The following is a 72,089-nucleotide window of genomic DNA, read 5'->3' as shown; positions in this document are numbered from 1 at the left end:
ACTGTAAGGAATTTACATGTACAGGAATTTGTCTCGCTGTGTTGGAAATGAAGTTAATAAGAGCTGAGAAACGGTGACATTCCAGCTAAAGTGTGAAAGTAAGTAAAGCCTCTGTGTTTATGTTATTAATACAATGTGCGTCTGGATGGGCTACACGCAGAGTATAATTAGTACCAGTATCCGCTAGGTGTCAGTAACGACGCTTTCAGTGTAAGTTGTATATATAACAGAGGAAGAAGACACAGTGCGACCTGTCAGGAGATGTTTTTTCCTGGGTCACTCTGCAGAGGTTTGTGTCCGCGGGACAGTCAAGGTAAAGATTCGGCTCTGCTCTATATCACTTTTATTTGTAAAAGCACCAGAAGTAACATTTTAAACAGCACGTTATAAATGACAGACAGACCCTGACCTGTGTATGCAGCTCGACAGACGGTTTAAACCGTTAGCTCATTAGCTAACTAGCATCTCAGCTGCAGTTTGTCTGTGATCTTTTTACCTCAGGACGTCTGTGTTCTGTTACTGAAACAAGACGACTAGATGTTAGTCAGTGTTATTCCTATGTGGATGGATTTGGTATCTAGTTTCCCAGCTGTTGTTTTAACTTGGTGTGATCATCTGATCTGTCACTCTGATTTAATTACAGGATTAACGAGTCACTAAATCTGCTAATGAGCTTCAACCTGATTAAAGGTACAATCTGGCAGTGGGATCAAATCATTAGCAATGTTATACGAATAGCAGCCCCATCTAACCCCAGCTTCTAAAACTACACAATACATCACTATACATCACAATACTATACATCACAATACTATACATCACAATACTATACATCACAATACTATACATCACAAAACATCACAATACAATACTACACATCACTATACTATACAATACTATACATCACTATACTATACAATACATCACTATACAATACTATACAGAACTATACTATACATCACTATACAATACTATTCATCACAATACATCAAAATACATCACAATACATCACTATACATCACTATACTATACATCACAATACTATTCATCACAAAACATCACAATACAATACTATGCATCACTATACTATGCAATACTATACATCACTATACTATACAATACATCACTATACAATACTATACATCACTATACAATACTATTCATCACTATACATCACAATATTATACACTACTATACATCACATCACAATACATCACTATAAAATACTATACATCACAATACAATACTATACATCACTATACAATACATCACAATACAATACTGTTATCACAATACATCACTATACATCACAATATTATACACCACTATACATCACAATACAATACTATTCATTGCAATACATCACAATATAACACATCACTATACATCACATCACAATATTATACAAATACATCACTATACATCACAATATAATACTATACATCACAATAGAATACATCACAATATAATACTATACATCACAATAGAATACATCACAATATAATACATCACAATATAATACTATACATCACAATATAATACTATACATCACAATAGAATACATCACTATACATCACAATATAATACTATACATCACAATATAATACATCACAATATAATACTATACATCACTATACATCACAATATAATACTATACATCACTATACATCACAATATAATACTGTACATCACAATATAATACATCACTATATAATACTGTACATCACAATATAATACAATACATAACAATACAATATGTCACAATACAATATAATATAATACTGTTATGTTGCACTACATGTGATAATTTTTTTAAACAGATATCAAAATGAATATTTTCCAGTTGACCATTAATATTCTTTCATCATGTTTTCTACTGGACTATTTTATGTAAATGTAATTTTCATTATTCTTATGAGGTATCATCCAATTAAACACGCATACATTTACATACTTACTAATACCACAAATCTAGTTGTTGTACTTTTAACCTAAAATGTTTATTTGCCAAACGGAGAGGGACATGGCATTATAAGTGGTTTGTGCTTTTGTCTCGCACCTTCACACTCTATGGTGTTTGCATGTTTTTCCTGTTCTTTAGGGTTTCCTCCTCATATCCAGAGAGATGAGTGGTTGGCTGATTGGCATTTCCTAATACCCCATAGTGTGGGTATATGTATGTGGTTGTGCCATTTGTTGGAATGGTAGTTTTCCGTTCTCTGAGTCCCTGGAATAGACTCCACGCTCTGTAAGCCTGTGTTAGATATGCCTGTGTTCTGGATGGATTTTACTATAAAGATGTTCTCAGTAGAAAACAAAGATATGGAACAGTGTGTTGGAATATCACTTCTATATTGTTGAGTAGTTGTCGTAATAATAACCGTGTGTTTTATATATATACTTCATGATGTGTTTGAGAACTGAATGGATTTGAACCCTTCTTTTTCAGTTGAAGCTTTAGGTAAAACACAGAGTAAAGAAAAGCAATAATTTTATTACTCCATCTTAAGAGAAGACCTGATATATGTGCAAACCCCCCCCCCCCCCCAACAAAAATAAAATAAAAAATAATAATAAAAAAAATAAAAAAATCCTTTTCTTAAACCTAGATTAGATTTATTTGTTATTGAAAGACAGAAAGATGTCAACAAGCTTGACTCAGTTGGGTGGGAATTTATTGTCCGCAGTCTGGTTACTGTATGATTACATTCATGGGTGTGTTCACCTTGTTTATGAAGATTGGGAAATGTGGCTGTATGATCTAGCTTTATAAAAGGAAATATCTTCCTGGTGCTTGGGTATGAAATGCACTTTAACATCCTAATAAGATTTTTACTTGGTTCATTCCACTAGCTGAGTGTGTATTAGTTGCTCATGCCTTTGTATGTGTGTAATAATTAATAAACGAATAGCAGATTCTTTCCTCGAGCGAGAAGGAAGACAGCCAAAGGATATGACCCGAAGTGCTCTTTAGTCGCAGCTGTCTCCAACATTCTGCCCTCTCTATTTTTGACAGAAGCTGCAGCACGTGCACAGTTTCATAATTCCGTTCATTTCCATAAGTTTGCATGCTGTTAAACATGTGTGTACAGGCAACAGATTTGTCTCATGTAAATGGTGAACTTGGCAGACTAACCGGAATTCTAACAGAGTACTGTAGTGTTCGGTCTTGTGTTTTGTCTTGATATTGACACGTTGCATGTGCATCTTAATAGCTGATTACAAAGGTTTTGCCTTTGCCTTCTTCCCCCTGTTCTCTGGATGGAAATGGTCCTGTTGATGTCTGCAAAAATGTTCAAGTTGGCTCATTTTTATTTATTAACTTGCTTTATCCTGAACAAGATGCAATGGAATCCAGAACCTATCCAAGGACCACTGAGTGTACACAAATGGATGGGGTGTTTTTATTTGTTATTGGCAAATAAGTCACCAATCCACCTAAATGCCAGTTTTTTTTAGAGGTGGGAAGAATCTAGAGTACTGGGAGGACAACCACTCATACACACTCTTACACACAATGCACATAAAACTCAACACACACAGTCATTTGAGCTCAGGATTGAAATGAAGACCCTGGAACTTTGATGCAGCTGTGAGGTTTTACTAATGTTTTGGAATTGCCTCAAACCTCAGATCCCTGAACTGGATCTCTGACTGCACCCCAGACCTCCTGACCTGACATCACTAATGTTTTTGTGGCTCAATAAGCAAAACAAATCTACTGCCAGTCTGTCCAAACAGTACCTTGGGGCACATACTGGGCCGCACAATTAATTTCTTCATGGAACCTGATCCAGCCTGTCGCTCAAGCTGATATTACCATGTGCAGACACCACCGGAATTAATTATGTCTCGTACCGTTAGTAGGGGAAGAGAAATGGCTTTTGGGGTGAAATTTATTCTTGTCAAGTTTACAGACAGAATCCACCATCCAGCTTTCAAACAATGACACGATGAACAAGAAACAGCCCGACTGTGACACAGAAACAACAACCTTAGAAACAACAGCTAACCTGTTAGCTGCATGGTGAGCGACGGTCTTCATTCCCTAGCCAAATAATTAATGGAGTCAAAAGCCAGGTTTGGAGAACAGGATACATGAATCAAAAGCTGTTCTGCAGATAGCTTTGTAAGGGAAGCCTGACATGTTTTAGATTTTGAATTGTATGTGTCTAATTTGAGTTAATTAACATATGTGATTAACCTGTAGAGAAGAAAAATAACTCCTTCATGAGGTGTAATGATCATTTTACCGACTTTCTTGGTGGTGCTTGTGTTTGATAAGAGTAACATCCAGATATAATGAACAAATGTCTTAATCCCACAGCAACATCTTTGCTGAACGACAGAAATATTACACATTCTGACTTAAGTCTGTTCAGGGGTTCAATCTTCTGACCTGCTCTTTTCATCAAACTTTAGTCTGTCATAAGGGACAACAAACACCTACATAGACCTTCCTTAATGTGTGACATTTACTGTATTTGTTCGTTTTCAGTAACCGCTTTATCCTGGGCTTGGTTGTGGTGGGTGTTGATCTCAATACAAGTGCTTTCAGGACATAATGCTTGTGTCACAGTGTTTTAACCAGCATATTTTAAGACCTACTATATGCACAACCGTATAACAGTGTTATAATCCATTGTTCTATGCCAGGGGTGTGTTTGCCAAGTCTTATAAGCAAAGGACTGGTTTGGGTGCAGGTTTTTATTCAAATCAAGCAGAAGCCACACCTTATATGAAATGTTTAATCAGTTGATCTTGGTTTCTGCTTAGTTGGAATAGAAACCTACACCCACACCAGCCCTTTTTGATAAGATCGGATCCCTGTTTTGAGCTACATTTCATTCAAATTCTAGCACTGAAGCTCTCAAGATGTTCGCCGTGAGCAGTCGAGTTACACGGCGTAATCAGAAATGCAGCCGCTGCAAGACCTGAAATTATTGACCTTTTTACAGAGTTGGAGAAAAGTATAAAAAGATATCTGTTCAGGGATACTGTTACCAGCAGTGAAAAATGACCCTACCGAAGAGTGGAACAAAAAGAAACCGAATGAAACTGGTAAAAAGGACAAGAGCAAGAGACCAGAAAAAACCCCAACTTTGGCAAACAGATTATAAATATACATATTGATATAAAAGTTCAAAATATAATGGAAGGACAGACAAAAAGCCAAATGCACTTTTTTGTAAGGAGTCGGGAAAAGCGTGTTCTTTCCTCATCTCTGTCTGAATGGTAGAGTCACCCTGGAGTTATGTAACAGCTCTTATCACCAAAGCTGGAGCAAGTTTATGCATGGTGCTGCCAGTCCTGGTCTCTCCAATGTACACAACCAACAAGAGGTCACACACTACACTTTAAGTGCTGTTTGCTTTTTCATTGTGCACTCAAGGCCAGTTGCACAGATACATGTGTTCAGTCTGTTTGATCAGTTGGGAAAGACGATTTTGAAACCAAAAAATAAATGAACAAAATAGTGATTCAGCATTTGCCTTAAGTGCAACCATGCAATCCATGACGGCTCTCCACTTAAGTGCACTTCAGCAGTGTCGTGTTGTCTTTTGCTTCATGTTGGGTAGAGAACGATCTGACATGCTCTGCAGAGGAGACTGCAATATGAGAAGATTATAAAATGAGAATGACCGGAGGGAAAAAAATCCACCCTGAACAACCATCATCGATAGTCTTTCTGACTGTATTGTGTTCTCTATTTCCTACATTACCCACAATGCCATGTGTTTGCCTGCTGTTAATGGTGCTGATAGAAATTACCCCTTTGGTCTGTCTGTCCAGATGTCCCGCCTCCTCACCTGTACACAGACACGTTTACAAACATTCCACTTTCACGCTAGTAACGTTGTCCTGTTTTTCATCTTGTAGATCACTAACAGTCCATAGCAAAGTGGTTGTTCACCACACGCCCATCTTTTGCATAACCGTATCGTACAGCTTCTATTTCTAGTCACTTACAGCAACACTAGACCGCTATCAGTTATAGAGACTGAAAGCAACAGAATAAAGTTGCTGAGAAGCAAAACGAGGGAAATACTGTGCCATGTGACATACATATTAAACCAAAGTCCACATAGTAAAGTAGTAGGCAATGCATTTACTGCCCAAATAAACATTGTATGCTAGACTTACTTACAAGAACTTTTTTATCTTAAATCTGCCTTGATTTCAATGTGTTGCTGTGCAATTTTATGCTTTTATGTGGACAACAAAATGAAGTCCATGCCATGCATGCAGGACATCAGGTCAGTATACTGCCTCAACTGTAGCTAAAACCAACCATTACCATTTAACCACGTCTCACTTAAACTGCAACGATTCTCCGTACAAAGATTCCCCTTCCTGAATTGAAAACACATGCTCACAGACAGCAGGAAGCATAGACTACAGCGGAACAAACAAAAAAAAAAAAACAGTATAGTGATCCAACTTGTATACAATAATACAAGGTTGTGTGCTTGGTGCTCGTCTGTGACTCTGTCTGTGACTTTTTGCTGCCTCGTTGGGGTGCGAAGTTTGTTTAAAACAAGGTCGACAACCAGCATTATTTTTGACCGGAACGTCTCCATCTACAGTGTAGGACCTGAAATACTTTCGCGCGCTGGTTTTTATATCATTTGGGATCATTATCCACTCAAGGCAGTTCCGCGTTGTTTGCTTCCATTTTCGTATCATTAGTAGGGGTTAATAATAGTTTGAATATGAATTTTTCATGAATTTATGGATCTTTTTGAAGGATGTTTATGTAGATGTTTGATGTTGATTTGTTTTTTCTGTTACAGGTTGCACTGAAATTGAAGAGCTTTTATATGCATTTGGGATCAAACACCAAGGAGTAGCGTGATTATCCCATGGGGGTGGTTACTACCATGGCCTCCGACTCCTCCCTGCAACCTCAAGCCGAGAACCCTGCTCCAGGCAAGCCATGCAGCAGCGGCCCTGTCATTGCACACAGGTTGGAGGTGGGTGTCGAACCTCGAGGGAAGCACTATGTGTGTGGTTCGGTGGCTGCTTTTACCAACATCATTATCACCTTCCCCATTCAGAAGGTGCTGTTCCGGCAACAGCTGCATGGCCTGCTAGCAACTGAGGCAGTACGTCAACTTCAAAATGAAGGCTTACGAACCCTGTATCGTGGTCTGCTGCCTCCACTGTTGCAGAAGACGGTTACAGTAGCTTTGATGTTTGGCCTGTACGAGGACTTTTCACGACTGCTTTTAGATCACAGTGGGTTTTGCGGTGCTCCCGAAATTTTGACACGCAGCACAGCAGCAATTTTGGCTGGCACAGCTGAGGCAGTCCTGACACCATTTGAGCGTGTGCAGACGCTACTTCAGGATCACAGGCATGCTGGGCGTTTCCGCAACACGGCACACGCCTTTGGTACACTTCTGCGCCAGCACGGAGTGAGCGAGTGCTACCGTGGCTTGGTACCGGTGCTGCTGCGCAACGGGCCTAGCAACATGCTCTTCTTCGGACTCCGTGGACCAATCAGAGAATGTCTGCCCGAAGCCCACACCCATGCTGGACACATGTTGTATGACTTTGTGTGTGGAGGGCTGCTGGGAGCCGCGCTTGGTGTCCTCTTCTACCCGCTGAATGTGGCAAAGTCCAGGGCACAGGCGCAGGTTGGAGGTGTGTTCGTGCCCTGCAGCCAGGTGCTTCAGGAAGTGTGGAGGGAGCGGGGCAGGAGTGTGGCGAAGCTGTTCCGTGGTGCGACTCTCAACTACCACCGCTCTTTGCTCTCATGGGGCATTATTAACGCGACGTATGAACTGTTGCTGAAATTCATATGAGGAGTAAGGGAGGCATGAAGTGAGAAGGGAGAAAGGAAAAATCATACAAGATGCTTGCTATCCAAACTGACTATATTTGTTCTTTGCCACAGCATAGTCTTGAAGCTCAAGGCCACTGCCATTTCCTTTTGTATTCACCTACAGATTTAACAAGGACGTGCTGACAAAAAAAGAACGCTAATCCGATTCCTTTCCGAACAGCCATAGCCCTCTTTTACACCCTCGCAAAGACCCTCACTGAAAGCGTTTTATAAAGCTTCGAGATGGGAATCAAGATGGTGTTACATGACTGAACAGCATTTGTCTGTGGAAAATTTGTGATTTTTATTTCTACTAATCCTAAATAAACACACAGATTGTTTCATGGACCATATCTCACACATTTGATTGATCTGTACTCCGTTTCACTTATTGTCAGCGTTAAAGGAGGAATTTAAATGAACAAAATTTGCCAATTTTGTTATAAGTTGTTTTTGGTGTTTGGTGAAGATTTTTTTTTTAAGCCTTGCAACTTCAGCAGAAAGACGATTTTGCTTACGAGCAAGGGAAGCTTAGCTACCAGTTAAACCTACGCGAAAGATTGCTTCATAAAACAGTATAAATGTGCATGAAAACATTATATGGGCAAAGGTTTGTGTACAGTATGTGGGCTTTTTGATATAATATCCCTTTCCAGATTTAGTCCCCTTGTGTAGTTTTAATAAACACTACTTTTCTGCGAAAGGCTTTCTGCTAGGTTTTGGAGCTTAGCTCAGGGGGGGTTGCTCATTCAGCCAAAGGAGCATTAATAAGGTCTGGTTATGAGGTCTGAGTTTCAGTTGGAGATTCAATTCTTCTTAAAGTTGTAAGTTGTCCAAGGTTTCAGTGGCGTTGAGGTCAGAGCTATGTGTAGGCCACTCTAATTTTGTTTTCATGGTGTTGTAACATGTAGAAAAACCAGCTATGGATTTGATGATCAATTATCCACTGATGTTTGGTCATTGTGTGTGTGTGTGTGTGTGTGTGTGTGACTCAAGTGAACTATTACTATTAGAACAGTTAATACTAGCATTGAGTCTAATCTAAACAGGTTTACTTTCCACGTGCCTTTAATAAAGCACTATGTAGGCCCTGATGGTGAGCCTATAGAAACCCAATTAAATAAGGAAATCTTATCACTTATACAGTTTCTGGGAATAATTAGTGATTTAAAATGTAATAAAGTATAACCTGGACCTAAGACGCACAGGGTGTGTTGCTACCTTGCAGTCAGTGTTCTCTACATACTGAAGATTAATGAAAGAAATATATTTAACATCATAATCCCTTCAAAATGTTGTACCTCTTAAACTATGTGTAGATTGACCTGAACTATTCGGTGGCTTAAGTGTCCCTTAAACCGATACAAGTACAGATACGAATGTGAGGTGCACAATTAGTTTATTTCTTTTTCTTTTGAAGGAAGCCTGACTGAAACCATCATAAATGTGGTTGGCATTAAAGGAGTGCATCAGAATCCAGTTTTCCTACAGGAGTACAGATATCAGATACAGAATCAGATATCAAGGCTGTGAACATACAGCGTTTGTTCATTCATTCGCTCACCCTTGACAGAGTTGGTGTTTTCTACCTCTGGCTGTGCTCACTACGGTTACAGAATTATGTCCTTGTGTTACATCTCTTTTGATTTAAATATATTAGCCTCAAAACTAAATCAAACTTAACACGAAACGGGTCAGGATTAATCGGCAACAATTCTGCCAGTTCTGTTTGCGTTAGAGTTCGAAACGATATCGAGAAACAGGAACATAACAGAATATAGAGACCGAGACACCACAGCATGCACTAAGCTGCATTCTTATTTAGGAGGAAAAGACAGGTGTCCTGTCCTTCAGTTGCTGTGTGATATACTAACATGTCCAAGGTCACATAGCAGTTGTCCACTTGACCTTAATCCAAGTGCACTAAGGTGGCTGTCGTAGACAGCGTGTGGCGTCGTGTGAAGTAACAAGAAGCACTTTTTGGTTTGGCGGACCTGAGAGGGAGGCTATTTTTATTGGATGTTTATTATAAAGAATAAATTGGGTAATATTTAAAATGAAGAGCTATGTGAATAAATAGTCTTTTGTAAAGACATTTGCGTGCCTTTAGTTCCTTGGTGGTATAAATGGCTAACAGAATTTTGTGTAGACAAACGAAACACGAACATGGTTAGTATTACTTTTTCATGTTGTTTTTTTTCCCTACAAAGCCAGAATTGATGACTTTAATCAGCTATGACAGCTGGACAGTGTGAATAGTTTATGTATTACTGTGGCTGAATTTTATTGTGGCGCCGTCCTATGTTAGTGGTGTCGGTTATATGAAAGAAGTCAGGGAAAAGTGACATTGCAAGTTTTGTCAGTTCATACCAAATTGTGTCTTTCGTGTTTGGAAGTCACCTCAGACTTTATTGAATAGGTGAGTGTTTAATTTCCTAAAAAAAAAAAGTATGAACCGATGGTATTTCTACGGTATGGTTTAGGCTGTGCCTTTTTTTTTTTTTTTTTTTTTTTTTTTTTTTTCTTTACTTTTTATGATTTTGTATATGAAAGAAATGCTCTTGATTGTTTATTTCTTGAATTAAACCACCATCAGTCTCTACCCACAATGCACTGGTGTTTGTGTTGTTCCATGTACACGGTGGCTATAAAAAGTCAACATTTCACTCATAAAATTTCAGTGTTTTTCTGATGTAAAATAACTAAACCAAGTACATTTATAGCAGATAGTCATGTGTTGGTGTTAACCCGTGCGGGTAATACTTTGCTAAAGCACGTTTTGCTTATAATCCAGCACCCAGTCTTTTTTGCTTAAAAGTCTACCAACATGCATCATGATTGGTCATTTTATTCCACTCTTGCAAAAATGATCTATCAAATTGCAAGGGACTCTCCTGCACACAGCAGTCATTGCACAGGTTTTAAATAAGATTTAGAAATGGACTGTTCCGTATTGTTGAATGTCTTCTGAAGGCATTACTATTGGTGCTCTGGGTCATTATCAAATTTTTTCCTACCCTTCAGCTGCCTAATAGAGCCCTACAGGCTTTGTACCAAAACAGATTAGTATTCAAATCTATCCATATCTTATTTCCTCTATCGTGTCTAGAGCACCACTCACTCACTCACTCTCACTCATTTTCTACCGCTTATCCGAACTACCTCGGGTCACGGGGAGCCTGTGCCTATCTCAGGCGTCATCGGGCATCAAGGCAGGTTACACCCTGGACGGAGTGCCAACCCATCGCAGGGCACACACACACTCACTCACGCAATCACACACTACGGACAATTTTCCAGAGATGCCAATCAACCTACCATGCACGTCTTTGGACCGGGGGAGGAAACTGGAGTACCCGGAGGAAACCCCAGAGGCACGGGGAGAACATGCAAACTCCACACACACAAGGCGGAGGCGGGACTCGAACCCCCAACCCTGGAGGTGTGAGGCAAACGTGCTAACCACTAAGCCACGCTTCATTGTGGGCAGGGTGTTCATTGTGTGACAATATCTTTTAGAATTATGCTTAAAAAGATCTAACTTGGTCTCATCAAAAACATGTTGCCACATTTGTGTTTTGGATGATTTAGGTGGGTTTGATAATTGTTTCATGAGAAAGGGCTTCTGTATAGCCACCAAATTCAAATTCTATTTGTCACATACACTTACGACATGCAGCGAAATGCTTTAAGCTTTCGCATATCCCAGGTTATTATGATCCTGGGGTCAGAGCGCAGGGTCAGCCATAGTGCGGTGCCCCTGGAGTAGGTGAGGTTCCAACAGACCCAAGGTTGATGTATCAGCAACTTAAACCCCGACCTTCTGATCAGTAACCCAAAGCCTTAACCACTGAACCATCACGTCCTCGTACCCAATAGCCCAGTTGTGAAGAATACAAAAGATAGTTGCCATATGCAGGGAGTAATCAGTATTTGTGAAATATTCCAGCATCTATTTAAACATTGCTGTAGGTTCTATGGTGCTCCTCCCTGATAAGGTTTCATCTTGTCCTTTTGTCCATGTTGGATGTATGTCCTGTTCTTATTTATGCCACTGGCCTTAATAGTGTTAAATGGTCAGGAAGGTGTAAAGAAAGCCCTTCAGAAACAGTTGGTTTTCAATTGGGGTTAAATTTAATTAATGATGGATGTATGATAATTACTACTGCACATGAGTTTGAATGTGATTGCTTGACTCTGAGCATCAGAGGTGGGTAGTAACGAATTACATTTACTTCATTACATTTACTTGAGTAAATTTTTTGGGTATCTTGTACTTTTTGAGTATAATTAAAGATGCGTACTTTTACTCAAGTAGATTTTTGTGGAAAAACATTACTTTTACTTCGCTGCAATCGTTCCTCCGTTACGCAAATGGTAATAAATGAGATTTAATAAATAATAATTAGTTTATATGACAAGTCTCGCGAGACTTTGGAGAGGCTGCTTCGCGAGAGTATGCTGCACATCTCCCGCTGAAGTTTAGCGTGCCTTTAGTTGGAAGATGATGGCTGAAGCAGAGGAAGACGTTTGCGCTTTATCAATGGCAGATCACCCGTGGCCTCAAATTAATTCTATATTTTCACTCCAAGATGTAAAAAATAATAGCTTTATAATGCGATGCATTCTGTGTGCACCAAAACAAACAGACATCGCAGCTTACAAGAATTCCAGCTCCAACCTAAAAAAAAACATGTAGCGGTAAGTGTCAAAATTATGCCTATTTGATGGTAATTTGGTAACTATGGGCACTTTGACCTTAACGTAATACTACATTTCACACACTTTCTGAATGTTTTCCCTCATATACGCTCTCGTGCAATCCTGTGAACCCTACAAACACGTTCATGAACAAACGTTCATTATAAGAGTCTGCATTTTCATATCCATGTTCCACAAAATAAATTGAATTGCATGCTGTAAGACGTTTTGCATTTATACGCAAATCCTGACATCAGGTTTTTTTTGACTACGTTTTTTTTTCACTAAAGTGTAGAACATATACAAAATAAAAACGGGATTATATTTTGTTTTATCCCTACCTAAAGAATACATGTACTTACTTATAAAATGTAACAAATGTAAGAATAAAGTAAATTAATCTTAAAAGAAAGAGCAGGTTAGCCCAGCACATCATTCATTTACATCATTAAACCATTAATCACATTTTATATATGTAAAAAAAATAAATAAATAAATAATAATAAAAAAAAAAAAAAATATATATATATATATATATATATATATATATATATATATATATATATATATATATATATATATACTTCAACCTGTGTTTTTTTTTTAGCAGAATAAAGAGACTTTTAAGGAGAGGTGTGTGAAAGCTCTCCAAGTAGTTTGAAAATCAGGGTTTTTGCTTCATATCAATCATATGAGAAGTAACTAGTAACTAGTAGTTTTTTCATCGGATACTTTTTTACTCTTACTCAAGTAACTATTAAGATTGTTACTTTTACTCTTATTTGAGTAAATATTTCCATAAGTACTTGTACCTTTACTCGAGTACAGATTTTGGATACTCTACCCACCTTCTGCTGAGCATATGCCCCATTATACGAAGTGTCTCTAACTCTGTTATTTTAGATTATTTAATTTTTTTTCAGTTTGGGGATACCAAGGTGAAATGTGGATTATTCAGAGAGAAATATGATATAATGGTAATTTCATTTAAATGTGTCTAAAGAATAACTTCATTTAATGCACTGGTAATAATAGCAGGGCTGTATGTTAACATTTTATGTACATAGCAATAGCGCTACAGAGGTTGAAAGTTTTTAGAGTATTTAACGTCTGTTATCATGTCTGAAAACGAACAAAAGTAATGGAGTTCATCACTTAAAGAGTTGATTGATGTTTTGTTCATTGATGTTTCATACAGAGCACAAAAATACAAACCATTAAAAACTGTCTTAACGTTTTTTCTTTATTTGCTAAAAACAGAGGAGTGCAGAAACATACCTCTTACACCTCAACATTACACATTAAAGTAGAACAGATCTGTGGGCAGACAATCACTAAATAAATACTAAATAAAACACTAAATGTGTGTCACATTTCTAGCATGTCTGCTGGTCACTTATATGTATTTGGTCTCCTGGCTCTTTTAGAAGAGGTCATCCATTTAACTGCTACCTGATTTGGATTGAATTCCTCCAACGGGCAGCTTTCTGCGCTCATATGGATTACGGGTTGGATCATTAAATTTCATTTTTTGTTTCTCCCTTACTTTCATTTGGTCAAGTTGTTTCTGTCGTTTCTTCTGTTGTTTTTGGGAATGACGAATACAGCTTCATTACTTAGGAATTGTGGGGAATGGAGTTGGACAAAATGTCTTAACTGCAGCCTGGACACAAGTCTTAATCGTAAAACAGACCACAACTACCAGGTGTAATAACAATGCACCATCAATACACACACACAAAATTGCTGTGTTATGAACATGCATAACTGTATCGAATTGCTTTTTACTGCTTAAAATAGTAAGTTTGCCAGAATGCTGCTAGAAAGTGGTTTTTAGCTACAGATGGATTTAGCATTCAGTTAATAAAATGGTACTAAGGATTGATATAATCTGTGTGGGAATAAAATGTTTGTAGTAACACAGTTTATTACATATTTCATTGGAAAGGTTTGGCAGAGTGAATGTAATGAATTGAAATAGAAATAAATGCTTAGAGATAATTTATCATCTCCAATAGTGCCAAGGATTATAATGTAATTAATGGAGTATTGGTGTGTTGAATTGTGAAAAAATGTAGTGAGGTTTAGGGGGTGATAAGTTTGATTTTCTGTTGATCGGGAAATCCATCTTGCTGTGAGTTTTTAGAACTTGCTCTCTGTGAGATAATATGCTTGTATAAAGCAACTGCTCCATTTCACCAGGGTTTTGTAAAGGATGATAACATGGAATACATATTTCATTCATTCATTCATCTTCTACCGCTTATCCGAACTACCTCGGGTCACGGGGAGCCTGTGCCTATCTCAGGCGTCATTGGGCATCAAGGCAGGATACACCCTGGACGGAGTGCCAACCCATCGCAGGGCAATACATATTTCAGCTTTAATAAAAAACAAAACATGGCATTAAGGGGTGACACTCAACAGCTATTTAAGCATTCTTTGGACGGCTATATTTACAATATAACATATGTCTGTAATCTCACAAATATCATAGCTGGTATTTTAAAGCCCAATTTGTAAAGCACTATATATATATACAAGCTGTTGGGTCAAAATGATCGTTTTTATATCAAGTCAACTTGTCCAAATTAATCTTAATCTAATCGTGTGAGAGACCTTTTTTATATAGATTTTATGCCATAAAGCTAGTTTGGAAAGATGCCACCTCCATGGTTTCACTTGCATTTACTTCAAGCATTGCCATTACCTGCTGTGCTGCAATATGCTGCAGTATGTGTGAGTGATGGGTGGGAAGGGGAGGGGATGGGCTTTTGTGTTCGACTGTCTTTGCTTGCAAATTACCTGGAGGTTATTCTAAAATGAAAACAAAAATCTTTCAATTTCAAAGTCCTACAGACTTACTTAAATGTTTAAGGTTGCACATTTTTTGCAAATTAAAAAAATGTTAACATTCAAATTTAATACCATACCATACTGTACCACTCACTCACTCATTTTCTACCGCTTATCCGAAATACCTCGGGTCACGGGGAGCCTGTGCCTATCTCAGGCGTCATCGGGCATCAAGGCAGGATACACCCTGGACGGAGTGCCAACCCATCGCAGGGCACACACACACTCTCATTCACTCACGCAATTACACACTACAGACAATTTTCCAGAGATGCCAATCAACCTACCATGCATGTCTTTGGACCGGGGGAGGAAACCGGAGTACCCGGAGGAAACCCCCAAGGCACGGGGAGAACATGCAAACTCCACACACACAAGGCGGAGGCAGGAATCAAACCCCCAACCCTGGAGGTGTGAGGCGAACGTGCTAACCACTAAGCCACCGTGCCCCCCACTTTTAAATATCAATCGAATTAATTAGAATGGATTCTTAGGTTGAGACATGACTGAATTTAAATGTTAAATCACATAACAGATACTAAGAAAATAAAAATTAACATTTTAAATGGGAACTAATGAGGGAAGATGCATACACGATTCACGTTTATTAACAAAACAATTTTATAGATATACAAAATATTATATACATACCAATTCACTGATAAATTATATTAACCAGGTGGCTCACAGGGTTATTTATTCATTATTCTGGCCAAGTTTGCTGTTTAAATGTACTCGTTTGTGCTCATTAAGTGTATTTGAGAAATATAAACCTAATAAGCTCGTTAGAAAATACACTGGCTGGACAAAAAACTGCATCACTCCACTTTGATTCTGTAATAGCTTATACATAAAAGCTCCTCCTGAAAGATGTCTACCCTACCTTTATGTCCTTTCCTCTGCCTGACAGTGGATAAGTAAGTGCTCATCTCATTATAGCATGAATAATTCAAACAAAAATAAAGGACTACATTCATATAGATTTTGCATTGCATTTTTAGTTGTAATGAGTAAACCATTGAATTCAATTTATTTGTATAGTGCTGTTAACAATTCACATTCTCAATTTTTTAAAATAAAGTTAGTACATATCCTTAACATTTATCCCTAACGAACAAGCCGGAGGCGACAGTGGAAAAAAAACAACTCTGTGAGGTGATATGAAGAAACCTTTAGAGGAACCAGGCTCAGAAGGGAACCCATCCTCATTTGGGTGACTAGTTAATAATGTCAATGTAAATGTAATGTTATTTCTTCAACTAATTAATAGTAATAATAAACTTATTCTTATTAGGAATACAGTCTGCAAATGTTCCCAGATTTAAGGCCTCCTATTGGAAGGAAGATTTAAAGATTTTAAAGAATTGTGTTTTTTTTCATGAAAAATTTAAGGTATTAAAGCTCATTTAATCATTTGCATTTGGTTGTGATCATTAAAAAAAAGTATACATTCATTCAAAAATTATGCATTAAGTTAGTATGTCGGTGTGCATCTTTTCTTACCTATAATCCACCTCTCTACATTGTGACACAAATACAGAAATATAGAGCAGACTTTAGATAGGAAAATAGAAACAAAAATCAATTTATCAATCAATATATCAAATTTGAATCCCATTAGCTCATCATAATGAAGAAAAAAGTGACTCAATTTTATTGCCCAGCACTATATCCAATAGTCAGGTCATCCCCTTTGGTTGTAGTATCGAATTCATGAATTCCAAAGACGCATACCTTGTTTAAAGAGTACAGACTTGAATTTGTCAACTTCTCATTCATGCCATTGTATTCATGAATCCCACACACACACAAACACACACTCAGCTCTGGTAACCCACTTTTTAAATTCTGTCCGAATAACCTCTGCTGACATAATGGACACAATTACTAAGCTAGAGTGTCTCCTGAGGCTGGATGACCTCCCTCTGTGGAATCATTTACTTCTGCAATAGAGAATCCTGTGGATGTAGGAATTACAGTAAGAAGAAACAAACACAGCACCCTTAGAGAAAGGTGTACTGTGTGTTACGGTAAGTGGAAACTTTGTAATGAAGCCTGCGCATGTTAATCTATGTTATTTGACAATATTGGCATACATATTTTTCTTCTTTTTCAGTATGTTTTTTCCAAATGTATTAATTTTACCATAAAACAAGAAACACTATTTTTGTACAGAAAAGCTCTACACACACAAAAAAAATTAGACATTACTAAAAGCCTAAGACAAAAAAGTAGATTGTTGAAAAAAAATCATTTAGATTTACGTGCTGTGGTAATCAGTGCTCTAAATCTCTATCATCAAAACACCATTTGAGGGAACAGCATTTGCAGTACAGCTCTAGGTACATTATGGCTAAAAGTATATGGACACCTGACAATCACGCTCCTATGTGCTTTAGGAACATTTATTTTAGCTGTAACAATATTGCCTCTTCTGGAAAGGCTTTTCACAAGATCTTGGAGATTTTGGCCTAATCGGCTAAATGAGTTCAGGTGTTCAATGCGGTTGATACCATGGATTCTGTGAAGGCCACTAAATTGCTTCCACCCGTATCCTGGCAAACCAGGTTTTAATGGAGCTCACTTCATGCATGGGGCATTGGCATACTAGAACAAGTTTGAGTTCTTAGTTCCAGAGACAGAAAATTGTAGTGCTATAGCATTCAAAGACATTCTATACAACTGTAAACTTCAGACTTTGTAGCAACAGTATGAGGAAAAATGACGTATGGGAGGAGGCAAGGGTCCACATACATTTGGCCTTATAGTGTATTCATAGAATTGATGCTGTTCTGGGTGTTCATGATGGTCCAACCTAACACACTTTATGTTGAGTTTTCTTTTGTCATATCTCACTAAAATCTTTAAATGGGACATATTTTATTGCTTGTTTTTCAAAAGAACTTTTCAAAGTCAACTATATGCTCTTTGAATTGAGGTATGTGGGTTGCAAATATTTTGAAATGAAACACTTCCTAAATATTTAGTCATTTTACTTTCTATCCTTTGCCTGTATCACAATCTACATAAAGTAATGCTGTCTTTTTTGTCCTGGGAGATTAAGATACATTTATTATAGATCACTACAAAATGTATTTAAACCAATTTTCTACACTATAAATTGAATGCTCTAATAAAGTGTATAATAAAATGCAAAATAACTTGAAAAAAAAGAAAAAATAATAGATGCATAATCACAAGAATAATGCATTAATCACACTCATCCTATTTGCAATGTTATTTTTACAGTTCCATAAATTGATTATCATATACTACTAGACAATCTATAGCTATGCTTCTAAGGAAAGACATTCATCCATCAATAATTTAGTAGCTCATGTTAAATATCTTATTAAAGCTGAGCTTTGTTTGACTGAGCTCCAAATACCAGCTTTGTCTAGAATGTTATTTTAGTTTTTTTTTTTAGATGTTTCAGGTGTACAGTAAGTAAATGCAGAACAGTAAATCAACAAGATCATAAATACATGAGGCAACACTGAAATCTGAAAGAAAATGCATAGAAAAAAAAACCCAATTGAGCAGTAGATTCCATTCGATTTCATTTTTTAATTATTGATACAGTAGAAGGAATGCAAAACGACTTCACGATTGTCCCTTCATTAGTCAGACAATTCTTCACTGCTCAGAGCTATTCTGGGTTTATATAGATATATGAACTCCAAATGCAAGCTATCCGCATACACAGATTAATTTAGTAAATTTTTATTTGCTACAATTATGACAACACCCCCCCCCCCCCCCCCCAAAAAAAAAAAAAAAAATAAAAAAAATAAAATAAAAAAAAAAAAATAGCAACAGGACCATTTGATGATGTCCTCATTCAGGTACTTTGATATGGCTGATAGACCTCTCTGTCAGTGTAACAATTAGTGTCATAACTTGTGCTGGCGTGCTACAGTAAATATTTTAAAAGATTAACACATAACAAGACCACAAATGCAATAGTGTGTTGGCATAAGAAAACTCCTTTGTACATTTCACTGTTTTTTTTCCCTTTTTTTAATGCTTTTGTTTGTGACCCGTGGCCTCAAACACACCTTTATAATGTTTACCATGATTGTTTGACATATCAATGTGACCAGAGAAGTGTATTTGTGATGTCTGGAAGCTCTCCTCTAATTTAATAACTTTAGTTAAACCATGTTATGTTCATAATTGATCAATTACAAGTGCAACAAGCTCTAAGGACTAGGTTAAGTTCAATGATGATCATGTTGGTACTGACCTGGAACAGGCTCTTTCATGTAGATCCAAACCCCAGACCTTTATATGAAAGATGAAACGATGAATGCTACCAGCAACCATTCAGAGTTTAACTGACCCTGAAGGTGCCACATTTTATGACACGATGAATTTAAACATACTTACAGTAATAAAATGCAGAACACTAACTGAGTTTTGGGTGCCTACTGAAAAAAACTATTTAAACTCTAGTACTAATACCTGGCAATATCTTTGCCAATATATCCGCCCCAATCATCACAAGGCAAATTATGAACCAGGTTGCAATTGCATAAGTACTTAACTTGAGCTTAATCCAGAATATTTTTAAAAAGTACTTCAAGATCAAGAATAAGGCTTAGGTTTTTTTGGGAAGCCCCATTATCAAAACAGTTTTGATCAGATATATGAGCAATGTTCGATACAAAAACTTTGACAACAGATATGAATTAGTGACACTTGCATAGTAATAAAATAAGTAAAAAAGTGGAGCTTGCCTAGTGCTTGAAATGAATAATCACAATGACAGAGCACCTTGTGCTGTATCATCTTTGGAACAGTAAGATAATGTGGCATTGAAAAATGAGCATTAAGGTTCATACTGACATATAGATATAAAATTAAATACTGTCAAAATTTCTCCATCCATTAACTCCCATTTCTATCCAGCTTTTTAAACAAAAGGAATGAAGACAAACTTTGGATAGTGAGTTGATAAATTACTGCACACGATTCAAATGTTACTGAGTGTTTTATACATCCTTTCTAGCATCTATTATATGTACACGTGGTCAAGAGTTGGATAAGAAAGAAGTTTAGTGTCTGTTTTGTCCATCTTATGAAGTACCATGCCTAAATCAGTGACGAGCAGTACAAAAAAAAATATATATATACAGACACTGGACACTGTAACACTGTCTATTTCTTTCAGGTTTCACTAGTTATAAGACCAAGAGGTAGGACTTTACATACAACAAAACCAAAATGTAAGTATAGGTTATAATCCAGGGTGCGTACACATAATATGTAAAAATAAATAAGTACTTGAATACATACTTAAAGAAATAAGATATTGTTAGAAAATAGCTACTGTATGCATCAATAAAACCATATCCCATGTAAAGTTCATAAGGAGACTTGGCAAGACCAACAGTTTTAGAGGACAAAAAGGTTCTACATTTGGTAGACTTATTTGCCTGTTAATCTGTGTGACTGAGATTTTGTGTGTTTGTGTGTGTGTACACGGCACTTACTTTTATTTCATGTGTGCCAGCACACATTCAAAGTCTTTGAATCCAAAGAAAAGGATCATCGTTCTCTTTGTTCTCTTGTTCTCTTTCAATCAAAAGATCCAAGTTCAGAAGTTTAGTGGTAAATGTCTATTGTCTGTGTCTGGAGTGTGTGTCCTGAAGAGCTGTGTTAGACAGAAGACTGTTGAGATGAGAACCGTGCATTGTTTAGCTAACAACCTGACACCCTCCCCCTCTTGGGCTGCTTCTACAGCCATCACAAACTCCTTGTACAGACACACAATTTCTTGAAGCTTCCGTAAAGCCTCAGTGCCATCAATATCACCATGGCAACTTCCACAATCTGAACAGGACACTTGAAGGCAAGCTGCTGCCAGATGTACCAAAGCTCCAAAGCTATTGCCTAATGAGAGAAGAGCATCATCCGGTGCCCAACCAACTCTAGTTGCACGCTGACATCCTGAGGCCAGCCTCCGTGCCTCAGCTTGCACTAAACACCGCTCTGTTTCAGAAAAGGAATTGCCATTCATACTACTCGCCTTTTCACATGGCCCCTTCTGGCCTGGAGCATTTATTGCAGTCTCACCGTTCTTAAGCACCAGCAGAAGATCATCAATATCTTTGTGCAGAGATGTGTAGCCGCCTTTAAGCCCTATACCTTTTAGGCCCGTTACATATCGCCTTTCTTGAAGATCCCGTAGTGGATTGTCCAATGGGTTGTAACCCAGTGGTCTAGGCCGGGGAGGGGTAAAGAGAGGACTAAGCTCAGTAGAGGTTGAAAGGGGGTGAGGTGAGTCTCGTAGTAGAGACAGGATATTGGAAGAGGGGGCAGAGGAAGGTAAATTTGATATCTGGGATGGTTTGTTGATTTGTTTCTGACGGGAAAACTCGTACACTGTGAGATCATCATCAAAACTACATAAATCCTCAGAATCCCCACTAAAGCAATTGGCATAAACAGTGTGGCACCCACAGGCATCACGGTGGGGTGTCCCAGTGCTTGATGGAGGAGATGGCCTTTCCAGATTATCTTTTGTACCAGGGTGTTTTTGAGACTTAGGCTGTTCAGACCTGCATGTTCCCAAGCGTGAGAAAGGTTCCGTTGAGTCTTGTAACCCATTCTGCTTCAGGTCTAAATGACCAGACAATGAAGTTTTCCCGCTTGTGTCTTTTACATATGAGGCCACATCTTGTGGCCCGTCTTTGAGCTTCACAACAACTACTGCAGCATCTTTCTCTTTCCAATCATTTAAAGCAGGTACTGAAATGGATTTTGGAGATTCCTTTTGACAATCCTTGGAATCAGATACATCCTTAGATGCGTTAGTGTCTGCTAATTTATCACTGCTGAGTGCTACTGTCCCCAAAATTTCCTGGGATCGGGTGAGATACCAGGGCATGTCCTGGATCTTTCCACGTAGTGCTGAAGCAGGCAGACGCCCAGAAGAACTTCTGCTGCTTAAAATCCTTCCAGTCACAAAAGAATCTTTAGGATCCATGCTCACAGAGCCTCTCATATTCACAGATGAGTGTTGAGTGGCTGTCGGAGAAGAAGCACTGGACGCTGTGACTACAAAGTTCTCATTCTTTACTTGGTATTTAAGGTTCTCATGGCTTAGAGAGACCCCTTTGCTCAAAGGCAGGTCAGGGGTGGACCCATTACGCTGGGACCAAGTGTGCAAAGAAATCCCATTTGATGGTGTCTCATCTATAGTTTTCAAAGCTAGATCAGCTGATGAATGACAAACCTTAGATACGGGTTGGTCAGATTCTGGGGTGTGTGCAAAAACTTCTTTCTTGTGTGGCAGAGGAGGCAGTGATTGGTGTTTTTCTGTTTTCTCTTCTTTAGCTATTTCATCTTGTTTAGAATCTGTAGGTTTGATATTTTTAGTATCATTTGAATGAGTTGGTAACTGGGATTTAGTTTGCCTCACTGCAGTGATTAAGGGGGAAGACCGTGGTGGCCCAGCTGTAGTAACAGGCTTAAACTCCATAGTGTCTGGCTCCATCTCCAAAAGCTCTGAGGATACGTGAGCATTACAGCCAGGAATATCTCCATTTGACTGCTGGCTCTTCTTCTCCGATATGTGATTATTTGAGATAGTCTTAGATTCAAGGATGTCTGGTTGAGGAAGCAGAAACCCTGAAGGCTTGTGACCCTCCAGCTCTGTATTATCAAGAATACGTTTTGCAGGAGTGACATCTTTAAGGAGAGAAGTGTCCTTCTTTAGTTTGTTTCTATTAATAGGTAAAGAATCGCCATTGTGTGGCTTGTCTAATCGATTATGTATCTTGGATGCTGCTGGTTCCACCACACTGATCTTAGAATCAGTCTGTTTCATAGCATGCTCCATTCCATTCATTCTATTCACTTTCTTGTCTGGAAGAAACAAGAAAAAGAAATACAGAAGGGATAAATGCTAGAACAAGATTGCCAGAAAGAATACACATAACTGTTACACATTATACAGAGCATGCATACAAATGTTTAGGAAAAACTCACTAACCTGCAGGCTGTTCTAAGATTGGTGGAGTGAGACGATCCTGTGCATCAAAAAACTCGTCTTCTGATTCTGAGCCACTGTATCTCGTTTCTTTTGCAATTTCAGAAACTCTGGGTACTGTCCTTGGGGGTGGAGGTGGAGGTTGAACTTTTGGTCTGGACAAAGTTCCTTTAGATTTTGCTTCCTCTTTCTGGTGGAGGTTAGAATTTCTATTATCTTTCTTACATGCTGGATGGCTACTAATCTTTGCTAAAAGTGCTTGGACATTGAAACCAGCTACCGTAGATTTTATGCTATTACTACTACCCGAAGCCAACACAGCATCGATGTCTGCAGGGCTATAATTTTTGTTTTCATCTTTATTAATCTCTTCCAAATCACTCAAAGCATCATCACTTGCTTCAGGTGGGCTTGGAAGGGAATCAGACAACTGAGAGAGGTCACTGTACCTCAAGCCACTGTGCTTATCATAGAGCAAGCCAGAGTTAGGGCTTGATTTCTCTTTCCGTTTCCGGTGTTCAGGAATCTCTAGCAGGTAAGGATAATGGACATCCAGGTTAGAGGCCCCAGTAGCCTGTTCTGTATTAGGCATCTCCTCCTGAAAAGTGTCCAAACGAGCAGGCCATGTAGTGGATACCTTGTTAATTTCCTCAAGAGTGTTAAATGAGTTACTGGACAAACTAGAGAAGCTGCTGTTGACTCTAGGGTCTGTGTACCATCCTGTTTCCATAAGTGCATCTACTCTTGCTGCATAGTCCTCATCCTCAATACAACAACTTGTACTTGTTCCTTCTAGAATGCTCTCGAATACCTTCTCCTCTTCTTCTGTCTGGGTCACAATCACTCTTACTGTGTTTACTTTGGCCTCTTCTTTCTCTTCATCCTTTCCATCTTCCCGGTCCTCATTTGTTTGAGTTGAGACAGTGTCCTCAGAAACTGGGGTGTCTAGCAGGTTGTCCATGGAGTAGTCCTCATCTGAGCTGTCATCTGAGTCACTGCCACAGCGGAATCCAAAGCCTAGGGAATAATATTAATAACCAAATGCTTAAAGCATAGGAAATAGATGCACTTCTTAAAATTATTTATACCAAAAATATTTACCTTCTTCTAAAGGAATACGACGAATTTTAGGACGAGGGCCCCAACGGAACACGTTCATGTTGGGATCTACTAACAATTTGCAATATCCTGCCAGCAGACATGCCAAATCCTTAGCAGCTACAGAATCCATTAACAAGGCCAGGGGCTTTATATAGACAGCAAAAGAGAGAAAAAATCTAAATATACGATAACTTTGTGTAAGGTATGATTGCTTGCTCTTAAAGGATGCTTGAATATGTGAGATAAATTCATAAATCTCTAAATATGAAATATAAAAGGAAAGCTGAAGAATATATAAGAAAATATTTCCAGTACATATACCCTACATCTACAGACCAAAAAAAAAAAAAAGTAATTGACAATTTTATTTATTTATTTATTTTTTAGATATTCCATCTGTGTACCCACCTGGATATCATGTAGGTAGATCTTTAGCATGCTGACCCTGTCAGATTCAGAGAGCACTTCTACACGGCTGATATAATGAAAGTCTATAATAGTCGAGATCATGTTCAGCTTGTGGTTTAGTATCTGACTGACACCAAATCTTGCTCCCACCAACAAACTCACCAATGACTCACGATCCTGCAGCTGAGATACACATACATAAATACGCAACCATTGTCATCCTTGTTTACAATCTGAATGTCTGCCAAGTAAAACAAGTATTAGTATACTACTAATGGCATGTTCATGCATACAGCAGCTCGCAGTGCCAAAGCGACCAGAGACCATTTTTCAATTTCATTGAGAGCTGGTGACTTCTGGCGATATTACCGACAGTGAGCATTGGGGACTAGATGTGGGCATGTCCAATGACGTGACAAAATTGAGAAAATTTTAACTGTATGCAACCACCAATGGGACTGAAGACAGTGGAGTGCAAGTGATCCGTGACAAAGAGCACACACTGCTTCTCCTTCATCTAATGTCATATGATGCATAGATACACTGCTAAATTATATAATTACATACAAACGCCAAATCTCCCACCAAAAGTTTCATTTTAGCAGAAAGAGAACTGTTTTGTTGTAGAGTGGAATGCTGGTTGCATTATTACTGATTGTTGATATTATTACTATGCTAAAAAGTAGTAGGAATACTTAAGGGTGACTTCAAAGAATGATGATAATTTTCATGTGTGAACATAGTTTAAGATTCTCAAAATAATGATTTGGACCTTTTCCCTTATTATTATAAAAATAGAAATAGAATAGAAATAACATAAAATTCTAGCAGATTTGATTTATTCTTTGGGAAGTAACAACGTTTTCTTACCAGCATGGTAGCATTGTAGCTTCTCCCACTATATGATATCAGTTCTGCCATCTGAGTTAGATATGCTAACCTGGCCTGAGGAACTGAGATTACCTGAGGGAAATGTGGGGGAGGGTGAGGATAATAAAAGACAACATAAGAGTAGACAGGAGAAAGAATTAAAGCAAGAATAAATGCGTCATGGTGAATCATCACAAAAGCACATATACTCCCATTCTTCTATTCCTGAGTTTTGTGCACAATCCACATATGTTGCTGCATTTACTGTTAAGTCCATCATATTTCTTTCTTAATTAACACTAAATATTATTAGAGATTATATTAAACATTTCCATCATATTCTAGATATATTTTTTTACAATATGGTTCTTATAGATCTTATATTACATCTTATATTTTCCAGCTAATGTCCACACAAAAACACACAACTTACTTTCTGACGCGGTTCAAGCAGTGACTGGATTTTCTTCATATGGCCTGTAAGAGCTTTCCTCAGGTCTTTTTCTCTCATGTTCCTCAGTAATGTCGGTGAAATAAAACTCTCTAATCCAAACTCCTTACTAAAAAACACATGCACACAAACACTTTGCTATTTAACAAACAATTTTTTCAGTTTGGTTGACAGGAAGATCTGCTGTTAGGCATTTTAGGAAGCATGTTGGTTAAAGGGGAAAAAATAGCTGTCATTAGTTAGGATTTATCATCAGGTAAGCAGGTACACTATTGAGGAAGAGTATGCCAAACAGAATGCCTGCCAAGATTCATGTTTGTAAGTATAAATGCCTCCAGATTGTAATATAGCTGGTTTCAAAATGCACTACATAAGTGCTGTATATTTGAACTGCAAGTTGCATAAGAGACTTACACAATATTCTTGATAGATGCTCTAGTAGTTTGTCCACAGCTGGCCAACCTTTCATGCATATGCAGTGCTGCTAGCCTCAAAGCAGTGTTACATTTCATTTCTACTGCAAATCGCTCCTGCAGCACGTCACCAACACTCTACACACACACATACAAGAAATTGTACCCAAATGTTTCACATGCATGACATTAGCTGCAGTAAGCAATTTTTACTCAGACAAGATTCAAAATATTAGTAAAACATCGCACTCTGGTCAGAAATTGGATAAAAAAAAATCTCTATTTACAGCAATAAATTAAAGTTACATATATTTACCTGGTGAAAGAGGTACTCAAAGGCGACTGGGTCATCATGCAGCAGGTCCACTGGATCTCGGGGGATAAAACACACTCGGAACAGACATCTGTAATCATGCGAGTCCTTCTTCTGGACCACCTGAGAGATTAACATGTTTTTTATGCATTTCTTCCATGAGCATATTTTCAATTAAGAAAATGGAAGCTATAGAAAGGCTTCATTTCTAGCAAGGAGATATTACGAGAAAGGGATATTAAGAATTACCTTCTGTATGAGCTCATCCTCATGCAGTAAGAGTAGTTTGGTGATACTGTATTGCTGTTCCAGCACCAGGGAGAAATACTCAATAGATCGAATTGACAGCTTGTCCTTTAAAGTCAGCACAATGTCCTACATACACACAAACACAAACACACATACAAAATCATAATATGTCTGGGGAGTATATTTGTGTAGCACAATCAGCATAAAATTATGTGTTTGTACATTATAATGGGGTCAATTTGCTTAGTAATAGGAATATAAATTGAAAAATGTTTTTGCAGTCACATGGGAATAAGGCAGAAATGCTGTTGACCAACCTTCACTGTGGTGGTCTTATCAAATTTGAAGGCTTTGGTTTGCCCATTCTCCAGGTAGACCTTAAGCACATTGGGCAGAAAGAGAAGGGAGTTTCCCTGGGGAGACACATGACTGACATGAGCTTCACATTAAATAGAACTCCTTTTTTTTTTTTTAGAAAAATAAGAAAAGTGTGAGTGATGTATGTATGCATATGGTGGCTGAACCTGAGTGTGTCCGTTGACTAATACTTCCTCGGCAAAGCGCACTTTGACCGGATTTCTTCTCAGGCGAGCTCTCTTTTCTGCTGACATAAATGATGACTTGGGGTTCTGGAAAAAAAAAAAAAAATCAAAACAAACCAAAAAACAGCCACATAGCCTTGTTATCAAAATGCAGGTGCATCTACAATGTCATATTCTATGTAAGAGTTGCCATGTACTCACCAACATGTTTCTGAGGACCGTCACGGTTACAGAATCCTGGCACTGCCTACAAAAAAAAGCGTCTGAAGTTGTAACCTAATTGCATCAGAGCTAAATGACAATGATACCTAAAAACTAATTTTTAATGGCTTATATATTTTCTATTCTCAGACTGCAGTGTCTTGTTTAGTGAAGCATTTCTGTATAAATATGACCAAAAAACATCACCAGGTTTTCAAACAAGTCCTGAACATGGACAAAGAGAACCCAGTTAAGCAAATGAGACAAACATATTATACCATGAAGAAATCCACCAATGTCCCAAAGTTGAAACTGTGCTGTACTGAGGTTTGCCACTCACAGATATATGATACTGGATTATTTCCCTCAATAAATAAATCACCATGTATAATATTGCTGTCTCATTTGTTTAATTAGGAACTCTTTATCTTCTTTTAACAGAACTTGTATAAAAAAATGATGTGGTAGGTCACTGTCAGAGACTGGGAATATGCCCAGGTGTTGTTATCTTCATGTGATTATGTCTTGTACGAGTTCACCTGTTTCCCATTACTCCTAATGTGGTTTGTTATTTATACCCTTCGTGTGTCGATTGTTTGTCGAGTCATCACAATGTGCATTATGTTTGCCGTTGTGTGCGGTCATGTTTGTTTTGTTTCCATGTCTTAAGTAACTTTGTTTTAGTCTTAAGTTATGTCATGTAGTTTCTAAGTGTCGTCGTTTTGGTTTATATTATTTTTGTTCAAGTTAAGTCATCTTTTGTTATGTTTTCTTCTAATAAACCATGTTTCATCTTCATCCCTGCATTTGGGTCTGTAAAATTCTTCAGGGTTCACAAACTTTCAAGCACCACTTTTATGGTCGTATTAAAAGGCTTCAAGCTGATAAAGCCGATTCTGTGCTACGGATATGCCAATATTGCTTAGATTAGAAAAGGCTTTTCTTCATAGAGAGTACTTTCAAAACTTGAACAGTGTTAGAAATCCTGCTCAAAGGATAATCAGTGTTAAAACCTCAGATTGAGAATATTAGCTTGTTATAATATTTAGCACTAATATTATGTATATGTCTATATTAACCAAATACAAAAACGCAAAATAACTAAAAATTAAAATGACTGATGTCAAACAAACGCATTTTAACTTTAAAGGCAGGGTCTCCGATTTTTGAAAGCCAACGTCGAGATTTGAAATCACCAAAACAAACACGCCCCTAACCCAAATGGGTCCCACCCCTGTATTGATAGCTCCGCCCACACATACGTAACCCAGGCAACTAATGGAAAGAAATGTGTCTATCATAGCTGAAGGGAAGAACAATACGATTGCAGATAAACAAACAAGCAAAAATGACACACAAGCATAATCATGCAAAGAACGGCATATATTAGTTCTGTGAAACAAAGCAAAACCAACGTTACTCACCTATCGAGAAGGAAAAAAGCTCCTCAGCGTCTTAAGTAAAGTTGAAATTCCCGAGTCAACTCCTGAGCTAAACGCTGTTACTACACAACACACGGTTGTAGCTGCCTCTCTACATTACTACGATAGAAAAGAGGTGTTATTTGTGTAGTAACAGTGTTTAGCTCAGGAAACTCCAATCTGTGAATATGCGCCCACTTCCCGCTCCTTCAGTTCTCTCCAGCGCTGGAAAGCTGATCCTATATTAACACGGGTCCTACTTCTTGCCTTATCGTAAGCCTTTCTACGCTTTCTTTCTTTGTTTTTATCCTCCATTTCAATGCTAAGACCGCTTTCTGCTAATGTCACACATGCGCACTGAACACTCTCTCCGCCGCATATTGACAAGCCCCGCCCCTTTCTGCTCGTCTAACCTTAACCCTACACGTTTGTTTTGATTTTTTTTATTATTCGGCCCGACTCAGTTTTCTGAAGCATTTCTCAAAAATCGGAGACCCTGCCTTTAAGATAACCTTTAAGATTACAAGCCACTGACAAAATAAGAATGTATAAAAATTTGTCTCATGACAAATGACTTTAACTTGAAATACAGCAACACGACACAGTTGGCAAAGTGGAGCCAAGGTTATCCATTTTCCAGGGATTCTCATATATTTCTTAGACATTGCAGTTCTAATATCGGAGTATTTGTGTACTTTAATTGTGGTTGGTTAAAAGAGCCCATGGAGGTCTGAGGAAGTCAGTACAACTGTATGCTTCAGGATGCACAGCTGAAATGTCCTTTTCTGAACAACTCAATTTCAACATAAAAAATTAACATTATTAATTTGTTAATTATTATTCACATTGTTCTGTTAAATTCTGATAGCTAGTTAGAAAGCTGTATATAATATATACTGTATATATCTGAAGGAAACTGACCATGCATGATGCTAAGGACGGGTCTTGATTCCAGAAAGAAAACCTATTTACCTGACTGCTCTTTTGCTGTATGTGGCATTCATTTCAAGTTGTAATGGGAGAAAAATGCAGGTTGGAATGCAGATTGAGAGACAGAAGAATAGATTTTTACCTAATCATGTTGTTAACATATTCAGGAGACAAGTCGTCAATGGCTTTGTTATTCACTTTCAATACTTGATCACCTTGTAAGAGACGTCCATCTGCTGGTCCTCCTATAATTTGTACAAAAAGAGAAAGAAAAAAAAAATCATGTGAAAAATTCAGCGATTGTGTGAAATCATGGTGATAGTAATGTGTTATATTAACACTGGTGCTCGTCTTCTCACTCTGAATGAATAAAGCTTTATAAAGAGGATATACATAAGTGGTATGTTACATCCTATATACAAGTACAGTGAAAAAGGAAGCTGTTTGGCATTTGATTGTTTTGTGCTAGAGGAGTTCAATTGAAAATAAAAATCCTGCAGGAAGACAAACGTTTAGATGGCAGATTGCAGAAAATGAAAAAGTGGAAACATTATGTTACAGTGTATGATAAAATTACATTCCTACCACCTCACAATATTCTTTGATTCTAATAGCAGCACAACTACATGGTTTTCAAAGATATTACATAATTACATCACGTAACATCAGCACTGACACTAAAACATGGCAGACAAGAGTTTATTCATTTTTTGTTTCATTTTTTGTTAAAACTCTAAATCGAAAAAGCTAAGAAAAAAAAACTACCTGAAATTAAGGTATGAAACTGCTTCAGCTTTCTACCTGATTATGACAACAACCATGAATAACTTTACTGTAATAATGTTTCCTTTCAGTGTTTACTTCCACTCAATTGTATTTTTATACCATTTTAAACATGGACGTTAGAAAAATAAAATTAGAGCGTACATTTAAAATATATCAAAAGTAGAGACACCGTATCGAGTCAGAGACGATGGTACCGATGAAAAACTCCCTGAGGTGACATTAGAAAGAAATCTAGAGAGGAACCAGATTCACCCTCATCTGGGTGACACTAAAATATAAATAATTCCTTTCTAGATCTATGTATTATTGTTCAAATATGTAAACAGGAAATTCAGTCTAGTTTTAACATGAAGTCTGTATTGTTATTAACTTTTCACTGAGCCATCGTAGCAGAACTTTTAATATCTGTAGTGTAAAGCCATGATCATGGTGCCATCCACAGTAATCTCTTGCATATATAGGTTGTTTATGTCGGGCCATCCTCGACAGCAGTGAGTGGTTTCCATGTTTTCTTCTTTCCTCATATTTTGGACAATGTTTTTTTTTGTACATTTTTTTTCTTTAATGCAGTTGAGTATTTATACTTGAGCATTACACTGTGGTATTTTCGGTGATGTTTTTTTCTTTTAGGCATTTATGCATGAGATAATTGACATGAATACTGCAAAATAATCAGTATTCTGCTCAGACACGTTTGTCATTAGGTCAGAATAAGACCACGAGTACACTCATGCATATATGCTCACACAGTTCTCCCTCCTGCTGTCGTGATATCTTTTGGCCCTCTTTGCCAGACTGCACATTGCTCCGCATTTGTATCTGTCCCGCTCTCTTTCTTTCTCACCTTGGTTCTAGGCCAAAATGTACCTTGGCAACAAGCGCACACACACACAAAACCACACAATCCTTCTTATGTCTTCTTCCTTCTCTCTCTCTCTCTCTCCCCCTCTCCCTCTCCCCCTCTCCCTCTCCCTCTCCCTCTCTAGAATGTAATTATCAGGCTGGAGGGCAGAAAGTTTTTCCCACTGGGCTCTGATCAGCTGTTTCAGCTGCAGAAACCGAGGTGTCAGCATGCTGTTTCTCTGACAGTGAGGAAGTATATGTGCATCTCTGTGGGTGTAGACAAAAGTGAGAGCCTGTTTAAGTGAAAGGACACAGCTTAAACAGTGTGTCATATCTGTGAAAAATATAGACCCAAGTTAGTGGTGTACATGTGTGAGTGAACGTGTGTCAGACTGTGTGTGTGTGTGTGTGTATGTGCACATCCTTCCAAGAGTGCACCTGCATCAAAAGACTGAAATAAATGGAAAAATCAGACAAGCAGCTGGCTCTCACTGCTCTCTGAACTTGTCAGGTACGAAACGCAATCCCACAAACCAAATAGACACACAGAAAAGAGATAATTGCGTGTGACTAATATAGAAGTTTCTGTCTCTTAAACATACACACACTCACACGAAAGTAATTAAGACTGTGTACACTGTAACCCAGGTAATGACAATTTTTTTTTTTTAAATGAAAAAAAAAAAAAGAGAATCTGATTTGATGTGGCACACAGATGGATACTTCACACATGGAGGGAGAAGATTTCACAACAGCCACACAGACACATACAGCAACTAATAAGACAAGCAGAGTAAATGTCAGACTGTCTGTAGATGAGAAGCTGCAAGATTGCTTTTCCCTACCAAGGCTATTGTTTTCTATGAAAAGAGCATCAAATCCAATTCAACTTTCACCTGTTTGTTGCTGACCTTTTAAAAGAGAAAACAATACAATTCAGCTTGTTGGGACAATTGAAGAAAAACTAATTGTCACCTATCTGCTGAACCCCAAGTAAGTCAATATAACATATTCAATAAAAAGGAGCATTGGGTGGAAAATGCTGCACTGAGACATGTGATCATGGGTAGTGGGAGCTCAGTGGTAAAGACAATAAGACTGCATGGAAGATCATGAGTTCAAATCCCAGCGCTGCCAAGCAGGGCACTTGGGCAAGGTCCTTAACTGCTCAATTGCATAAATTACATTTAAATGTAAGTCATTCTGGCTAAACACATTTTCCAAAAGCCACAAACTCATATCAGTGATGCAAGTGCAAGTCAGATGCCCAGACGGCAATTATACACTGAAGAATGTGGACAGCAATGTCTCCATGCTTGTCCAGGCCCCTGTCTTTTGGAGGGGACGCAGCTAAAAATTGAGTTCCATCAATGTTCTAAATTCAGCAAGACAGCTCTACTAAAAAAGTCTTGGAAGCAGATTATGATTAGTTATTGTATGTTAAGGAGTAAAGTTAAACAACGTAAACAACAAGGGGTATGCATCCTTGTGCTTCAGGACACGGGGTCAGAGCTGGTTGTATTTGTTCAATGGAGGGGCAATTTGAAGAAAAACACAGCAGATAAACACTCTCGAGTGTGTGTGAGAAACTGCTAAGTTATTGATTAAAGAGAAATCTCAGTCACGTATACACCTACTTTTACTAGAATATTCGTAAGCCTTTCATTAAAAATAATTCAAAAAATAAATAAACTGTATTGAAATAATAATTTCAAAATCTGCACTCAAACAATTTATCTGTTAGAGCGGCCCGATTTTCCATATCAAATGCAAACAAACCTCAACTTTTTAAGCCTACATTATTCTGTGTGTATTTTTAATTTGTCATGTGTCCATCATTTAAGCTGCTTTCAACAGCTAAATCTGAGCTTAAGATGTGTCACAGCAGCTAGCAAAATAGTCTGGCCTATCTATCTATATCTGGTAGTGTAGGCATACGCCAGCGCAGAAATTAAGCGAATCTAGGCAAATCAAGCATTGTTAGAGAAATCATCCCTTCTTACAGCTACCACAATTCATGTCCATAAGTATTTAAGAAACGTTTAAGTATCCATGCTCTTGTTAACTTTTATATAGCTTACTTGGGTGCAAAAATCACTTTGATGTCTATAGATGTAAGCAGGTTATGACATTTGCTTTACTAATAAACTGACCCGTGTTGTGTCTACTGTGGTGCACTTGTGTTGTATTCTTGCTCTATGCATTAAACCTGAATAGTACAAAACAAACAAATTTTATATTCAGGAAGTATAAGAATACTCAGTTGAAGAAGTCTTTGCGTCTACAATCTCAGGTGTGTCAGGTGTATTCTAGAAGTGAGACTGCAAAGAAAAGCTGTTTTGTTTTCGTGTAAGTGGGAAATCCATAATAACCCCATGTTAACCCATGATCAGGATTTTAATCTAGTGGTGTTCCATTACGGGTGAATTCCGGATGCATGACCGGTGTTCCTGCACACCAAACCATGATTAATGTAGTCACGCAAGATGAATGAATGTGTGTGGCATCAACAAGCTTGTAAATTACTAGTAAATGCCATTTATAGTTACTATTTTTTGTATACCTGGAATAACGTCCCTGACCAGCAGGGGGAGCTGTGTGGAGAGGGTGAAGCCATGCGAGTCCAGCACAGCATCTCTGATCACCTCCACTGTCGCCTTCACAGGGAAATGCTGTTGACCGCCATCGTCTGAACGACCCAACTTCCTGTCCCCCAGGATACGCTCCCTTTAAGTAACAGTACATTGTAAGGTAGATATGCAAATACACACACACACACACATTCAAACTTTTTTACAGGACAAGGTACCTATTCTCTGAACTTGAAAGGCTTCAATAGGCTAGAACCAAGTTACATTGCTAACTCTCTTTATTCCCTTGTATATGCCTTCAAGAACATTGAGATCATCTCCTGCTGGTATATTGGACCTTTCCAGAAACAGCGGAAGAAAAAACGGGAATGCATCTTGTGTCAGTTATGCTCCAAAGCTATGGTACCCGCTACCTATAAAAATCCAGGAAAGCCAGTTCTTTATTAATTAAAAAAAAAAAAGCTATTACCTTACTGATATTATTCTTTTCTTGAAAGTTTGAGATTTGTTTTGTATTTGGGTGTTAGGCATTCTACATATTCTAATTTTGTCTTTTTAATTATAATTATTTGGGTCTTTTTTTTACATTAATTCTGATATTTTATGAATGAGAGTGTGTGTGCCCTGCGATGGGTTGGGTGTATCCTGCCTTGATGCCCAATGACGCCGGAGATAGGCACAGGCTCCCCGTGACCCGAGGTAGTTCGGATAAGCGGTAGAAAATGAATGAACGAATGAATGATACTTTATTTATCACACTTTTGTGCAAGCAAAGCACTTTGAGCTACTTTTTTTTTATGCTAATGCAAATAATAATAATAATAATTACATATACTTCACATAGGTTCTGCATTGAGACTGTCTTACAAAATACAGTACACGATGATCAGTGAGAAAGTGTATTTTCCCCTTAAGATTTGATAAATGAATGTAAGGTGTGTGTGCACATTTTACAAAAACAGCACGGTCAGCAGCTAAACACTGCACACTGGAACACAGTAATCTTTGCGCATGGTAATCAGTGAGTTGGCTAAGAGTTAAAGATGAATACATCTGACCTGTAAGCACAATGTGCAAAACAAACACAATATGCCATGCTGAAGGCCCATTTGACAAATGATTAGCACATTGTACTGTGAGATAGCAAACATGAGCAAAGGCAAATACAGAAGAAATCTATGCCTGTGTTTAAACAGTAGGGTGTTTATGTCAGATTTAGATTATGACTTGCTGTGGCTATGCTTATGTGCAAAAAGCACTTAGGTGACTACATTAATAGCTAAGTTTATTAATTACATGGGAGAGAGTGTGTGAAGTCTACCTGCTGAGGGAGTCTCGTGATCGGCGTAGCCATCTCCCCACCACCTGCTCCACACGGCGCACCCGACGCGGGGAGCAGCTCCTACTCCTCTCTCTTTCCTCCATCTAAATGACTGAGAAAAAAAAAAAAACAGAGATTAGAGATATAGGGAGTGATAAGAGGATTGATGACGAATTTTTGGATTGTAATAAAAAATAAGAGAATCCCTTTAATTCTCATTAATTGCATCATATGGCAAGCTTTTCCACTTATAGAGTGTCCACTTAATATAAAGCCTTACAATTCTCACAGCTTCATTCAGAGTTAACAGACATGATTTCTCCGGCTTGTCTAGAACGCCTCGTGTAGGTCAACACCAGTGAGACAGTATAGGGGGGCGAGGGTGGGGGTGGTGATGAGATTGCATAGCATTTAGAAGACAGCATGGATCACACTGAAGACATAAATAGGCTCTCGCATAACCTCAGAAGCATACGCATAAATGTGTTTGTTCTGGAGGTGACGCATACACACAAGCTGGCACATTTTCTGACACGCCCTTTTCTTCTCGTTTTCTTTACCTCTATACATGTTGTGTCTCAGCTGCAAAAATAAATAAGACACATTTCTGTAGTATGCTTTTGGCATGAAAATGAAGGGATACAAGCGTGTTGTAAAAGCTTCAGTCACTGATAAACAGTCCACTCTCACCACTAAACCACAGCTTCACTACAACTGTGTGTGCCTTAACTGAGCTTAAATATGATGAATTGACGTGCTGATGAAACGAAGTAATCAATGAACCTTTACTCAAGCAGTGCATTCAATCATGTTACTGAGTGCAAAGTGGAGATAGATGGATTGATAGTGAGGAAGAGAGAGATGATAGAGAGCAAAGAACGGAGAGAGAGATGATAGAGAGCAAAGAATGGAGAGAGAGAGAGAGAGAGAGAGAGAGAGAGAGAGAGAGATGATAGAGAGCAAAGAACGGAGAGAGAGAGAGAGAGAGAGAGAGAGAGAGAGAGAGAGAGATGGAGAGAGAGAGAGATGACCAAAACTTTAAATAGAAATAGAGGCACATTGTAAAAGGAAAAGACAGAAAGAAAGAGTCCATTCATGGCTTCAAAAAGAAAAAAGTGCTGCTTCCTCCCATTCACATTTGCTCAGTGTCATGGTGGATGACCTCAACGTCACTTTTAATTGTCACACAGAAGACAGCGCTCCCTGAATCAGTGATTTCTGTACTGCTATGGGAAAAAAAGAAAGAAAACATTGTAACTGACCCGGTAAACTTCTACAAAGATTACTTACCCAATACTTGCAACTTTTAAACATGAGCCCCAATCTGTAATCAGAGCACGTATCTCTTAACAGTCACAGCCAAGCCTCGCTCACCCCTGCTTTAATTCAGCCACTGTGCACTTACATATAAACAGACACACAGGACTTGACACACTCATGCAGTGCACAGTGCAAACAGCTTGGTATTAGTGGATTAAACTGTATTTCCCTCATGATGTGACAGCACCACTTCTTCTTTTGTGCTGATCCACATCGACTCAGACAGAGCTGATCTGACATGTGCAGCTTCTGTCCATCACACATTCTCTAATTACTGTTCTACTGTGTAATGAAGGAAGCTCCTCTGTGGCTCTGTGTCATATGAGGTGTCATTTTAAAAAGGTACACATCCAAAGGTTTTTTCAATTAAAGGAAAGTGTTTAGTCTTGTCTCCATGTCACACAGCTATAGACTATGTACAACTACCACAACTTTTCAATAATAAAATAATAATACTAAAAAAGTCATCTTACCAAGATATCATATTTTGAATATAATCAAAATTATCTACCATTGCCATGTATTACATTATAAGAATATAATTTCAGGCTATGTCTACAAAAAAAAATCCTATTTTTAAGCTTAAAGTGTTAATAAGCTTGCACTTATTTCTGTTGACAGATCATTTCAAAAAAAGTAATGCTTAGAATTTGCAAATATAATGTGCAGAATAGGAAACGTCATTTATAATAATCTTTTACTTTTTTTACTCTACTTTTTAGACATTTGATCATAAGTTCATTTCGACTATATTCAAGATATTCCACATTTCTCTCATTTTAGCAGTTCTTATAAACAATTATATGCAAAATGTTAACACTACAATATATGCAATTTTTTTTCAAGGTTTTCATAAACTCTTCATTCAAATACATGCGTCTGCCAAATTAATAGGAATACCCTTACCTTTGTGGTGGCAGCAGCACATTGCACAAAATCATGGTGAAACAGCTCAAGAGCTTTAAGTTCATTTTCATATCAAGGTTGCTTGTGATAGACTAGCTGGTGTGAGTATTTCTGAAACTGGCAATCTGGGATTTTTTTCACTGACGACAACAACAAAAAAAACAAACATCCAGTTAGCAGACGTAGTGTGGATGGAAACACATTGTTGATCACATAGGTCAGAGGGAAATGGTCAGACTGGCTTGAGGTAACAATATAGCTACAGTAACTGAAATAAATACTCTTTACAACTGTGGTGAATAGAAAGTCATCGCAGTATACAAAACATCTTAAGGCTGTGAGATGTATGAACTATAATAGCAGCACACTACACTACGTGTCACTCCTTTCATACAAGAAGAGAACTCTGATGTTACACTGGGCACCAAAACTGGAGATTTGAAATTTGGACAAATGTCAGTTGGTCTTTTTCCAGTTTCTGAAGCATTTGACCTGCTTCTACATAAATGTATGCATTGTACTGCTGCCAAATAATTGGCCACCGTGTATATTTCTAAGCGGATATTTTGTAAATTAAGGCATAAATCTGTATTCCTCCATTCAGAGATGAGAGGGCTTTTTAAGCTAGAAGTAACTGCTTGTGCATTATGGTGCACGTTCACCAAAACACTAGAAAAATAGTGTGACTTCTTTGGTAAGACTTACTCTCACACCTGTCTCATTCAAACACTTTAAAGTGTAAATGGAATAGATCTAAATTTTACATTGATCAGTAACTGTTCATAATTAGTCGACGACGGAAGTCAAGATCATCTCTTAAGACTCTTAATACCTAAAAATAAGTAACACTTAATCACTACACTGGAAAAACAAAGAGAGCAAGGAAACAGGAAATATAATAACCCAATCACTGTTTTGTCAATCTATGGTGGTTGAAACTTTGACTGTAGAATGTGCTGTGTTTTAACACTGATATTTACAGCTGTTTAGTTGTTGGGAACCAGAAGAGAGATATAAAGACAGAGTGCACTAGGGTGAAAGTACAAAGGTACATGTATTTCTGACACAGGAGTGCAGAGTTGCAAAAACTTAATGCAGTGTGTGTTTGTGTGTCTTTGATGCTGATTCAGTCAAGATCCTAACGCCTTTGCTGACTCCTTGAGTTGTCCAAGTTGACGTCCGAAAGAACGAGTCCAAACGCTTCATACATTAATGCATTAGGTCTCGTGGCTCCATGGCTGAGATCCATTTAACCACTCTGTTCTCCTTCCTCACAGATACAGCATTTAGATCTTATTCCAGCAGCAGAAGTCTGTTGATTACACAGCTATTATTCACACACTAGCAACAAATTAGGCTATTTGGGTTCGGTTCATTCAGCGGGCAGCCAGTAGTGTCTGAAATCGCTACTGTACATATCAAAATCATCCTAGCTAATACGCAAAATAACTTTTAAATAATTATCAGTCGGGAGCTACGATACTCTCTCAGCCCAGTCCATCAGAGTGCAACACTTGTAAATTGTTCTTAGCTGCGAGTTCAGGTACGTGAAAGAGGGCAGTTAGCGAATTCCTTTGAGTGTCTTGTGCTAGCCTGTTGGTGTGGCATAAGCAGCAGTTTGAAAAATTGCTTTGGCTTGCTTTTATTATATCAGAGGAAAAGAGTTAGCCTTCTAGCCGTTTTCAAGGCAAAACAACTTAGCTGCTTTAAAGCAGAAATAAAAATGAAAAATCACATGAAAAATCGACTAAACCTGTTGGAGGTGGTGCGAGTTTAGTTGCACTGGAACTGTACTGCGATTCCCATAAATGTAAACACAACTCGTACCGTGGAGCGCACGTGTTCAACAATAAAGTAACCTTGATGTGTGCTTTAGCAGATGAGAAAATTCTTAGTTTCCACAACACACATACCATGTGTGGCAGGGAAATGTTTTGGGACGTTGAAGAGATGAGGTTCTTCGCTGTGCATAAAAGCACAAAAATAATGAAAATAAAATATGATTAGTCGCAATGCATTTTCCATCCACATTTATGATGACGCAAGATGCTCTGGGGCTCAATAGAATCAAGGGAGTCTGAAACCAGCAGCGGACACTGGGAATGAAATCACACTCAGATTCGGACTGCAGCAAACGTGCCCAGTGTGAAAACCGCTACAGTCTGTTTCTTTAGTTAAAAACATGCCGTCTGTTTGTCAATCACTGTGGTTTTGAGGGGAAATGCTGCACGTTCTTAGAATAATTTTCATCCTAATGCTTTGATATCACTTCCCACACCTTACTGCAACCTGCAGAAACTCTACACCTGCTTAGCTTTACTGCATCACTTTGTCCCTGGAGTATACGGCACTGCTTCTACTGTACTTTAGCACAGATAACAGATCTTCCTACTTACACGGTCTTTCTCAATCTAATAAAACCCGTTTTTGACACACATTTTGACATTAGCTTTGCTGTAAGTTAATAAAATCTTGGATTACTGCAGTGAATGTTTTTATGCATCACATATTGCTGCTGCTTTCAATACAGAAAGATTTTCTGCAGCTCACTAAGGCATGAAGCTGGCTGTAGCGAACCTAAATCACACAGACATACATTACTTTTAGACACACTGGCCGACTGTCAACACCTAACCTCCCTCTCTGTTAACCAGAAGAGAACAAAGCATTTGAGAAGAAATATTTTGAATTCTGTACACCGAATATGGTGGTCTGGTCTCTGTGGGTGTGACTCTGCAGAGCTGCACAGATCTCTCTCGATAATGCACCACTTGCCCCACAAAAAAAGTGCAAGTTCGCAATGCAACTCATTTCTATCAGTGTTTACAACACAAAAAAATCATAGTTTAAACCGTTTAATTGCATAGGAACACATTCAATTATAAACACATAATAAACCATGATACTCTGTCACCTCTTAAAAGGCATAGGTATTGGCACCTATAATATTTGTGGTGGCGACTCTTTTAATCGTAAAGAATTGGTAAGAAATCGTACAGTCATTCAGTTAAGCTTTATCATGGTAGATTAGTCCTTCATGACCACTTCAAATGATTGAGGTTAGAAAGTGTGTGGCTATGGAAACCTCTCAAACACTGACCACAGGCTTTTAATAGGGTTCTGCTCAGGGATGCTGGCATGCTTCTGGGATGGTAAAGTAATGCTTCTTGTTTCAGCAACCACTTATGTTAAACTGTTTTAAATCATTATCCTCAAATCATCTGCCTTCTGCCAAGGGTCTCGGATTAAAGGTATACAGTAGTATTCAAATAAAAAAGATAAAAAAATCTATCAGTAGTATTCAAATATGTTTGAATAACGTTTAAGGCTTTGCTGTGTGTTTGTATCTAATTGAAGGTGAAAATGTCTGACCTTAAACAAAAAGCTATAACAATGAAGCAACATTGATTTTATCATAAACTTTACTACTTTAATTCACTGTTATTTATTTATCAGTGTAATGACGTATCTTCATATATACTTATATATGCCGAGTGCACAGGGTAATAAAATAATCCTCTAATGCCCCTTATAACCTACATAGTCCGTTACATGCCAAATGCTATTGGAGATTCAGACACAGAAAATAAATCCTGTGTGAAACTGTGAATGCTTAACAATGACCTAGATGCTTAGGACATGTTTGCTTTTTATATATTTGTTAATGTTTATATCTTATTAGTTAAAATAAAATATGTAAATAAAAGAAAATAAATTAATATATATAAATTAATTATTTATATAAAATGATTTTTATTTTTTTATTTTTTAATAATCATTTAAAAAATTGTTTGGTTTTATACATATTTAGAAATTTAATACCTAAAAAATAATAATAATAAAAAATAAAACAAAAGGCTCTGCTAATAACAACACAAAGTATTTGAAGCTCAGATAGAATTAAGAAAATAGATAAGATATCATTAAAATTGGGTTCAAACAGTTATTTCAGATATTGAAATTATTTACACCTAATGTCTTTTTTAATGCTAAAGGTTTGGGTTATGTTATAAAGGGCAGCAGGTGCTGAGAAAAAAGATCTTAAAGTAAAATCACAACTGAGATGTATCGAGGTGTACGGAGAATTGTTTTCTGATCACATCGTGACAATCTGCATTGAAACTAAATAATGAGCCACCATAATGCTGTTGGAGGACCAAAATGATAACGTTTCCATCATTTTGATGTACTTTGTAAAAAAAAACTTCACTAACCTACATGTGAAGTATGCGCCAAGTCGAAATTAAACTTTTGTTATCATCACACTTGAATTGATCATAAGAATTCTTTGACACATTTTAGGAACGTTGTGTGTAAAAACACAACTTTCAGACAACAAAAGCTCAGCATTTTCCTAAATACTGTATGCGTAATCCTCTGATCTTACTTTGAATCTGCTCGTTTTATTGTACTCTATGAATGTTCACTGCTGTATCAATTGGTGCACATGAAGCTGAGGAAGTGATGGTGTAACAAGATACCTACACCACAAAAATCTGTGATAGTTGACTAATGGCTGTAATTAGCTATGAGGACACTGGATGGTTTTACGCTTTTTTCCTTCTTACATCACCTCCAGCTGTCAAATTCAAGATGGAAATAGTAATATCCTGGTAATGTGCAGGTAAACTGTAGTCTACTCTGCAGAAATAAATTTTTTTTTCATAAGTTCCAATCAGCAGTGATACAAATAGAAGAAATAATAGAAATCAGGGTTTGTGGTTAGTAAAATGAAATCCTTGTAACCCTGCAAATAAACAAACAAACAAACAAATAAATAAATAAATATTTTCCATGAAATATTTGAATCCTGCTTAAAAGACCAAGTTATATTTGCTTATGGTTTAACTACATTGTGATCAAAGACGGCATCACGGAATACCAGGCAAATATCCAACATTTTTTTCTGTTTTTTTCTGATTCAATACTTTATACTTAAAAAACACATGCTTGCACATACCTGTCAGTGATTTGTATCTTACAAGCTTCAAAGCGATGAAATTCCTTATTTGGATAGGATATCACATCCTTCTTTCCCAGGTACACTGAAGGGTAGCGGAGATGCGTTTTTATAACCATCAGGACCAATCAGAATGGAGATCTAAAAGACAGAGCAGGAAAATTTGAAATAAGCATGTATTCAGAATAATAGAGAGATTTGTAGAACCAGTTCCAAAAGGCAACGTATTCTTCATGTGCTCATGTAATGCACTTAACACCACACACATCAATAGTAATGTTTACTCTCTGTGTCCTAGATATGCAGCTCTGCTTTACAATTTTTTTCTTTTCCCATGATCCCCTGCTTGGAGCTCCTTCTAAAGGCTTATACAAAATGGCAACTAATATATATATCTCCAATATAAAAAACAATAGATTTTCCCCATAACACTGATCTAGGCCATGTTCTGTTCCTTATATTATCTTGGTTAAAGCCACTGCATTCAGGCTGCATAATTGGCAGACAAAAAATATTCAAAGACAATATCTTTTTTTACACTGAAGCTAAATTTCTGTTTTTTTTTTTTTTTAATGCATCAGACAAAAACATACAGTGATACCTCGAGATACGAGTTTAATGTTTCGGCGGCGGCGGCGGCTCAGATGCTCGTATCTCAAAAATATGCTCGTATCTCAAGGCAAAAATATGGTCGAATAACAGCTCGTGTCTCAAAAAATTTGTATGTCAAAGCACTCGTATCTCGAGGTATCGCTTTACATTCTTCAGTTAAATATGGAGTAAAAAAAGCATCGTGTAGTTTCATGGATTTTTGCATAAAGTAAACTGATCAAGTTTAAGCTCCTAGATCAACTAATAGATTTCACTACTATAAGTTAGTGATTCGATGATGAAAACCACCAAAAAACTGTTTTCTGTGCCATTTCAGGAATCTTATAGTATTACTGTATTCTCTGATTTAAAAAAAAAACATTGGATGATGGAGAATCTTGCATGTGTGTTTTATTCTGGTACATCTGTTAAAAAAAACCCACAAACACCTTGAGGTTTGGTTGAGGAACAAAAAACTAAAGTTCCAAGACTATCATGAATGAGAAGTACGCATTTCTAGGACAGGTTCCTGTTTTCATTTTCCACAGCACTTTAAATGCTTGCCTTAAAATAAATAAAAAGCAGATGTGCAAAACCAGACAGGGTTCTGATTTGAACCAAAAAAATCAAAAATCAAAATACATTTGTGCTTCACAAACTGGTTAGAATGAAATATAAGACAAATGAATAATGTTTTTTTTTTGTTTTTGTTTCTTTTTACAAATGATAACCTGCCCTGCTTAAAGGAAAGCTAGGGTATAAACAAAACCATACATTGCATTTCGCTATATGTGTATTTATTTATATTTATATTTAAATTTAAGCTTTAGTTTGCAGTGTTGCTTGCAGAATTATAAAAAAAAAGCTTTCTATATAGATTTTGCTGCCTCATCGATGAAACCCGTCTACAGCTGCTTTTGAAATTCATATCCTCTTGTAGCCAGGTGTACAGGAAGTGACAATGTCTAGACAGTGATTTAAACATACTAGGAAATTGTTCAGGCTTAGAAAAAAAATAAATTAAATTATTAACTAATGTTAAGTAATTTTTAATAATGTTTTAAATCCTTTTTTTTTTTTTTTTTTTAAACCACGTTTAATATTTATACCTACAGGTGTGGTCACTCTGTGAAGCATTTGTTAACCTATCAGTAATGTATTGCAAGCTCCACTGCAGTATTTACTGGTCTGCAAAAAAGTTCCTAAAGCTGAGAAGGAACTGAAAAGTTCACCAAGAACTCTAGCCCTACTTGCTGTGGGAACATATTAAAGGTTCCTGCAAAAAACATCTCGGTTCCTGAAAAGATTGTTCCTTGTTCGTCTCCGCTCTGCATAGTGCCTACTTTGGACACCTTCTCTTCCTTTTCCCTCCACACAGAAATCTAGGCTAACTCTAACTCGTGTATAAATAATAAATTCAGTTATTGCAGCGAAATGAATCCCTCATCATGTTGCCACAGCCTTATGCTGGAAAAGAGAAGCAAAATCCAAGAGAAAGCAGGTAACAAAGGGGTTAAAAAAACTGCTTGAGAGAGCTACAAATAAAGAAAAGGTGAACAAAGGTAAAAGGATTAAATAAGGGAGAAGAAATAATATGTGACAGGGACGAAGAGCAAGAAGCATTTCGTGAAGATTGGACGCTGATTGGAAGCTGCAAGAACAAAAACAACAAGCAGAACACACAAAATCTAATTTTCTTCCAAAGAAGAAGAAAATTGTGAAAGCAGAATGACTATGGAGGGACACTTCAGGGTAGAAAGGTGTCAGAGAAGGGCAGGATGGGTAGGGAAGGTGTGAAAAACAGGGAGAAGACGAAGGCAGGAGTGTGAGAAAGAACTCGGTGATGCTGAACACTGTAGCCAACCAAGAAAAAGCCATGCAGATTGGACATTTATCAATGTCTAATGCAAATAAATACATCTGAAACAAAACACAAATGAAAACAATTCTATACCTCCTGAATTTCCATGCTGCTGAATCCAGGCTCGAGTTTCTTTTAACAGCTGTGCTTACTAAAAATACTGTTCAGGCTGCAAGACTGTTGTTTTTTTTAAAATGTTGTGCCTATAAATAACACACAACAATTACTATGTCAACAAGGCTCAGCACACTACCTAGGATTCAGACCAGAGATCTAGTGTGGATGTCTGAGCCACTGTGTGACCTGAACATCCTGAATATAAAGTTGCTTCTTGACCATAACAAAATCACTGAAATGCAATGGCTATGATCGCGGATGCTTTGGGCATGAATGGGACTTTGATGATAATCAATAACCATCTGTATCTGTAACAGGAGTGAGCCATCCTGTCTTTAATCTGACACAAAGAAGAATCAATGCCTGGCTGTCTGTGCTGGCACTAACGCAGGCTGACACGAAAGGTTATGTAAATGCTATAAATCTCAAACATGCACAAGCTCATGCTAACTGCAGTGAAGCTTCCTGCCTCACAGACTTCTCCAACCATACTAGCGTTCAAATACCTGGTGATACACAGGTGCTCAGATACAAAAAAAAAACATGCAGAAAAAACCCCAGATTAAATATAGACAAAACCATCAAATGATACTTACAGACTAAACAATACATACAGCATAAAAAAAAACAGTTAAAACACTCAGCCTAAATAATACATACAAACAAAAACCTCTGACACAATAATACTCAATCCAGTACATCGACAACACACTCAAATTCGCCAAAACAATTCACTACTAGTCAATTTATTTTGAACACACTATAATTTAGCCTTTTTTGTTTTAAAATTTCGCAAAAATAATTGTAACTTTTTGCTTTTCAACCTAACAAAAGAATAATTTAATCAATAAATGTTTATTATTAAATTATTTGAGAAATAGCACTGAGAAATATTTTTAATATATTAAAAATACACTTACAATCTAGATTTAATCGAAACCGACCAAAATCTTTGTCGCTCATATTAGGCAATGTAGTACAGCACACATATTTTTGTTTTACAGTTAATACTAGCACTGTACCAGACCTGATTCTCCGTCCTATTTGGATCTGATTCATTTCCACGAAAATGTAGCTTTCCATATTTAATTGCGAGACTGTATTGTTTATCGTAGTACAGGAAATTATTGTGAATAAACTGTAAGAAAACATAAGCTCTAGTCGTTCAGACAGCTTTGACGGACACACAAACAAAACAATACAGCTAATATGAAATGCTATAACTATTTTTATACTTACTGTGAGTAACAATGAAGCTGCTTCATTTGCATGTACATACAATACACAGGTTACTCTTAGAAAACTATTTTGTGACCTAATTTATCACATCACATCACCCACCAGTAGTCACCATAGTTCTAAAAGAAAAATATTACATGGCATTGACCCGATACCTTCTTTATATCCAATGCTGAGTTGCTCCTGCAAGAAGTGAGATATAAATCTGGACTCACACTCATTCATTCCTCTTTCCACTGTCACACAGCTGCTGCATTTCCTCACTCCTCCCCCGACTGCCCTCATTTGTTTTTCTCAGTATCTCTCTGTATCCCTCCATCTCTTTTCTTGCTTTTAAAAGCACCACAGGAGATGTCTATAAGCTCTGCCAGCAGGTTAATGCTCTGTACGTTTAAATCCGATTCAAATTGCTGTGTGTCAGTGCAAGCAGTGACAGCCAAGTTGGACCAGACAGTACTGCACTCAATAGCACAGAATCAGAGCAAATACAGCAACGGCAGTGAACCTAAACCAAGCTCCGGAAAGAACATAACCTGATGTCACATATTAGCAGGTGATGGGACACTGTCCTGACATCAGTCTAAACAGGTTACGCAGGTTATGTAACTGAAACTACAACATCATTTATGGAGTATGGTGCACTTCATTCATTCAATCTTCAGTAACTGCTTTATAATGGTCACGGTCCCATTTGATTTATATGCAATATTTTATCACAATGATAGGTGCTCCAAACGAAAATATGATTTCAACTCTTGACCATACAAAAACTGGACTAATGGTCAAAATACATCTACAGAGTTTGCCTAAACATTAATAGCTCACCAAACATTCAATTCAATTTATTTGTATAGCACTTTTTATCAATTCATATTGTCTCAAAGAAGCTTTACAGAAGTATAGAAACAGAAAAAAAATTAAAGTTTAAAATTAAAGTTTTTATATATTTCTAACATCGTTCCTTTTGCTTTCATTCTGCTGTGTAGACTTTTCAGCTATTTGTGGCTAATGATTCTGCCTTTCCTCTGTAGTAATAATTAAATCCATCCTCTCTTATATGTCCTGGATGTCAGACCAATCCATTAGCATAATAAACTGAACCTCAGCTGTTCAGCAATTCAGTTCTATCCAAAATGACTTCTGGTGACTTTTAATCTCACCACCATTTGGATATTAGTAGTCCACGTGTCCAGGGTAGGTCTTTTTCCTTTTTTTCTTTTGCTCTTGAACAGGGGCTAGTGATAAGGCTATAAATATTCACTCATTGCAGATGTCACACATTAAGTCAAAAGTTTGTTTACAGAAAAAAATGTCTTGACTGACATTATCTTTCAACCCTCTTTGACATCTTAGTACATAAACACCAAATAATCTTAGTGGTTTAACTAACAATAATAAAGTGATTGATTAGCTGATTACTTATAAAGCATTGTTTTATGTTTCTACAGCTTTGGTCTGTACTGTATGTTGAAAAGAAAGCCTCGCTGTACATGAGGAGGCAGCTGTGTTTGGACTGTGAGTATGTAAGGAGAGAGCGAGAGATAGCCAATCAATTCTCCACACAGTCTCATATGTCTCGTCACATATGTCTGCACAAATGTGTGTGTATATACATTTGTGTGTGCACGTGTGTCTGTGACCCTGAGTGAGAGAATCATAGCTGCAGTGTGGAAATTACATAGTTGTTGTTTTTTTTTTGTCTTGTACTTGAAATAGTAACAATATACTTTTTTATTTTTTTTTTTTACACAGAATAATGCAGCCATTAAGTATCCTGGATTATACCCCAGACATGAATGAGAATGAGAGAGAGAGAGAGAGAGAGAGAGAGAGGTGAACCAATATGTGCCAGTATTGCCTGGATATCCCCCTATATGAACCAGCTTTATCACATGTTTCCCGGTCTTCAATGACTCATGACAAACCCTGGAGCAACACACACGCGCGCGCACACACACACGCGCACAATTACGCAGCACATGCACGCGGCACCCAGCAGATCCTGCACACAGCATGCTTATTCAAGCGTCGACTCACTGACATCTCGTGTGTGCATCAGCAATGGCAAAAAAAAAATGCAGGTTTCAGCTCAGCTGATAATGTACACACGCCTAAACGTGAACGCGCCGTTATGGTCCACTGCGGTGCGTCAGCAAAGAAGCTGAATCAAGCTCGACGTCCAAACCAAGTGCGCACAGGCGGCTCGCGCGCGCGCACACACACGCACACACACACACAAAGTGACACACCTTTAAACATTTGAATGTTCGCCTAACTGGCCTCGATTCTCTAACTTAAACCCGCACTGCTCTCACAAGGATCCAGAGATTCAAAGCTTCATGATGATGTCTGTGCACAATGAATCGGTTTCACTCAGCCATCCTGCCCTCCTTCACACAAAAAGCATCAGCCAACAATAAGCTACACGTCTCACATTTTGTCTGAGGATTTTGTTCGCATATGTCACTGGTTACAAATTGATCCATCAACTATTAGGTAGGGCCCATTAAACTTTAAAGTGTTTTTTTTTGTCATTCTTTTTAATTCGACCTAATGTTTAAGAAGCAGAATAACAATCTATTATAGAGATTCTATATAATTCTATATATAATTCCTAAAAAACACATTTTCTGGAACTCGTGAGACAAGTGATTATTCATGTAATTTAACAGTAAACAAAGAAAAGGCTGGTCTTTTGTTTTGTCCTGTAACGTTAATCGGATTTAAAATGTATCTCTGGATCTCATTGTAAAAGAATACACACGCATGCAGCTCCTACTGTAGCCTACAGGCTCAATCAAACACCAATACTACACTGGTACAAAAAGTACAACCAAAACAAAGCGGCTAGTATTATGACAGGCGAGGCATCGGTCCATTCGCCATTTAAAACAGACCATTGAGCTTTAAAGAGTGTGCAGTAATTAGGAGAATGATGCATTACGCTCACCTCGTGGCTTTCAGTGGGCGCAGATCAGTGAACAGGGGCGAAGCGCGCGCGCAGGTGGAAGCGTCCCGGATTCGGACTGAATCTAAAGTGTGAACGGAAGCGACGGGATGCAGTAAGTGCGCCTGTGAATGTGGATGCTGTCAGCGAAGAGCACCGCTCATGGGCGTTTAATCCAGGGAGAGGAAGCTCAGCCGCCCCACCCCCTCCTCCTCCTCCTCCTCCTCCTCTTCTTCCTCCTCCTCCTCCCTGGCTCCTTTTGCTTTACTCTGGCCTTTCTGTCTGTCACACAGCATTGTTCTCTGTCTCTCTCCCTGCCAAGCTGCTCTTTACAAGGTCACACTGTGTAACACCACGACGTGAACGAGATCCCAAATGACTGCAAGACAAAAAAGAAAAAAAAAATACAAAAGATTAAAAAAAAAAAAAAAAAACTTCAGTAAATGAATACAGAGTTTTTTTTTTGTTTGTTTTTTTTTTTTTTTAAATGTAATGATTTCACTCATGATTTCATTCACATTTATACAATCAGTGTCTATAACGAACACAGTGAACATATGTTCCACTAAAATGTGCGCTATTTATGTGGATAGAGAATGATTAAAGCTTTTCGGCCACCATACAAAAGACAAATACTAGTTCCGGTTGCGTGACGTCAGGACGTTTGACCGGAAACAAATCATATGATCAGTGTTTACAAAAAAAAAAAAAAAAACACAACCCTGACTTCATTCACACAGACGCCGCTCGACGTGCACGATATTTTGTAGTGTTTACGGTAAGAAATCCACTACATGTAAATTATATTTATGTTTCTAATGAAAGTGACACGTTTAACATCGGGATTTGTTTCACAAACTATTACGCCACCGTGAGCTGGAGTAGAAAACTAACTTTAGATACATTAGGGTTGATTCATAAACAGTGCTGTAACCATGTTAATGTGCAAAGCTTTTTTTCTTAGATTTTCACCCTTTATTCCTTTCTCTGTAGAACGTGTGTATACACACACACACACACACACACACACACACACACACACACACGTATGTGTTTTATTTTTCTTTGGACTACTGATCAGAAGGTCATAAGTTCGAATCCCAGCTCCACCAAGCTGCCACTGCTGGGCCCCTGTGTAAGGCCCTTAACCCTCAATTGCTCAGTTGTATAGATTGAAATAAAATTGTAGGTCACTCTGGGTAAGGATGTCTGCTAAATGCCAGAAATGTAAATGTTAAATAAAATTGTGTACAATTTGAACGGGGTTTTAATGCTGAACAGCTTTACAGTTTACCTTCCTCAGACTCAAATAGCTTTGGAAACAAACAAACAAACAAACAAACAAAAAACATGCTAATTGGTTGAGTTGTAGTTCTGCGGCTACAGAAATCACAGGAAAATATGGTTAAATTGTTGGACTACTGATCAGAAGGTCATGAGTTTGAATCCCAGGTCCACCAAGCTGCCACTGCTGGGCCCCTGAACAAGGCTCTTAACCCTCAATTGCTCAGTTGTATAAATTGAAATAAAATTTTAAGTCACTCTGGGTAAAGGTGTCTGCTAAATGCCGTAAATGTAAAATGGAAAGGACCCCATCCCCATCTTAAACTGATAATACCCCTTCAATTATTTAATGACGGTTTCATGTTTAAAAAAAAAAAAAAAGCTCACACAGCAGCTACTGGTTTCATTCTTTGACGATACTCCACTTTACAGGTGGTATTTCCTTGTCAAATGCCTACTTATATTTTCACTTGTCTGTTGTTAACAGTGTTACATAGATTAGTTGCATTTTGGTGTCACGAGTTTTAGATCACAAAATCTATGATTTAATCACTTGACTGCTGAATGGGCATTGATTCATTAAATCTTATCTGAACCTTTTTTTTGAAGGTGATCATGAGGCTTGTGATCCTTGATGACTATGACCTGGCAAGTGAGTGGGCTGCCAAATACATCCGCAACCGTATTATCCAGTTCAAGCCCAGTGCAGAGAGATACTTTACTCTTGGCCTGCCCACAGGTACGTGAGTGCAAAATGGAGGAATGATTTATATTTAATATTTAAAATAAATTTTTACAATATCTTGATATAATTAAAGAGAGAAGGTCACATGCAGCACTTTCCATATTTTATATATCAAATATTCTCTCAGCATGAATTGTAATTTAATGTTTTCAGGAAGCACGCCACTGGGGTGTTACAAGAAGCTGATTGAGTATTACAAGAGTGGAGACCTTTCCTTTAAATATGTGAAGACTTTTAACATGGATGAGTATGTTGGTGAGTCACAGAGTCTTAACACACATTGTTAGTTAAACTGAATCCTTTTTCAAAATAAATCAAATGCACCTTAGAAACTCTTAATAACACAATTTATAAGTGATTTGAATTCATTTCCGTTTATCAGTACTGACTTATACTGACTGCTGGATCTAGCTGCAGTTGGCTTTACAGGTATTTTTGTGCACCTATGGTCTAGCTAATCGTTAAATGCCCAAAATTAGATCCCTTAATAAAAAGGTTTTAGCTAAATAATGAACAGTGTTAAAGGATTAACATAGCATATGAAAAACAAAGACTAATGTTGTTTTGTAGATAGATAGAAATGCCCTCAAGGCTAGTTGAGGGTGGAGTTGCAAGTATTTCAAATTTGTATTTGCACAATGCTTTTCCTAAGAGTGGAATCAGCTCAGTTGTCAACACACCACAGTGCCCCATCTTTAAACAAATAGTTTAACGTCTGGCACTTTTTCTGACAAGACGACGACTAGCCAACCTTTAAAAAAAGGTAGTTAAAAGCAAACTACAAAAGCCATTATATTTTAAGACCTTTAATCAAAACCAATCATTCCATTATAACAAACAAATTTTTAGTCCACTACTGAATTCACCATGTTAAATTTCATAGTGCTGAAGAAAGTATTTGTGGTGGAAGTTGACCACTTTATGACATTCACTATATACATATATGCTTTACTCTTCATATTAGTTCTAGACAAAAAGACAAAAACATATTTTTATTCATTATCAGAAACTGTGTTAACCTGTTCAAGGTGTTAGAGCCTTTCTTGGGAACACATTGGGGTGAGGCAGATAGAGACGTGTTGAGACACCAGTGAATCGTTGGGCAGTTTAGTCAGTTTAGGTTCACAAGGAGAAAATGCAAATATCTAGACAGGCAGTAATTTGACCTCAGTATCAGAATGTGGACTATAAGGTGGTAATACTACCCACTTATCACTTGTGTGATCTGGGTATAAGCAGTTAGTATTATTCTATCAGTTCATCTTTTTTTTTTACCTCACCTGTATATTTGAACCAGCAATAATATTCTGTATATCTTTGAGGGTTTTTGGTTAATGAGAATCTTATTAATATGCTATAGCCTCTGCCCTATTCTTACAAAACACATACTCCACACAGTGACCTACGGTGATGTAGGATGTCCAATGCCCATCTTGACTGCTATTTAAAAGTGCAAGAAGATATTTGTAAAGGAAATGAGGAAACACTTCCCGGATAGTAACAAAAGCTAATCCAATCAAACCTCTATGTTCTAAAACATGGATTTACTGAAGCATAGCATTTTTATGGAAAATGATAACTTTACTTAAATCAACAGAGATCAACGTGAAAATTGATGAAAACAACAAAGTCTAATGCAGCTTTATTTTATTAATGTATGTGCTATAGGTCTGCCAAGGGACCATCCGGAGAGTTACCATTCCTACATGTGGAACAACTTCTTCAAACATATCGACATCGAACCACAGAATACTCACATTTTGGATGGCAATGCGACTGACCTGCAGGCAGAGTGTGACTCATTCGAGCAGAAGATAACAGCTGCTGGGGGCATTGAGTTGTTTGTAGGAGGTGTGATCAGAGTTTATGCTTATGGATGAGGTTTTAAAGTAAAATGGCACATATATGTGTGTCAAAGCAGATTCTTACATTGAGAATGTAGTCTTTAGCTCAGCTGATGTCTATAATTGGCACATAGTTAAAAAATGGCACTGAGGGTTATGGCTGTGTCTGGTGAAGTTACTTCTGGTTAGTACCGATATTATAGCAGAAATGAATGCATTAGAACAAGTGCATTACTGTAAACCGATGATGTGAATGACACATATCGCTACTGTTATAGGATCAGCTGTAGAGATTTAATCCATACCTTCTGACCAGTCAGATTAGAGATTTTGACTGTTTAATTAATCATATTAAATGATGCTGTGGTATTGTGTATAATTTTTATTAGCCTTTGTCATTTTCACTTTAGTCAATTCTGTTTTTCTGTTACAGGAATTGGACCTGATGGCCACATTGCCTTTAATGAACCAGGTTCCAGTCTGGTGTCAAGGACGCGAGTGAAGACACTGGCTAAGGACACTATAGTGGCCAATGCTCGCTTCTTTGGAAATGACTTGTCTAAAGTCCCCACCATGACCCTCACTGTTGGTGTGGGCACAGTTATGGATGCTAAAGAGGTCAAAGTCACCTAAACCTAAAATAAGCTTATACATTACAAAGCAATCTGTGAAAAGAAAATATGCTTTAGCTTCTCACACTAGACTCCATTTCACCAATTTCAATATTTGTTCTAGTTATATTTAATGTGTAATGTAGTACATGCATGTAGTACAAGTAGTACATTATATTATGTACAATAATCTATATTACTATATAAATGTCTTTGTTTCTGACACATTACTTGATCACCACAATAACATTTGACTTTACATAATATCACGTCCTTGAGTGCCCTGAAAGGCGCCTTTAAATAAAATGTATTATTATTATTATTATTACTTTAAGGCTAAAGACAAAAAAAAATATTATATTGTATTTCTAGGTTATGATACTGATCACAGGAGCACACAAAGCATTTGCCTTATATAAGGCCATAGAAGAAGGAGTGAACCATATGTGGACTGTGTCTGCCTTCCAGCAGCACCCTCGTACCATCTTCGTGTGTGACGAAGATGCCACGCTTGAGCTCAGGGTCAAGACCGTAAAATACTTTAAAGGTATGTAAGCATTATTCTGAATAGAGAAAAGGATCAGAAATGCAAAGTGAGTAAACTAAACATAATATAAACACATTGAAAAAATTATTTAGACAAATAAAAACAAATTTAACAAAATTACAAATTATCCCCTGATAAAGTTGAACAAGTTGAAACATATTTATCTTATCCTCCTTGGTGTGCATTCTTAGTAAATTAGACATGTGCTTAGGTCTCCACAAAATCCTATTCAAGTAATGCAATACATAATATAAGCATATAATGCAATATGTTTGGTACAATTCATACACCATGCATCTAGCAGCAGATTATTTAGCTTCTGCAACTTTCCATTTGGCTACCAGATATTTTCTGTTAAACTCCAAGTCCTTTATTTTACAGGGCTGATGCATGTCCACAATCAGCTGGTTGAGCCGACACACAGCATGAAGGACTATATGGATTAAGGCTGAAGGCCGGGGAGTACGTTGTGTCATATGGGAATGAAGTGGATTTGCATCAGTTTGTGGTAGTGGAATGTGGTTTCTCACATGGCACAAGCCCCTAGAACTCACAAAGGTGCCTGAAATACCAGTGATGTGTAGATTCCAAATTTGCATCACATTAATGTTTACTTGCACAACAGCAAATGCAAACTCTTGTCTGCCAATTTAAAACTATTGGTAAAGGCAGCATTATAAAGACCAGGATGGAATGAGTATGAAGTCAAGTTTTATTATAAGTCATTTCTGGCCTTTTGTTGTTGAAGAAAGACCTCTTGCATTTTATTTCACTCCTCTGTTTAAGGCTTAAACACTATTTAACCATTGCATATTTAATGTGCCTTGAAGTTCTATTACTGTATTGAATGATAAGGTGGGGTTCATCGGTGAAGAGATTCTGGTTCATATGAGATCTGGTTTAGGTTACTTGAAGTATTTGACAGACCTTTTCCTTTCAAATAGAAAATCTTGAAACACAAACACATTTTAGAATTTTATGGTCATTTATTTAAAACTTAACCTACAGTGATCTGCTGTTCATATTCAATTCACTCAAATATATTTTGGACTAAAAGACAAAATCTGCAGCTATGGAAATGATGACCGTTTCATTATAAGGCACTTTCCTTAGCCCAGGCCTGGATTGACCCTGACTCTGCTAATTAATATGCTGAGACATCTAAGTCAAATCCAACCAAAGCTGACTTGCACAGTATGTGGTTTGAAATAATGCCCTTTACACTTGGTAGTAAAATATTTAATATACAGGGAGGCATTTTGGATGGAACTACAATATACAAGCTAGAGACCAATCCATCTCTGGAATCTTAAGTGATAAGTTTATTTGGGACCAACATTAGTGGTGTATTTTCCCAAAATTTTTTCTCAGACTTCCTTATTGCTTGAACTATGAAACACTATGTGACAAACAGCAGCTCATAAAATCAGATCCAGCCATTGTAAATGTTTCAGCACCATAAATCAGCCTATTTAGTCTGAATATATGTTTCCACCACATGTTCACTCTTTAATATTACTATGTTGGCTTTCTTTCTTTTTCTTTCTTTCTTTCTTTCTTGTGTTTAGAAATGTTACTGCATGGAATGTTACCTTGGAATCATTCGTATGACTGAAATTATTTGTAACCTCTTTCAGCCTCAATATGTTGATTTGCTTAAACTGTACTATACCTGTGAAAGATGATAGCAACAGTGTTAATGTTTATTTTCTGTTGAAAGGTTTGCATTCACCTCATTAGTAAAACTGCTGTTACCAGACTTTCATTTTAATACCAAATCCTCTGAATCGTATGAATGGTAAATAAAGCTTGTTTGATTAAAATATGTCTGAATGAATAAAGCTTTTTCTTTTTATTCTTTAAATAGTCTCATAAACACATTGCTGGTAGGTAGACTGGCTATGCTAAGCTGCTCCCAGCCATGAATAATTGGGTTAATGAGTGTCTGCATGGTGCACTACAACGACCTGATGTCCCCACTAGGGTGTATTCCTGCCTCACACCCAGTGTTCCTAGGCCTAACTCCAGACCTGCAGTAACCCTGACCAGGATGCTTTTCCATAATCCATCTTCAGAACACGATGCATTTTGCACACGTTTTCAAATCTTTAGATTTCCAGGTACAGGAAAGTGGGAAGAAAAAACAATATGTTTCCCTTAATCATAGATAGAAAAACTTGTCTACTTTACTTGGAATTAAAACAGTACTATTTTATTTAATGCATTTAAGTGGTTTACATAATTAAAAATGGGTTACCTTCAACATTTCATTGCATTTCAACATTTCAACATTTTAGGAACCCCTGACAATTTCCAGGATTTTCATTTATAAATATTTGGGTGTTTGGATCAGCAATTTCATTTTGATCTATCAAATAACTGAAGGACACAGTAATATTTCAGTAGTGAAATGAGGTTTATTGGATTAACAGAAAATGTGCAATATGCATCAAAACTGAAATTAGACAGGTGTATAAATTTGGGCACCCTTGCCATTTTGGTGATTTGAATACCTGTAACTACTTAGCACTGATTAATTGGAACACACAATTGGTTTGGTGGCTCATTAAGCCTTGAACTTCATAGAAAGGTGCATTTAATCATGAGAAAAGGTATTTAAGGTGGCCAATTGTAAGTCGTTCTCTTTGACTCTCCTCTGAAGAGTGGCAACATGGAGACCTCAAAGCTACTCTCAAATGACCTGAAAACAAAGCTTGTTCAACATTATGGCTTAGGGGACGGCTACAAAACGTTATCGCAGAGATATAAGCTGTCAGTGTCCACTGTGAGGAACATAGTGAGGAAATGGAAGACCCCAGGTACAGTTCTTGTTAAGGCCAGAAGTGGCAGGCCACGTAAATATTGGAGAGGCAAAGGTGAAGGATGGTGAGAACGGCCCAAAAACCGCCCACAGACCACCTCCAAAGACCTACATCAACTTGCTGCAGATGGTGTCTCTGTGCATCGTTCAACAATTCAGCGCACTTTGCACAAGGTGAAGCTGTATAGGAGAGTGATGCGAAAGAAGCCTTTTCTGCACATCCACCACAAACGGAGTCGCTTGAGGTATGCAAACGCACATTTGGACAAGCCAGCTTCATTTTGGAATAAGGGGCTGTGGAGTGATGAAACAAAGATTAAGTTATTTGGTCATAACAAGGGGCGTTATGCATGGTGGCAAAAGAACACAGCATTCCAAGAAAAACACTTACTAACCACAGTAAAATTTGGTGGCGTTTCCATCATTCTGTGGGTCTGTGTGGCCAGTGCTGGTACTGGGAATCTGGTTAAAGTTGAGTGTCTCATGGATTCCACTCAATATCTCAATTAGATTCTCAAAATCAAAAGAACCTCAAAAGATTCTTGAAAATAACGTTGAGGAATCGGTCACAAGGTTGAAGTTACGCCCGGGCTGGATATTTCAACAAGACAATGACCCAAAACACTGCTCAAAATCTACTCAGGCATTTATGCAGAGGAACAAGTACAATGTTCTGGAATGGCCATCCCAGTCCCCAGACCTGAATATCATTGAACATCTGTGGGGTGATTTGAAGCGGGCTGTCTCTGCTCAGCAACCATCAAACCTAACTGAACTGGACTGTTTTGTAAGGAAGTATGGTAAAAATACATTCATCCAGAATCCAGACACTAATTACAGGCTATAGGAAGCGTCTAGAGGCTGTTATTTCTGCTAAAGGAGTCTCTACTAAATATTGATGTGATTTTTCTGTTGGGGTGCCATAATTTATGCACCTGTCTAATTTCATTTTGATGCATATTGCACAGTTTCTGTTAATCCAATAAACCTAATTTCACTACTGAAATATGTGTCCTTCAGTTATTTGATGGATCAGCAATTTCATTTTGATCTAAAGACCCAAATATTTATAAATGAAAATCATGGAAGTTGTCAGGGGTTCCTAAACATTTGCATACGACCGTATATGTGGTTGCAATGAAGTGCTGAAGGTAACCTGTTTTTTAATTATATAAAGCACTTAAAGACCCACATCCAAAAGCTTGAATTTATATAACTTAAGCAGCTGCTGCCTTGAGCCTGACACTGAAGGCAGAGATTTCATATCCAAAAAGGTACCTAAAATCTTGAAATCTATGCTAAGGCATGTTAAGCTAGGCTGAATAAAGTATTGCTGGATGAAAATAAACAATCTATTACTATACCAGCTATTTTGTAAGAAATAAAATCTGTGAAAACAAATAACATGGGGTTACTTTTTATGTATCAATTACTTAGTCACCAAAACAATCTATACAAATTTTAGTTGTTTTTTTTTAATAATAAAGGTTTACATTGCACAGCTGATAAAGCATTCTTTTGTCTGAAAATTCCTGACTTGATATTTTTTAGTACATTAAATAAATATATATATAGTCCAATACAGGAGGGTGAGGCCATGGTTGTTCCCATGTCACTGGGTGTTGCAGAGGGCAACATGTGGTCTGTGGAGAGGCCCAAATAGCACGTGTTTTTCTTATCCAGTCTATGGGTACACTGTATTTTGGGATGTGTAGGACAGCATAGAGGACTTCCTTGAAAAATCAGCCACCTCAGATTTGATTTGGATCCAGATTTCTGCCTTCGATTACGACCTCAGCACGTAGCATTTTTGACAGATTTTTCTTGTAGTTCCTACTTCCTTTTCAGTACATTGATGAAGGCATCTTTAGGGACATCAATATTTCCGATGCGTCTCATTTTCTTCTTGCCCTCTGCTTGTTTTTTCAACAGCTTCATTTTTCGTGTGATATCACCACCATACTGTTAGGAATAGTAGAATTTATATAAGCGTCAATGCCTATTGAGTATACCCGGAAATAGTCAAATTAGGATTTAAAAAAAAAAAGGTGAAGAGGAGTCACTTACACACTTTGCTAGGACATTCTTTCTGTATGCTTTGATTCTACAGAATAATGATGAATGCAAATGTTATAAATGCTTCACTACTTAAATATACCACTTTGAAAAATGAGCACCATAACTCACGTTTCCCTGGCGATGACTTTACTCCCGATGGCTGCCTGTACAGCAATCTCAAACATCTGTCTGGGTATGGATTCCTTTAGCTTTACACACATTGCTTTCCCTGTGTTATAGGCCTGGTCTCTAAGAGCAGCAGCACAGTAAAAAGCTTAAATGATAACACATTCTATACTTACATCATTCTGCTGGTAACATCAGCAATAGTTTGCAATTTAAATGAGACTGCTAATGAATTGCTTTTAACCCGAACACTTGTCATTTAAACTGACCATAACAACAGGTATTTAGTATGCAGCACTATGTAGTTTGTTGACTCTTCTAGCCATGCAAGTGCACCATGTGAAACTCTAGCTTACTTGTGAACAATAGTGGTGAGTTCCTCCACTGGTTTCCCATTGAGCAGGAAATCAATCTTAATCAGTTCAGCTGGTTCATAGCCAGCATCCTCGTAGTCAAAGCTGGAAAGGAGAAATTGCATTGTGGTGTGAAAGCATTGAATCAGAATAAATCGGCAGGTCAATTCTGAACTCTTGCGGGGTTTTTGAAGGGAACAGGTTATATGGGCAAGTCTGTTTATCAGTAATACTACCTAGCATATCCTGATGACATGGACTTAAGCTCATCGTAAAAATCGACCACAATTTCGTTTAGAGGGAACAGGTACTGCATCATCACTCGGCGGTCATCGATGTAAACCATGTTCTTCTGAACAGCTCTGCGGCTCTGAAAATAAGCAAGAAGTACAAATGTGTGAAATACATTTCATACCACTTGGTATCAATTTTAATAAAACTTCAAATAGAAATTCAAATGCTTTGTTTATGTTGAAAGTAAGTAATTTAGACAGAATTCTTTGCTGAATAGACCAAGAATGTACGCTAACAGTTAATGCTTAGTTCAAACTGACTGCTAACTTCTGGCAATGTTCTTGTATTAAACATGTATTTTATGTTCATTGGAAAAAAAATCTATAAATCCATAAATGTTGAACACTCATGTCATATAGTAGGCTTTGCCATGAACAAATCACATTATTTATTAGATGTAGAACAATAATAGTGAAAAACAAGTGTAAATGCAAGAATCTAAATTACTTTTTAGTAGATTATAGCAACATTAAAAACAGACCTGTGTGATTTAAACAATTATATGCCAATCATACCTGACAGAGGCTAATGATCTTCCCAGTAAAGTCATCTGGGCTGATGATGGTTCCCAGTACCATGGGCTCCTGGTATTCCACCACACAAGATTTTTCAGGGAATTGGGTTGGGTTTACAATGGTTATTACCTCCTGTCCGTACTCCTACTCAACACAGTAAAGCGGTCCGTCTATACTCCATACTATACATCAACTCAAAACATTACTGTTTGATATCAGAACATTTTTTTTTTAATTTTCTCTTTAAGGACATATACTGTATGGACACAAGTATGTATACACCTGACCATCACACCCAGATTTAGTACCCCAATGCCTTCATAATAACCTCCACTCTTCTGGGAAGACTTTCCATTAGAAGTTGGAGTGTGGCTGTGGGAACCTGTGCTCATTCAGCCACAAGAAATTAGTGTTAGATGTCAAACAAGGAGGCTTGGGGTGCAGTCAGCACTCCAATTAATCCTAAAGGTATTCAGAGGGGTTGAAATCACTGCTCTCTCCTGGCACACTCAGCTTCTTTTAATTCAACGTGCAGAATCCATGTCTTCATAGACCTTGCCTTGTGCACAGGGCCACTGTTGTGCTGGAACAGGTTTGGGCTCCTTGGATCCAGTGAAGGGAAATTCTAACACTAAAGAGATCTGAGATCTGAACTCCTTGTAATCCTTACACCAATACAGCATCTGTTTGACTGTATATTTGTAATCACACCCTCTAGTGTCACCCATATGAGGATGGGCCCACCTTTGAGTCTGGTTCCTCTCAAGGTTTCTTCCTTACCAATTTAAGGGAGTTTTTCCTTGCCACTGCTGCCTGAGTCACCTCAGACTTGCTCATTGGGGATAAATACATATACATACATACATACATACGTACATACTGTGAACTATATATCTTGAATTTTTTTAATTCTTTATACTATTATCTAATCTATATTAATTCTTTATACTTCTCTTTATGTTTACCTTCTGCTCTATGTTTATGTTCTGTAAAGCTACTTTGAGACAATGTCCATTGTAAAAAGCGCTATACAAATAAACTTGAATTGAATTGAATTAAACAATTCAATGCATATGACAACAGGTTACATTTACATTTATGACATAAGGTAGACTCTAATCCAGAGTTGCTTGAAAAAGTGCTTCTGTGAAGTCTATAACAAATATAAACTGATCATGGACTTAGAATAAGTTCAGTCTAAAACTCTGTTGGGAGATAATACAGTAAGCAAACATAGAATTTTTATTCTAATAAAACTGTTGCTTGTAAGAGGTTTGTTTGCAAGTGACTCAGCTGTTTGACATTGATAAGAAGCTTATTCCACCACCTAGAAGCCAGAACTGAGAGATGGTGGGATCAGCCATGCAACGCTAGTCCTTGGCGAGTCATAAAACCGAATTTGGCTTTTTAGGCAAGCGTCAGTGTTTTAAATCTGATGTGAGCAGCTATCAAAAGTCAGTGTTGACAGTGCAGCAGTAGGGTGGTGTGGGAGAACTTTGGAAGATTAAGAACAACCTTTTTGAATAATTTGCAGAGATCAATTTGTGCTCAGAGATCAAGCTGACAGGACAGAGTTGCTGTAGTCCAGGGGCTTAAACAAGCATTTGAGTGGCCTGTGTGGATAAAAAAATGTACGAATCCTTTTGAAACGTGTGTGTCAGAATAGCGGTTTATGAGGAAAAGGGCAGTTGTTGTCTACTGTCCATGGCTGAAGGAGTGATCAGTGAGATTTATGAAGGCACACGTATGACTGTGATGGTCAGCTATCCACATACATTTGGCCAGTTTATATATTATATAAAGAATAAACAATTAAGATATCAACCAATCATCAGGTACATAATTATACCTTTATGAGTTTGGGTGAGGACAGGACAGCTTTGTAAGGCACTGTTGGAGCAGTGACTATAACAGAGGCATTATACTCCTGCTCCAAACGCTGGTTAAAGACCTCCATGTGCAACAGACCCAGAAAACCCAGCCTGAAAGAAAAAAAAAAAGATTCCTGAATGTGATCTCATCATACAATTACTGCATTTCTGCCATAATTGTTTTTGTAACATAACAGTATTGAAAGTAGGTATATGTAAACACTTTAAATCCAGACCTCCAGCCAGCCCCCAAAGCCATACTGCTGTCTCTCTGCACCATCACGCTGGAGTCATTCAAAGTGAGTTTCTCCACTGCGCTGCGCAGAGACGGATACTCCGATTGATCCGTAGGGTATATACCTACCACAAAAAACATTACATACACACATTTAATTCAATTTAAACAATATGGTTCTAAGCAACAGCTAGAATTGGCTATTACATCAGATAGATTTTAGATGGCCCTGCTTACTCTGAGAACAAAATCCGCAAAATTAAGCAATCCCCAAAAGAAAGCCATTAAAATAATACAACATAATTCAGAAAAATACAGTATTATTAAACATAATTATAGAAAGCCATTTCATGCTTTAAAACTGTATACCTGCAAAGACCATGGACTTAGCAGGTTTAAAGCCAGGCAGTGGCTCCACTGGCTGCTTCTGGTGATAAAATGTGTCTCCAATCTGTGCGTCTTTCACTTCCTTCATGCCAGCTATCACATATCCTACCTGTCCTGCGTAGCTGAGATCAAAAGTGAAAGTTAGGATACAAAACGAATGTAGCGACTGCTGTTTATGCAAAAAGTAAGACCTGAATTGCAAAGTGGAACTGTATATCTTCCATGTAGTGGGAATAGGTCAGGTTCTTGTAATTAGTGTGGATCAGAGTATATTTTGGTATTGAGAACACCTTACAGTTAAAATAATGACCAACTATTATATAAAAAAGTGAAAAGATGTCTTGAATTAGACCCTTGTATTCTCTTTAGTAAGCTATGCAGTATAAGAGCTGATATGCCCATAATGGTTTCTTACAGCCTTTCTGTGGGATGTTCATCTGGCCGCAGGACCCCCAGTTCATTGACCTCGTATGTCTTTCCCAGGTGGGCCGAGACAATTTTGTCCCCCTTACAGACCTGTCCACTGAACAAGGCGATATTCGCTACTACTCCTCTGTAGTGGTCAAATGTTGAATCAAAAACCAGGGCTTTAAATGGTTCCTCTAGCTTAGCCGTAGGTCTGGAAAGAGTCGAGAAAAAATTTCAAGGTTAAGTAGATTGATATATGTCTATAAATGAACATTTATTTGAAACTTTAAAATATAGCATCATTAACAACAACAATCAAGCGGGTTATAAATATGGTTTCTGAACAAACTATAAATTGGAATGTACTAAACGTTCAGATTTTGTTTTTACATAAAATCAACAAAATTCGAACTATGCAAAATACTCCAAATAGCTAAGTGAGAATTTAAACGTAAAAGATTCTAAAGTACTTCATGAAAACTCACGGGGGAATTCTCTTCACTACCTCTTGAAGAACTCTGTCCACATTTATACCTAATTTAGCAGAAATCTAAAGACAAAGATTTCAAAACCCATGAACCACACATTGTAATCCAGATTGTAATTGTAATGTAGCACAACATTATTTCTCAAATTGCAATTCCTGCTCACCCTGATACACTCCTCACTGGGAATATCAAACATCGTTTCAATTTGCTTTTCCACTCTGTCAGGATCTGCATTTTTCAAATCAATCTGATTACAAAAGAAAAGAATCGCAATCATACAAACTTAAGCTTACACAATTAACAGCCAATATATATATTAAAGTTTTTGCGCTTACTTTATTTATAACTGGAATGATGCTTAACTGAGCTTCAAATGCCAAGTAGAAGTTTGCCACAGTTTGTGCCTGTATTCCCTTTAATAGTGACAAACAGAAATAAAAGTGAAGTGCCTGTAAAACAGCTTAAGCAACATAAATAACCCAACTATAAATGATGAAGAGTCATGTCTTTCCAATTACACTGCCTAAGCTAAAACACTAACTCTTCCAGCTAAAACACTAACACTTCCAGCTAATATGGTGTAGTAAGGTGTTCATGCAAGAGAGAAAGTTTTTTCTGCCTCTTTGTTTCTCTGTACCTCATTTGCATCTACTATGAGCAGAACTCCTTGGCAGGCTGATATGGAGCGTGACACCTCATAGCTGAAGTCGACGTGACCCTTCGCACAGGTGGGAGGAATACAAAAGCAGACTTCATTAAAACTATACCTTTTGAAAACCGAAAACTTTTATGTAACATTAAATATACAGAGGAAGAAGCTGAAGAAATTCATTGGTACCACAATCTTAAATTCGCTACACAACTAATAATATAAGCTTCACTATATGACTACTGCGGTTTGTGATGTTTTTCTTTGTGCTGACCGGTGTGTCGATGAGATTGAGTAGATAGGTCTGTCCCTCGTGCTTATAGAACAGAGAGGCAGTCTGAGCTTTTACTGTTATTCCTCTCTCTCTCTCCACCTGCAGCTTGTCCAACACCTGCTTATTGCGATCCGTCTTTGCAATGGCACCTGCACAGAATATGAAGAATTTTAAGGCAGTGTTCAGTAGTATTCACTTAGTAGTATGGAGACACGGTGGATATTTAATAAGATGTATACAAGATATAAACAATTTTTTTATACCGAGGCCACAATTTCACCTTTGATACTGAGCTCATTTTATTGTATGGAGTTTTATATTCATCTTGTGAACTCAAACTACTTAAACTATTATATTTTAAAATGTGACAGAAACAGAGAAATGAATCAAATGAACACAACCTAAGCATGGAAATGGGCTATTATTTACTCCATCTAGGATTTATCGATTGCCAAATTAACACAACATCAGGCAAACTCTGTGACATTAGGAAGAACTTTTAATTTTCTAAATGATTAAAAAGTTTCTTTACATTTAGGCCATGATGAAACGTGCAACACAAAGTACATTTAGCCAAAGGCCACTTTGATTCATGTTTATTGAACATGAATGCATCCGACCATAGAAAGTAATTCTTCACTAGTAGTAGTTTAAAATGAGAATTATGTGTTTGGAATTTTAGTAATTTAAGTAGGTTTCTGCATAAAAAGCACAAAAATCTTGCAAGTTGCATCGCAAATGTTGCTAAAAGCTGCAGCAAAACCATCATTTCTTGCAACAACAATGAAAAATATCACACGGTAATCTTGTAATGATGCATAATGGCATACTGGAGTGGCTGGCATTACGACATGGAATATATCAAAAGACCTTTTTAGCCACTCCCACCCAATAATAAACTGAAATGCATGTATAAGCTTAATATTATCCTAAAATATCACGTTATGCAATTTGATATCTTGTGACTACAATAATGAATATGTTAACTTATAATGGCACCTTATATAAAAACAACCATCACATCACATCAGCATTTCTGTATTTGTTTGAAGAAAAAAAAAAAAACATGTATGTTTAGTTAGTAAGCTTGGTATCTGTAAGGTGCCTATAGCCGAGGACGACACAATCCACCTGTCATCTCCAACAATCTGTCAGCGAGGGTGCTTTTGCCATGGTCAATATGAGCGATGATGCTGAAGTTTCTTATCTTGTCCACAGGAAACTGGGACAGATCTATGTTCTGCTGTGAGAGGGGGAAAAAACAACAGACACTTATGTGAGAACTTGGTCTCAGCAAGCACACAAATTGTATAATTATTAATACTTTACAAAAGGTAGATCACAGAATCACTGATTAAATCTCCTGCTTAACTGTTTCAAACCAGTGACATTAGCTGAATCAGTCATTCATTTATTTGTGATGCAGACTGTATTTACCTTCTGAGCTGAAGAGCTGGACTCTCTCACACAGGAAGTATTCTTTATCCATCTGTGTCTGATTAACGTGCACGACTCTGTATAACCCTGACTTCTTCTCTTTATTCTGCATATCTTTACATTACGAAATAGTCCAGCAAACAATAAATTATTACTAAGAGGTTTTAGTAAAAGAGGCATGATAGCCGGCAGATCACAGCTATTGGGAAAACAACATTAAAGTAAATTTGGTGCTTTCACACTAGATCTATTTGTCCTTAGCTTTCGATCAGGCTATGATATGAGATTCTCGTGTATTTTGACAGGACGCCGCCATGCTGAGGTTAGAGGGTAATGATGCTTCTTTGCAAGAAGTAACGAGACTCGAACTAAACAATGCCATCTGCTGTTTGGCGTGTGTAATGAACAAGGAAGTGATGAATCGTTCACAAAATCGACTCATTGTCAACTGAACGTTTGGAGCCGACTCGCATGTTCAACTCAATTCAATCCAGATGAGCTCTATCGTACAAGAGAACAATGGTGTCACAAAATCGCCCAAGAATAAAAATATTAAAAAGGGAAAAAGTTAATCCAAAAACCAGAAAAGGAGCTAAAATATTGTATCACTAAATGATACCACCACCTGGAGCCAAACCCAGGGTTTAATCTCAGTGACTCGAATCTTTTGATTCCTTTCACTAAAATATTCTTCTGATTCAATCTGATTCAGTCACTGATTCCTTCAGTGACCCTTTCCGTAAGTTACATCATTACACCACCAGGTGGCTGCAGTGAATGTCTTCTTTTTTTTTAAACGCCAAGTTTTAGTATTATGATTAATTAAAATTGGCATGACCTATGCACAAAGGGAAGGTCTTGTGAATGTTTTTTTAAGAAAGAACATTTCAGTCAGTGCAAACTACTGTTGAGAATGGTCATGAACAAGGATTCATTTAATTAGGTGAAATATAATAGTTTTTATTGATACATTAAAAAAAAACAAACAAAAAAAAAACATTACTTATTTGTATATAGAGGATTATGCTATGGACAATTTAAAAGGCTTGGGGTTCACCTGTGAAGATACCTAACTACTTCTTCTGGAATCTGGAGCCTATCCCAAGAACACTGGGTGTGAAGGTCCCATTTCCACACACACACACACACACACACACGCAGACACACACACACACACACACACACATGCAGACAAACGCAAACACGCAGACACACACACACGCAGACACACAGACACACACAGAAAAACACACACGCTGACACACAGACACAGACACACACACACGCTGTGTGCTTGCATATAAGTCTTAAATTTTATTAAACGTTTAATTCAAGTATAAGGAAGTTGGGAACTAACCTGCCAAATGGCAAAGATGGACTACTATGATTCTGTCAGCTGGTAGCTGGCCAAAATGTTCTGGATTTAAGCAATGAAGGTTTTCATGTGAAATTTTGTTTTTTTTAAAGTCTATGCAAGTGGATTTGTGTTTTATTCTCATATAAGACATTCTGCTATTCATGTTTCTCTCCATTCAGGCGCCTGTGTAGAATCATGCAAAACCATACAGTGAACAATGAGAAAAATGGCCTGTTTTTTTTTTTGCTTCGCTGTTGCTAACCGATTCACTCAGAGCAGATGTTGTTTGCAATGACGCAAAAGATTGAACACAAGCACCTGTTTGCAAACATGACACATCATCCCACTCTTTCACCACTTTAAAAACATCTTTATTTATAAGTACCCTAACCTTGCTACAGAATCTGTGGCATTCATGAGGAACTCAGACAACTGGAACAGCTTGTATATTTGAGTTTAGTTTTCCTATTTGATTAGGCTTTTGAATACTTGCATTAGATTCACCGCTATAATTCTAAGCCTAACAAACATGCCCTACAAATGCTCTAAATTCTACCTAGTTAAAGATTCATTTGTGGTTTTAAGCATCGAATGTCTTTCTTCTACCACAGGGTGTCACCCCTGATACAGATGATGCAGCAGGAGAAAATAGAAGAGAAAAACATTACCATGGCAACATGGCAACCCACTCATAGGCCAACTAAGTAGGTCCCTGTGAAAATTGCCTAGATAAGAAATCAAATAAAATGCATTTCCTTCAAGCTTTTATGTTTGATGGTTGTTGGCAGAAACATTTGTGAAACCAAGGTATGTCTATTTAATGTAGATTGAAGTTGGGATTCAACTATATGTGGCATGCACTAAGGGTCTTTAGAGGATATATTTATTATTGTGTGTGTGTGTGTGTGTGTGTGTGTGTGTGTGTGTGTGTGTGTGTGTGTGTGTGTGTGTGTGTGATTCTGCACTCATGAAGGTGTGGGATCAGTAAAAGCCCATTTTTCATATTTCAACATGTATACAGGAGCAAAGACAAATAATGCAGACCATCCAAACAATCAGGACAAGGAGGTGTCTTTCTTTGCCTGTCTCTCATTTTGCTTTTTAAGCTGCAGAGCAAGTTTATCAATCAAGCTTTCCAGCCTAAACATTCAAATATCAAATAGTGTTTGGGTGAAAGTATGTAGACTTTACAGTGCTGTTATGTTAAAACCTCTTTTGTAAAAATGTGATTTGAATAAGAAGCAATTTTGGGTAATTCACATTGACCCTGCCATGTGAATTATTCATTAGTGTGGACAAGTTGAGGATGGCGGAATGTCATGTAGGTTAAAAATGACAAGACAACATAACCATGGTTAAATAAATAATATGAAATCATTTGCAGTCCAGTGCAGTTAAAAAATATCAACTGAAACATGGTTTTTAAGGAAGACTAAATAACCAAATAACTATTGGATTCAGTATTTGCAGAATTATTGGCTGATGATTAATAGCAACATAGCTAGTTATCTATAAATCAAATTGGATTTCCTTTAGGTTGCATGCAGCACATATTGAGACCTTCTGACAAATACAGAAACGTATATATAAATTAGGTATTTGCAATATATATCAATCTCCTTGTATTCATATTTATTTTTTTATTTTTTCCTTCAATGTTCTTTACAGCTAATTCTATTTTATTTTATTTAAATTCTAAATTCCATATTATTGTTTAAATGCTTTTGAATTTGCTCACATGTGGAACTACATATACAGCATATAGAAGTGTCAGCTCAAAGGCTTTTGACTATAGTTGGATTAGTTGTTCAAAACTGATGACTCATATCTTCTGCTTTGCTGAGTGTATTTTTTGTGACTACATTTTTGTAGCAAATTCTGGGACTCTATTGAAACTGCTAGCTTTGGAATCTGGGAGGTTTTTCCAAGTCTCCTTATAACACTGCGGTGGTATTGCCATTCTCATTGTTCACATCTACCACTGACGGGCTCTGAACTAGCTGTGAAAGACACCTTCAGAATGACTTTGCCCTGAGTGGAACTGGAGGGTGATATTCAACCCACAGCACTGAATGCTCCTTTTCTCACAGCACTGGTCATGAATTCCCAGTATAGTGCGAGAGCGCTAAAGTAGAGTTTAGGCTAACTGTAAACACAGATTAGGTTCTTATTAATGGATTGTTTGTAACATGTTAGCCATTCTACCGTGACCATTGGAAACTGCAGATATCGATCTCTCTGTGGAGATGTGTGGAGTTGATTGTTATTTTAGTCCATGCAGTGGAACATGGGTCGCTTTTTGACCCACTGTCAAAGATCCCAAGGAAATGTGTATGCAGGTTTCAGAATCACAAAACAAACCTATCAGCCTCCTAGAAGGAGTATGAGCAGTCTTTGTTCATCTCATGGGGTGGACCTTAAACAACACCTCCCCTCTACTAAACGGTCCAACAGAGAATACACATAAAAGGCTGAGGTTGAAGTTGGGCTGCAGCCAAAAACATTGTTCATTAGTTAGTGACTACATTTGATCAGTGCTTTCGCTTTAGAGGATCGGCTTATGGCTTCTTATTGCTTCCGATGGCCAAGAAAGCAGATGCTTTTTGAGTTTGTCCTTCCAAGGACAGGTATTCAAACTTAAAGCGCCTAAAGGTCTTTCTAGTCACTGCAGATGCCTCCCTGGCTGACTGAGGGCAATGTGCTGCCACAGGGTCATAAAGGTGTGAATACTTCCCTGTGAAATCAAGCCATATCAACTAGCTAGAACTGAGAGAGTTACATCAGGCTCTAATATATGTTTTAAGGTTCAATACGTGCCAGTCTGCACAGGTGGCACTGAGACAGCTCATCAACTTGCTTGGAATGTTCTCAGGTGGGCCTCAAGTCAGCCTCACTAAGACCAACTCTCCTGTAGGGGTGCAGGGTAAGTGCTTTCGTGATGGGAGAGTGTACCGCTAGGAAAGTGTCATCTGCACCATAAGTGGTGTTCCAGATCTGACAAATGTTTAGAAAGGTGCATGTGGAGCTTTTACAGATGCCAAGTCCACTTAATGCCAATTGTAGCTCTCTCTAGCAGAGCTGAACAGCCCTCTGAGACAGCAGGCACTAGCCTGTTATTGGTCTCACCATCTATAGTGGATTCTGGGAACATTGCACAGAATTTAGCAACTAGAAAACTGCTACATTCTCTAGTGGCCAGTGGCATATGTGTCAGTGGTCAGTGGTCAGTGGCAGGTCTGTGTTGTAGCAATTGCAGTGTGAGCCTACAATGTGGATGTTATCTTTCACTAACTTCATGGCTTCATCCTAACAAAATTCCCCCAAGATCCCATCATGGGAAATTAGCTATGTGTGTATCTGGTACATTGTAACCTAGATAACCACCAGGGTTCCATCATCAGTGTTTCTTTCTTCTTCTTACATTCATAGCAACTTGGTAGCAGAACAGTCAGCTTTATTACCTCCCAACTCCAGGGCTCCCAGTTTGACACTGAGCTCTTTTTACTGTGTGGAGTTTTTTTTAATGTTTTCCTTATTTCCATGTGGTTCAACAGTTTTCAAGAATTGCTACACTAAATAGTCTCCAAGTAGTCATCACAAGGCACTCATGGTGCCGTGTGATGGACTGGCATCACATTCAGAGTGTGTCCCCACTGGTCCTGTGGTCGGTTCTGTATCCACTGCAACTCTGACCAAGATAGTACCAGTACTATGGATGAATGAATGATAGATAAATGTGATATGTCACTTTGTGAATTGTGTACACTCAAACATTTATTTATTGCACAGCAGTTATCCAGGGTTTAGTGAAACTCTGTTACATAAGCAAATAATATTCTGTGCTGTTAACTATTGAGATCAGACAAAAACAGTGATTGACATTATCCTGAAGTGTGTTCTGTGTAGGTTGTACCTACTGTATGTTTAATCTTTTTTCCCATCTATTTACTGCACACATGGTATTTTCTCATGATAAACTGATTTTTATGCTATTTGTGTATCTATACCTGTACAAACACAAAT

The 72,089-nt window shown here is 37.6% G+C and overlaps 4 protein-coding genes across 9 annotated transcripts; 2 read left to right on the top strand and 2 right to left on the bottom strand.

Annotated features, from left to right (window-relative positions):
- Window positions 1–198: 198 nt before the first annotated feature.
- On the top strand, window positions 199–8,181 carry slc25a51b (solute carrier family 25 member 51b). 2 transcript variants are annotated; one of them, XM_060885457.1, is made up of 2 exons: window positions 199–313; window positions 6,795–8,181. In XM_060885457.1, the coding sequence occupies exon 2, from the start codon at window positions 6,864–6,866 to the stop codon at window positions 7,806–7,808; it is 945 nt and encodes a 314-aa protein (XP_060741440.1). In that variant the 5' UTR covers window positions 199–313; window positions 6,795–6,863; the 3' UTR covers window positions 7,809–8,181. The 2 variants fall into 2 exon arrangements, with proteins under 2 accessions (XP_060741440.1, XP_060741441.1); XM_060885458.1 differs by lacking the exon at window positions 199–313 and adding an exon at window positions 6,130–6,257.
- Window positions 8,182–19,215: 11,034 nt separating this feature from the next.
- Window positions 19,216–49,937, bottom strand: frmpd1b (FERM and PDZ domain containing 1b). Of its 2 annotated transcripts, XM_060884988.1 has the most exons (17): window positions 49,766–49,937; window positions 43,008–43,148; window positions 35,822–35,933; window positions 34,473–34,636; window positions 30,423–30,525; window positions 27,930–27,975; window positions 27,711–27,815; window positions 27,504–27,599; window positions 27,187–27,312; window positions 26,941–27,060; window positions 26,626–26,762; window positions 26,194–26,320; window positions 25,761–25,853; window positions 24,891–25,073; window positions 24,483–24,627; window positions 23,385–24,398; window positions 19,216–23,257 (listed from the first exon to the last, which is right to left on the bottom strand). In XM_060884988.1, exons 3-17 carry the CDS (start codon window positions 35,923–35,925, stop codon window positions 20,985–20,987), a joined length of 4,836 nt encoding a protein of 1,611 aa, XP_060740971.1. In that variant the 5' UTR covers window positions 35,926–35,933; window positions 43,008–43,148; window positions 49,766–49,937; the 3' UTR covers window positions 19,216–20,984. The 2 variants fall into 2 exon arrangements, with proteins under 2 accessions (XP_060740971.1, XP_060740972.1); XM_060884989.1 differs by lacking the exons at window positions 35,822–35,933; window positions 43,008–43,148; window positions 49,766–49,937 and having other exon boundaries at window positions 30,323–30,525; window positions 34,473–34,517.
- A 490-nt stretch (window positions 49,938–50,427) lies between these two features.
- gnpda2 (glucosamine-6-phosphate deaminase 2) lies at window positions 50,428–56,618 on the top strand. Its single transcript, XM_060885568.1, has 7 exons — window positions 50,428–50,540; window positions 51,656–51,785; window positions 51,945–52,046; window positions 53,460–53,642; window positions 54,069–54,253; window positions 54,619–54,793; window positions 55,175–56,618. Exons 2-7 carry the CDS (start codon window positions 51,662–51,664, stop codon window positions 55,237–55,239), a joined length of 834 nt encoding a protein of 277 aa, XP_060741551.1. The 5' UTR covers window positions 50,428–50,540; window positions 51,656–51,661; the 3' UTR covers window positions 55,240–56,618.
- Window positions 56,619–57,242: 624 nt separating this feature from the next.
- guf1 (GTP binding elongation factor GUF1) lies at window positions 57,243–67,042 on the bottom strand. Of its 4 annotated transcripts, XR_009649404.1 has the most exons (18): window positions 66,710–67,042; window positions 66,404–66,515; window positions 65,273–65,421; window positions 64,987–65,067; window positions 64,685–64,762; window positions 64,513–64,596; window positions 64,347–64,411; window positions 63,869–64,072; window positions 63,436–63,575; window positions 63,068–63,191; window positions 62,810–62,942; window positions 60,961–61,104; window positions 60,388–60,521; window positions 60,155–60,256; window positions 59,802–59,921; window positions 59,682–59,718; window positions 58,010–59,576; window positions 57,245–57,908 (listed from the first exon to the last, which is right to left on the bottom strand). XR_009649404.1 is itself a non-coding variant. In XM_060885679.1 (17 exons), the coding sequence occupies exons 1-17, from the start codon at window positions 66,887–66,889 to the stop codon at window positions 59,448–59,450; spliced, it is 2,013 nt and encodes a 670-aa protein (XP_060741662.1). In that variant the 5' UTR covers window positions 66,890–67,042; the 3' UTR covers window positions 57,243–59,447. The 4 variants fall into 4 exon arrangements, 3 of the variants coding, with proteins under 3 accessions (XP_060741662.1, XP_060741661.1, XP_060741663.1); XM_060885679.1 differs by having other exon boundaries at window positions 57,243–59,576; window positions 66,404–66,512; XM_060885678.1 differs by having other exon boundaries at window positions 57,244–59,576.
- Window positions 67,043–72,089: the final 5,047 nt, after the last annotated feature.

This window comes from Tachysurus vachellii, chromosome 13 (assembly GCF_030014155.1).
Source record: "Tachysurus vachellii isolate PV-2020 chromosome 13, HZAU_Pvac_v1, whole genome shotgun sequence".
Taxonomy (NCBI): domain Eukaryota; kingdom Metazoa; phylum Chordata; class Actinopteri; order Siluriformes; family Bagridae; genus Tachysurus; species Tachysurus vachellii.
This window is presented reverse-complemented; position numbering and strand designations above follow the sequence as displayed.

Bases quoted from the DNA above. Each gene is read 5' to 3' on its own strand.
- slc25a51b (XM_060885457.1), top strand. From the start codon at position 6,864: ATGGGGGTGGTTACTACCATGGCCTCCGACTCCTCCCTGCAACCTCAA.
- frmpd1b (XM_060884988.1), bottom strand. From the start codon at position 35,925: ATGGAGGAAAGAGAGAGGAGTAGGAGCTGCTCCCCGCGTCGGGTGCGC. The intron at 27,313-27,503 runs GTTGGTCAACAG...GTGTGTATGTAG, and splicing joins ATAAGACCACCACAGTGAAG to GACATTGTGCTGACTTTAAA. The intron at 27,061-27,186 runs GTAATTCTTAAT...TTAATCTCTCAG, and splicing joins AGGATGAGCTCATACAGAAG to GTGGTCCAGAAGAAGGACTC.
- gnpda2 (XM_060885568.1), top strand. From the start codon at position 51,662: ATGAGGCTTGTGATCCTTGATGACTATGACCTGGCAAGTGAGTGGGCT. The intron at 51,786-51,944 runs GTACGTGAGTGC...TAATGTTTTCAG, and splicing joins TACTCTTGGCCTGCCCACAG to GAAGCACGCCACTGGGGTGT. The intron at 54,254-54,618 runs GTCAAAGTCACC...TTGTATTTCTAG, and splicing joins CAGTTATGGATGCTAAAGAG to GTTATGATACTGATCACAGG.
- guf1 (XM_060885678.1), bottom strand. From the start codon at position 66,889: ATGCCTCTTTTACTAAAACCTCTTAGTAATAATTTATTGTTTGCTGGA. The intron at 64,763-64,986 runs GTACAGAGAAAC...TCACTATTAAAG, and splicing joins TCATAGTAGATGCAAATGAG to GGAATACAGGCACAAACTGT. The intron at 59,719-59,801 runs GTGAGTTATGGT...ATTATTCTGTAG, and splicing joins AAAGTCATCGCCAGGGAAAC to AATCAAAGCATACAGAAAGA.